A 72,089-nucleotide genomic window follows, 5' to 3' on the forward strand; every position below is an offset into this window, starting at 1 on the left:
CATCACCGGGCACAGTGGTGCCAGCAGTAACCAGCTTCTGGAGTGCGCCAAGCAGCAGGGCAGCCAGTGTGCCAAGGAGCCAGACCACGGACAGTCCCCCACCTCAAAAGCATAAAATGTTGGCCAGTGCCCGGCGGGAGAAAGGCAAAACATCTACCACCAAAGCCTCTCCCAGGAGTACAGTTGGGAGTGGGAAGACAGCTGCGCCACCATCCAAGGTGGGGAAGGGGCACAGAAAGACAGGCAAGTCGCAGAAAACCTGCACGGCGGACAGGACCGCCACCAGCAGCTCTCAAGGACACTGCCTTCACAAGCACCACTTCAGAGGACACTTCCCCCACAAGCACCGCTGCCAAGGGCACCGCCGGCACAAGCACCACTTCAGAGGACACCGCCGCCACAAGCACCGCTTCAGAGGACACCGCCGCCAAAAGCACCGCTGCCAAGGACACCGCCGCCACAAGCACCACTTCAGAGGACACTGCTGCCACAAGCACCGCTGCCAAGGACATCGCCGCCACAAGCACCGCTTCAGAGGACACCGCCAACACAAGCACCACTTCAGAGGACACTGCTGCCAAGGACACCACCGCCACAAGCACGCTGCCGAGGACACCGCCTCCACAAGCATCGCAGGCCAATGAGTGCCGAAAGCTCCGACGCTACTGGGGCCGCCACGAGCAGGATGAAGTACTCTGGGCACAAAGCCCCCTCTAGAACCAGTGGAGAAAGACATCCACTACCTCAGTCCTTGCCAGGATGAAGCACTCTGGGCACAAAACCCCCTCCATAACCAGTGAAGTATCCCAACCACTACCTCTGTCCTTGGCAGGATGAAGCACTCTGGGCACAAAGCCCCCTCCAGAACCAGTGGAGACAGTTATCCACTTGAGAGACTGTGTCTTTGCACTCCCCAGGATAAGGCAGTGGGCAAACCAACCACTTGAGAGACTTGTGAGACTGTGGCTTTGCACTCCCCAGGATAAGGCAGTGGGCAAACCAATCACTTGAGAGACTTGTGAGACTGTGGCTTTGCACTCCCTAGGATAAGGCAGTGGGCAAACCATCCACTGTAGAGACTTGTGCGACTGTGGATTTGCACTCCCCAAGATAAGGCAGTGGGCAAACCACCCACTGTAGAGACTTGTGAGACTGTGGCTTTGCACTCCCCAGGATACATCAATGGGCATGGAGCCCCCTCGTGGATCTGGCGTCGTGCACTCATATGGCTGAGGTGCCCCCCCTTCCCTTACCCCTGAGGTGCCTGTTGTATTTCGAACTGATGCCCCAGCAGTGTTCTCTCTGTTTTGATCTCATATCTTGTGTGGGCCTCGCCCATGCATTTTGGGGCCAGTGGTCCACAGACTTTAATGGTGGAATACCTTGGACTTGTATTATTGGTGTATATATTTGTTAATAGTGTATATGTATTTTTTGAATACTGAATTTTAATCGATTACAAACGTTCAACTCATTTCCTTTTCTCTTTGCATTCTTCCAGTGGGGTTGGGGGAGGTGTAACTGTAATGTATCATGATGTATTTGTGTGTGTGTTGACGTGGGTGAGGGTGTTTCGTGTTGCGTGTGTGTATCACTCTCTTTTCCCTCCCCCTCCCCTGTGTCGTAGGTGCAGTACTCACCGTGGTCTTCGCTGCTGGCGTTCGTGCTCCTGGTAGAGGAGCAGGAAGACAAAGGCAGGGAGTATGTGCAGTTCAGGTTCCATGGCGTCCTGGTTTCTCATGGGGTGTGTAGAGGTGAGCGTTTTCCCTTCCAAGTCCTGTTTCCACCGTATTTTAGTTTGTGGTGAATCCACCCCGGAAAAGGTGGCGGATTGGACTGTTGTAATACTGTGGGAAGTACTTTGTCCTCCGCCTGTCTGTTGGCGGTTGCCGCCGCAGTGTTTGTTTGTACCTCTGTGGCGGTCGGAGTGTTAAAGTGGCTGTTTATGTTGGCGGTTTCCACCACGGTCGTGATTCCTTTTTTATTTCCGCCGGCCTGTTGGCGGTTTTACTGCCGCTTTAACACCGACCGCCAGGGTTGTAATGACCACCTATATGTTTTAAAACAATGTTAAGGTCTGCAAGGTATTCTTGGTAAACAACTACTTCAGTACATGCATGCAAGTCACACACTTCCATACTCCCTTGGGTATTTAGTTTTAAAAATTATCTGGGTTTGGTATTGGTTTCCTCAGTTGGACACATTGATAGGGCCCTATTTCTGTACCTACCCACAATGTTAACATTTTGCTGGGTCAACTCAAGGCTACATTTAGGGATAGTTTGTGTCACGGGCAGTGGACTCAGCCACACAAGTTGGGTATCATTTTTATTGGGAGACACGAAGGAGCACAAAATGTTAGAACATTTGGTATTCTCTGCATTTTGGCATCTTAATGTAAGACAGTGTGCAAGAAAGATATTTTTCGAAATGTCTTCTGAATCAGAGAATAGCATGGGTAACCTCGAATACGGAAGTGTTTAAATAACCTCTGTTAGTAAACTCAAGGGTATATTTACTAAGATTTTACCTGGTGTTTGCACCACAAAAGTGACACAAAATATCACAAAATCTTTTTTTACCTTATTTACTTTCCCATGCAAAACTTGTTTTGCACTTGAAAGTACCCTAATAGTAACGCAAAGCAGCACGAAGCACTGCTTTGCATTGCTTCCCACCAAGTGGGGGATTACATGGGTGGTACATGGGTTTTCCTATGCAAACCAACCATGCTTTTTTATGCTAATCCATATGTACTAAAATTAGTCGATGGGTTTTAGCGCCAAAAATTACCACCGCTAAAAAGCAGTTGTTTAAAAGGAGAAATGCTTCCATTTCTCCTATCTTATCCGACTATGAGTGTGTGCTGCGCTATGCAGCACATATACAACATAGGGAAAGTTTTAAAGTGGGTCTATGCATAGTACTATGTACTGAAAGGGTGCCCTTCCAGTACTAAACCTATGCTAGATTCACACACACACCCTAGCACTATGGCGCTAAGGTGTGTAAGTGGCGCTCAGCAGATAAAATCTTCACCAGTGCTAGGGAGAGCGTAGGCAAGAGTCATATTTCTGTAAATATGGTGCTCTCCTGCTCCCTCCTTTTCACACAGTGCAGCACAGCATTTTTTGCTGCTGCACTGTGCTGCAAGACTATTAAGCAACTCTGGGCCTCAGTATCTTGACCTCATTTCAGACGTATTTGGGGGTTTTTCTTCTCATTTTTCATTTATTATATTTACCATATAAAAGGCTGCATGGGTGGAACACAATGAAAAATTGTTATAAGCTGCAGCTCGTTTGTTGGTTGTTTTGGAGAACTTCCGAACCCTATATTCCTGTGTCCAGAAGGGTTCATTTGATGTAACAGTAAAGTGCTTTTGTAAATCGGCCATTGTGACAAAAAATTACCCTTGAAAATGTTGTCACCAATGGCTATTTTTTCCTACTCTTTTCCCTTTTTTTATTTCAACAATTAGTTTCTTTGTGAAAACTTTGAGTGCTTCACATAATGACCCTATGATGAATTCAGAATTTTGTCTACTTTGTAGAAACATGTAACATTCTGGAACCACGCTTAGGTTTACACCTATATTGACCACAATCTGAAAGTAGGCTAAAACCACAAACATTTGGAAGAATGGACTATGGGCCTGATTTTTTCATAGGGGGTTGCTCCCTCACAGACATGATGGATATCCCATCTGCTGTTGTACAATTCCATAGTAGTTTATGGAACTTGTAATGGGGCTAGCAGGATACTGCTAACTCATCACCAAACTCTAAATCAGGTCCTAAGTTGTAAAGAAAGTAAAAAAAATATTTGATACTACAGCCCATATTTATACTTTTTTAGCACCGCATTTGTGCTGTTTTTTTACGCAAAAGCGGCACAAACTTACAAAATACAAATGTATTCTGTAAGTTTGCGCCGCTTTTGCATAAAAAAATGACGCAAATGCTGTGCTAAAAAGGTATAAACACGGGCCTACGTGCCTTGTTCTTGAAAGCTGGGAAGATTGTAAACCTAGCACAGCAAACCCGTCGTTGATGTCAGTTTTGGAAGAAACAAAAATGCTTACTTACAAAGCACTTTTTTCCATTTTTCAAAACTTGCTGTATTTTTTCTGTTTTATCAGTTCCCGCTAGGAAGATCCAGAAACTCTGGGTACTCTTCTGTCCCCAACATTTTGAAAAAAGGGATGTTAAGTTGGATTCCTTTTGCTGAACAAATGTTAAAAAGGCGTGAGTGTGAGGTGCCTATAGCATAAAAAAATAGGGCTCAACAATGAGGGTGGGAAAGCCTCAGCAACTAAGGGGTTAAAGCATTAAGTTAAAACATTCCACAAGGGCACCACATATCATATTGATGTGCAAACATTGCCCTCCTGGATGAATTTAAGCACTGCCTGGCAATCCATCGACAGGCAGTGCACTGTGTTCGAACGCATTTTGGGGCAAGCACCCTCTGGGGTGCTATTTTTTCTACAAATCAGAGTGTCAAACAAACTGGGGGAGAAGAAAGAGCCAGAAAACAGCACCTCGTGGACTGCAATGCAAGGTGTGATGACATTTGTGGAAGAATACATACCATCCATTAAAAACATAGTGAGACTGAAATGCTCTTTTTGCATTGAAACCTCAAGATTAGGGAGAGCAATCATCAAATCAGAAGCTGGAAATGTATATTGACAAGGTAACCATCAAATCATAATACATGGGGTAATACTAATCTAGCTCTAAGTTTACATTACTTACCAAAGGTCTGTTTGACTGTTAAAGTTGTCTATAGGCGAGCCCTAAAAATGAAGAAAAAAAGACAGAGGTGGAGGAAAATAGAAAGAAGAAGCTGGAAATAAGCCTTAAAAAGAAAGCCTAAGGAGGGGAGAAAAAAGTAAAATAGGTAGGCTGAGAAAAAGAAACAGGATTTGTGAGAGGAATAAAGGAATATTGGAAGGATGGAGGGGTGGGGAAAAGGAAGGGTGACTGAAAAATATGGTGGAAGAAGGAGTGGAAAAAAGAAAGGCGAAAGGAAGGACGGAAGGTGAAACAAATAGAGCAGTGAATGTGTAGATTGACAGAAGCATGAATAAATAAATGGCTGGGTAATGGGATTGATGTATGAAAGTATGGGTGGAAGTGTGAAAAGATGGGTGAAATGAAATATCAAAAAAATTTTACACAGTTTGTGAGTATCTATAATATGTCATGGCTACAATCATCTATGAAATATATGCTTCAAATTAAATTATATGATGTACCAATGATGTTATTGCTTCTTATGCAAAACGGTCCAAAATCCTATTGGATTAAAGGCCATAATATAGAAAACACAAAATGAATAAGAAATATATTGCTTTAATAGAGCTTTTTTGTGAACTAATTCGAGGCTGATGCCCCATTGAATCCATGAAATGGTGTTCACTAGGTAATCAGGTAAACATCAGTTAACATTTAATTCACAGTGCAACTAATTTGACCATGCAATAAAGACCCAAAACTGATATAAAAATGAAGTTTTTATTACAAATCAGAACATTTGAATGTTGGGAGCCTTCGGCTTGGACCTCTAATGATGGAGTGGGCCTTTAATGGTTGGAATAGCCTGCTATGGCTGGCTGTAAGGCTGTAGTGTCCTAGAGTCAATTAGTAAAAGCCCTAGTTAATAGCACAAAATCAGTTAGGCAATGCCTTCTTTATCACTCCGCTATGACTCCATTGTGCTCTCCTGTCCCACGGGGCAACCTGAAGCATAACATGCAGCTTCCCACAACAGTTCTGAGAGTGCTGCTGTCCTTGGTCTTCTGGATATCTTTTGTAACATTTATGAATAAGGGACAGTTTTCTCACTCTCAAGCTCCCAGTGTTCCACATTCAAGGCCTTTCTATCAGACTCTCTATTAGTAAAACAATAGTACATCTATTTCCAAACTAACATTCATGAGAATGCACCTGCAATGAAAATGACACATTATCAGAAAACAACAAACAGTTTCTCACATTAAGGAAATTCAGGTCCAGGCAAGCTAACATTAAGCTAATACACATTTAATTTCACAGGATACTGTGCACATGTTAAATTCTACATTAATATAAATGTGAATTACATTTTCTCAATCAGGATCACATGTTACAGTTAATATGAATGTAGAGTTTACCAATGCATAAGTGAATGTACTTCAATATTGACATCAGGTGCTTCACTTTACATTAGTGAACTGTTCAAAACACCTTATATGCAATATCATGAGTACATACAGGTTATGATTGTGACATCAGGAGTGGCAGCACATTCTACGCTACTCCAGCATCATATACATTTAACCAGTGAAACGTAATGGTATACATAAGGTTATTTAACACTGTTTTTAATCCCTATATTTGAAGCATATTAGAAGGGACAATGCATGGCTGTTCTACTGCATGTAGACTTTATTATACTTTCAGTTGTATCCCATGAGAAAATTAGCAGTGGACATCAGTTTGTTTTATGACTAGTAGGATGAGAGCATGGCAACGGGAAATGCCAGTCTCCATGTGCTTGCCAAATGCTTTGGCTCTTTTAACACTGCTATTGACCAAGATCAGATTGCTGGAAAAAACATAAGCTGACTAGCCAAGCCAGCTGAAAGAACTGTGATGTCATCTGCTCCGACACATCCTTGCGTGCATGCTTGAAAGAGGCCAGGTTACAAGTCGGCAGGATAGGGGTGAGATAGTTACTGCAGCAGTATGCACCGTTATCCCAGGTTGAGATATTTACCAAATGCAGTAAATACCTCCTGGTCCAGGCTGTTACTTTAGCAATGAAGCATAACTTGTGGAATAGGTAAGTAAAGTTCTACATTTCTGATCATTTTCCTTTTTACAGGCGTTTTCCTAGGTTATCTTTGTCACGTTTGACCTGACAAAATGCGCCCGAAGGAAACACAAGATGTGATAATGATCCCACAGCCGGAAATCTCGATTCCAAGGAAAACTCCTGTATGGACAAATATCAGAATGTAATCTCCATCCCCTAACCAGTGGCTAAAACGCCCATTCCTAGCTGTGTGGTGCATCAGAAAATATTAATACAAATAATGATAGCAAGTTGTAAAAGCCAAAACCGAGATAACAAGTAAAATCTGCTTTGTGCTATTTTTCCACTTCTGTAGGCACTAAAATGAGCAGTTTTATAGTGCGAGATATTAGAACTTGCACAGTTAACACACCTGCACGAACGCTTATTAATGGCGTGTCTCCACTCAAAGGATACGTCAACAGCAGGACCTATTGTGATTTGTTGATGTAATTGGGGTTGTTAAGGGTTCAGTGAACTCTTAGCATCAGAAAGCTAACTGCTGTTCTGTATGTCTAAATACTTCACCGTGTGGATGCCACATGATGATGGGTCCACTGTGGGCACAAACGATGATGTGGGCACATTAAAAATATCAATAGGAGTGGAAATTGTACACAAACAGTTTTTTGTCAACTCAGTTGCCTGCAGGTATCACCTAGAGTAATACCTATTGTTAACGCGTCCTTTTATGATATTTTATTTCATCAGGACTCGTTTTAGGCCAATGAATCTTTTGACCCAGTTGAGAGACACCGTAGGACGAGATAGCTAATCAATATATCAATCAATACATCAATAATGTCATTAATATTTATCACGACAATGCATCTCACTTTAGTCAAAGTCATTAATCATTTCAAAACGCTACCATGACCTTTCAGTCATGAATAACCACACCAATTTAGTAGAATTTTATGAGTTGTATTCCCTATTAATTACAATCTAGTAGCAAATACGTTAATCTCAAAACCAAGAAACATAATAGCATAGTCACAATATGGCAACTTTGATAAGATTTCATTAAAGCGAGAATCACAAACATCAAAACATAACACGGCGTGAACATAGATCAAGTTTAGCAGAGTGTCAATAACGCATCAGTTCAACATAGCATAATGTCAGTCATTTGTCTATTTGCGTCAGTTTTGGTGAACACCTATCCTAACCACTGATTAGCATTCGCATGTTGGGCTTCATGCAAAACAATTTAGAACACTAATTTGGAAAACATCTAACTAAGGTCTCCTGTCAAAAGCAAGCAGTTGGTACCTAGAAAGGAAAAGCAAACAGACAAATTACGAATGCATTGTCATAATTACCATCCAAAGATTAGGTCAGCGCACAGGTTCAGTCTTCGTCCTCAGGACATCAGTCAAATAGCCAACAGTCAGATCTCAGCTCGGGGACAAATGGTCACTTTCCTCATGAGGAGGTAAAGTGTAAAAGGACAGTCTAAGGGCGAGGATGATTTTAATAAAATCTCAAGTCACCAAAAAGTATGACAGAGTTTCTGGATAAAATCGATAGCATTCCCTAACCCGCCTAAATGACCTCTCTGTGACATGGGTTTTTATCCCTTTTCCATTGTACATTCCCCCAAAATTCTATTGGACATTTGTTATACCCCACTATCTTTAACCTATCGTATAACACTTAAGGTAATCCTAATCTTCACCCCATATTGGTTTACAAGTCTTTGATTGGTCTTCGTAATTGACGTCTTCAGAGGTGGCACATCCGGTGTTACTTCATCCCTTGGTAATTCTTTGCACATCTTTTGGTCAGCAGTTCCATTGTCTTCCCCGGTTTGAATGACCTTGTACATTACATTAATCTACACTGTTTCAATTCATTTATAACATTTAGTTTTCAAGACGATGAGAAGCAGTGGGAAACGGATCTACATGGTTACATTCATCTTCCAAGTTTGAAGAAAAAGAACAAACAGGGTCTTGGACCCTTTTGAGTCAGCACACTGAAAAATAGAAAAATGCATTTAATATGAGAGCGAAACAGCTAAGCTGCAGCTCATGCTAACTTAAGGCCTATGAGGTTTTTCAATACAGATTTAATAACGCAAATGTTAGTATAAGCTCATTCGAACGTAACATAAACATTTTAATCATCATTATTAGTCCGCGTATACATTGCTGGCCACTCTTCATGGTCATAATTCAAGTGCACGTTTAAGCAAATTTGTTATTACTATAGTTTTCTATGCGGCAGTATTACACCTTAATTCATAAACATATTACGTTAATATAGATTATAAAAGCTACGCTCTCTCACTATACTTAAAACCGTAGGTCAAGTCAGATGGTGGGCACTTTCTCCTGTAAGGTAGACCTAAATCATAAACCAAAGAAATGCAAACATAGAGCCAAAATGGGCCCGTATGTATTATATGTGCGAGTATGGTGAATGGAAGTGTCACAACTGAATGCACACAAAAATAATACTAACGGAATCCTTGTGTGGTCCTGACAAAAGCCAAATAGCCTGGTGAGGCATTGGTGTGATGGTTGAAACATGTTGACCTGTGGATACAGAGAATACTCATTTCATTAGTGCATCCCCACCTGTTGTTAACTCTGTCAGGGTGCCCTTTAAAAATAAATTTAGCCCTTAGAACTCTCTAAACTATTTTAAATCTAGGGTCCCACCCAACAACCAAAGAGCTCCCTTGGCTATCAAAATTGATCCCGTCCAGATACATTAGCTATCTGGATGAGGGCTCTATGATGAAGCATGCCACTTAGTATCCCAGTGGGTGAGAGTACTGTTAATAGCAGAGGGTGCCACCCTCGGCCTGGTATGCAGAGATAGGCCAAGCGTGATAGGGGTTCCCTCCTTTAGTTTTTGTATGAAGGTAGGGGGAGGCATAATGGAGCTAGCAGAGCACTTGGGGCACATTCAGATTTCATCCTCAGATTGTTTGCATATTATTTCAAATTGGGGTGCATGAATGTTTGGCAGGTAAGTTAAGAAGTATTTCAAAATTATGGTGTGTTTGAACTGCAGTTTGTTGATATACAATGGTCCAAATAGTTGCGCCCCCTAGTGCCCCCCTAACGCCATCATGTGTGCGCTGTATTTAAAATATGGCGCACCATGGCAGTAGTCAGGGGGGCTAGTCTCATAATTTTTTACGCTAGTCTGACGTTTTGCAAGGCTAGCATCAAAAAGTTTGACGCTAATCTTGCAAAGTACATAGAGGCCTATTGAACACAATGGGAGCCTCTTTTTAATGCCTGCACTTAGTTGGCGTTAAAAAATGCTGATAAAAATGGCGCAAAGAAATCTGTTAGATTACTTTGCTCCATTTTTATTGGCAGGCATAATATGGTGCAATGGGTGAAGCATTGAATCACTTTGTAAGTATGGCATGGGGCTTTGCCCCTCCAATGCCACATGAGCATAAAAAAATTATGCTAATGTGGCATTGGAATGTGCGAGGCCACCATAAATCTGGGCCAATATGTCTCACTTCTGCTTCATTGTTATCATCATCATCACTGATGTTTTCAGCCATCCATCTCCTTCTTATCAAGCTGTGGACCCAACCTCACTGTAATGTTGTGCAGCATGCAACAAATTAGAATTATGTGACACGCTTTTGTCTCGTGTGCATACAAGAGCTCCAGTACATCAACACAGACAGTTAAGATGAGGTTTTAGCAGGTCAAATTCATCCTCTATTGTGTTTCATGTCTTGATGTATGTTCTGATATATCCGTGCTCAGCAGTAGCTGGTGATTGCATAGGGGTCACAATCCATGCCACCGGAGAACATCTGAGCCACCTACAGGAAGCACATAGATGGGTGCATGCAAGCATTAAAAATAAAAATACACATCTATATGCTATAATCCTGTGATAGTATTTGTCTGGACTGTACTAAATGCATGACCCATGCATGGCCCATGGGTGCTAAATTGTAACAAACATTATAGCAAATCACTTATTACACACTCAAGAAATATTCAACAATGTATTGCTACATTGCTGTGTTTTATGACATTGGCAGCAAAGTTATTTGCTTTAACAATGGCCATTACTCTGTGTAAAGTGGGGGGTCATACTCATGTTGACATGCATAAAAATAATGTCAATGTATGCCATGATATGTGCCAGAAAACAACAAACTCACTTTGCTATTGTTGATTCCATTCGACATGACCTCTCTGTCAACTCTGAGCAAGAAGTACATTATCCAGCAGCCCTGCAACCCAGGCCTGAAGCAACTGATTGACAGATCATAGGTGGGGCGACACGTAGCCCATAGACAAATGCACCAAACAAGAAATACCCAGGTCAATTCCACAGATAGGCAGGAACACCAAAAAGGTTCTAGGAAATTGGCCCCCAATAGAGCACATTTGGCCGGAGGGGTACGCATTCCAAAAACAAAATAAAGTTTGATGCCCCATGAGGTTAGGAACACGCAGCCAAACAAAACACAGCACACACACCACATGCAGTAATCACGTTCTCCCTATGCCGGACATCAAAAATGTTACCTATTGGCCTACCCCATGTCCATGCATGGTCAAGACCCACCTGCACACTTTATCAGATGGATGGATTTATGGTCTTGTGACAAGGCCCAGAGTCTTTTTTCAAAGAATGCATTCAATTGTTTTATTGCACCTCTAAAATATGTGTAAAAAGACGCTCAAAACTTTGTAACTTTGAGAGACAGTCATCGGACCCTGACTCTGTACTGTGCTCTCCTGGCTGTTGCATTTAATTAAACAGACTGTTCCTGCTTTACCAGACGCCTCTTGTCTTTCATTTATATAAGGCGAAATCTGTATTTGAGCAACACTCACTCACTGAGCAGATTATGTCCCTCCACGGTATACAGATGTATACATAAATTCACCAATAAAGTATGAATCAACATATATATTTCACCAAAGAGCTGATGTAAGGAGCTTTTTAAACAGCAATCTTGATATATTTAATGACGTGTAAGAAATTGGGGGTAGTGATTGAGAGGCTGCTGAAGCCCCACTCAGACAACAGCCACAATCCTTGTCAGGATGAACCACAAAAAAACAAGGACCATGCATGTGCACCATGACATATGCCACTCTCACGGATTACAGTCTTTCTGGGCCAGAAGAAGTGCCCAATGTGCTATCCTCCTTGAAAGGAGTTAAGCAGCACAAGTGGCGGCAGTATACTTTGTAGTGATCAGTAGAAGTGAAAAGGTCCTTTTTGTCTGTGTCACTGGAGTGAGGCCTACAGGCTCACTAGTTACGCTGAAGTGTGCTTAACTTACCCTGGGCCTTGATCAGTTTAGAATTCTGCACAGTACATGCATGTTATACATGTGCTGGGTATATGTGTGTCTGTGAATGGTACAGTACAAGGATAGTGCAGTGCTGTGGAGTGTGTGTATATTATATACTTGTGCTGGGTATATGTGTGCCTGTGAATGGTACAATACATGAGGATTCTGGCTTCCATTTGGGAGACCCAGGGCTAACTGGAGGAACATGAGGGAGTAGAGGAATTCCCCCAGACAGATTTGTGGATTTCTTCATTCCTATGGGCGGGGTGGGACACACTGGAGAAAAGGAGAGGAGGACTCTTCAGTATCCTTCGCAAGGTAGTTTCTATTTCAGAGAAAGGTCACAGGGAAGGTGCCTGGGCACATCTTAGGAAGGAGATGGGACTGGTAAGAAAGTCCTCAAAAGTGGGGCTGAGGCCCTGGGGTAAACCTTTGATACAAATATCAGTGTGGCTGACATTTAGGTGTGGACCCTTAGTCACACCCATGGGCTGTGCTGTGGAGCTATCAGATTTGGAGTCACTCCTGCTCTGATAGAATGCCTTCTATAGGAATAGCAGGGTAGAACAGAGGGCACTTCAAAATGAAGGAGCCCTCCCGAATTAATGTTAAAGACTCAGACTGGAAATCACATTTGGTGTCTGGAAATGGATTTGAAGAGAGGAGCCTAAGGCCCACAAAACTGTCAACTGTCAAGCAACCAGATGGACTGGATGAGGAAGAGAAGCTCTGCATGATTTCTGCCTGTGACCAGGACGAGATGAGCTCTGGAGGGAGCGAGGTCCAGTGGGGTATCCAGTAGATTGGATCCCTGTAATTAGGTGTGAGGAGGTGGCTGATGCACAGATTGTATCATTGCCTATGTGCAGGGAAGTCAGTAACCCCATATGCCAGGTGAAACCGAAATGAAGAAAGTTGCTGTGCCGATACGACTGAACCCCATGTACAGAGTAGAGATGGTGATCTCATATGCCGCGGGGTCACCGGGACATGATAAGGAGCGTGGTCTGGTCAAGCCTATCATCTTTTGGAGGAGGCTGCTGTTGTGACCCAAGTGGACCCAAGCCCTGACTGAAGGACAGCACAAGGAGCTTTTACACCCCCCATCTGTGGGTAGAATCCCAGGAAACATATCGAGCATCGGACAAGAATTGAGGACCCTCTTTCTAGTGCCCCCACAAGATCACTTGTGAGGAGATCCAGGACACCTGACCTTTGCCCTTCTGGGCCACATGTGAGGAACTTACAGAAGACAGCCACTGCAGCTTCAGGACCCACAAAGGAGACACACTTGGAGGCTCGGCTCACTCAGACCCTACTGGTGTGGGTAAGAATGATTTATGGGCCAGACGGTCCAATGGGAACTTGCCTGCTATATAGCACTTCAGAGCTGGAACACTTTTGACTTTCATGGAGAGTCGTAGTGGGACTGCTAAGGCTTTGACTACTAGTGAGGCTTAATCTGAATGTCATCCATGATCAATGGGGAATAACTATTACTGCTAGTGATAGCAGGGTAGAACTTAGGGACCCACCTATAAAACACTAGAGACCTGACCTCAGTGGACTGTGTATAATGTTTTTGAATGTTGTATTTTAATTTGTGTTCATATATAAACACCCTTTTTTAAATAAAAGCAAATATTTGACAGGACAATCATTTATTTCTGTTGCTGAACCTATTTTTAATTGTGAGCCTGTGTTCACCTCCCTGTGTCTACCTCCTGCTAGAGAAGCCTTCAAGTAAAAGTACTCAACGCCTTTTAGTTGGGCCCAGTAGCTCCTGCTTGTCCTGTGACCTTCTGAAAAGGGTTCTGGCACATAGGTGACACCCAAAAGGGCGGGCATGGTTCCAACATAAGAAAGAGTGTGGAGATGAAAATGAAAACAAGGAGTTCACAAAAGGTCCACAAAACCGTTCTCTGGAAATGATTCCCAGTCCCAACCTGACCTGAAAATGAGTGGTTTTCCTGGGAAGAAATCCTCCAAAAGCTACGAGTGCTACAGGATCGGGCCCATCAAAGGGGACCCCACTGCCCAAAGAGGTGAAAGACCACCACTGGTGGGCAGCCACTGAGGATGGCCAATGTAGTGTTTGGGGAGGAGGATACCCCAGTTAGCAAGGGGGTAAATGCAGAGGTTACCCTAGTGTTCTTTGGTGAGAGAAGGATGGTACAAAAGGTTCCTATGTCTATCAATACTAAAAGGTAGGGATGGGCGAAGAATTCAGTTCTGCTGGCGGAGTTTCCAGAGTTTTTACATACTCCGGGCACCGCACAGAGTTCTGAAAAACTCTGCAAAGTGACGCGGAATGGAGTTTTTTCTCTCAAGTGACTCATCAATGTTAAGTTGACAAGCACAAGTGAGAGAAGTAGCTAAGTTGGGGAACGCGAGTGAGATTTCTGAACAGGGGCGGTCGCTGCAGGTCGCTACCACTTGCATTGAGAAAGCTGCCGTTCACATTGAGGAAGCTGCCGCTCGAGTAGAAAATCCACTTGAGCAGCAGAAAGAAGTTAGCACCCTTTGGCACTCCTTGTGATGTCATTTGCATGGATTTTACAGCTTGGGAGAAAATCTTGCCACTGAAAATCAGTGTGACTTACCCCAACTCTGCCACTCGCAGAACTACGCATAGCACTGCAGAGTTTTTTCTCCACTTCGTAGAACTCTGTGAACTCCGCCAAGGCCTACTAAAATGTACAGGCATTGCATCACCATCAATGGGCAGCTGGTGGAGACTCTAAGAGACACAGGACCACTTCCTATCTAGGCTGATGTCCTTTTGGGTAAAGAATGCCCCTGCCGCCCTCCAGAGGTTGGTCAACCAGGTCCTGGGAAGGAGACTTTCAGTGCTACCTATCTAGAAGACACTGTGGACTTGAGCCCCAGCTGGGGAGACCACCTGTTCCACTTCCAGAAATTGTGTCAAGCTCTGCAGAAGGCAGGCCTGGGTATCAAGGCAAGTAAGTGCCAGAGGGCTCCACTACTATCCTATGAACTTCTCATGAAAAAATGAAGTGGTATGCTTTGTTGATGCAACCTACTGTGCCAGTCTGTTCCACTTTAGCTTTCTATCGAATCAGACTGCAGTCCTACTTCTAAACAAATTATTTTATGTAAAGGTTTGGTATCATAGTGCCCCATAATTCACTGCTTGGGTACTTCAAACATGCTCTGTTCCCAATTTTGCTTGTTGTGTTATTTGTTGTGTTGGGTTTGATCATCCCTGTTATTCACCATAATATATGAGACAACATATATGAAATTTTCAACTGCAGTAATTCACCTGTTCCTGCTTTGTCTCATCTGATTGTTCCCCTTTAGTGGAGATTATATTTCGCAGATTTCATGTCCTGTGTATTGTAGCACTGCCATTCAGTGCCACAGTGTGTGTGCTCTGTTCCTAAATATGTGCTTTTAAATTGGTTACACCCAAATTATTTATTTAATCTTCTGGTAAGGCAGAGTGTGAGAAAACAGGGCTGATTGCAGAGGCCCCCTAACTTTTTGCCCCCATTTTTCACTTTTTGCTGGTGTTTTCCTGACTCTGATGGTGCCCTGGGTACTGCTAACCAGTCCCAGGGCCTGTGCTCTGTGTAAAATGGATATGCAAATTAGGCTAATTATAATTGGCTAAGTTAACCTACCTATAAGTCCCTAGTATGTGGTAGGGCATGTAAGTTTAGGGACCACAGCATAGGTGGTGCACACATAGGTGCACTGCTGAGGTGCCCAGGGTCATTTTAAAGGCAGGCCTGCCTTGCTGGCTGCTTTTAAAATAAAGTTATATGCAAATTCGACTTTGGAATTAAAAGTAGTTCCAAAGTCTTAAACTACCTTATTTTTACATATAAGTCACCCCTAAGGTGTGCCCTATGTGCCCCTAGGGCTGGGTGCCATGTAACTATAAGCAGGGACTTTATAAAAATAGATTTATAAGCCCTGGTGAGGTAAAAACAGCCAAATTCGTTTTTCCCTCATTGAAGTAAATGGCCTTCATAGGCTAGAATGGGGAGACTTTATTTTAAATTTTAAAGTCTCCTTAAATGTTGCATACCAAGAATTTGGTATCAAATTAATTGTTGTACTAAATCCCACAACTTCCAGTTGTTGGATTTAATATAACTTGTTCAGGTAAAGAGTTTTAGACTTTACCTAAAAAGTTGCCAATTTCAGCCCTGCATTGTTTTTGCTGCTGTGCTCTGATTAGCCAGCCTGCAGCAGCTTAGTCAAGCTGCCTTGATGAGGTGTGAAATGGCCTGGCTTCACACAAAGGAATGTGCCTGTGGGAGAGAATCTCCCCTCAGCAGATGGTGAGGCAGGAAGGGGGAGGGCTGCCAAACTGGTCTTCAAAGGCAGAGAAGGACATTTGGAGCACCCAGCAACACCCCCACATCCTGCAACCCCAGACAACTAGGTGCCCCCTTGATTAGATTAGGAGAGGGCAGGAGAGGGGTGTGTTTATGATTTTTAGCCACACCAGTGGGTGGGCTCAGCCAGATGTAACCTCCAAAAATCAGATTCAGCCATGTTGGATTTTTAGAGAATATTGCCCACTGGGATGGATTTTTGCCACACTTCCCAGGAAGTGGTCATCGCAGGGGGGAAGGACCCTGCCCCTGATTGGAGAACCAGGACCCCCCTGCTTTTCACCCAGGAGCAAGGATAAAACTGGCAGACCTGCACCCACACCTCAGATCCCCACCAGATTTCAACAAGAAAAGAACTAAAGGAGAAGAAGGACTGCCCTGCTGGACCCCTGGCCTGCACCTGGAACCTGCACTCAGAAGGACTGCACAGCTGCACACTTGGGCTTAACCACAAGAAGGACTTTGCCTGGATTCAACTGGTTCAAGGAGGGACTCCCTGTTTGTTACAGGTGAAAAATTGCTATCCAGAGTCCCCTGCACCAACTCCTGAAGAAAGTGACCAGCTGACCACTGTCCAGTGGCCAAAAAGGAGTTTGCGCCAGGAGCATTCTGGGAGTTGTAGTCCGCACCCCCCAAGGACCATCACAGAACTTCTGGACCCTTGGGGTGAGCTGTGGACCCCAAAAGAACCTTAAAAGGACATCTGGGTGAAGCCCCAGAAGTTTGGAGAAGATTTGAGAATTTTTGTAAAAAAGCTCCATAGAGGGACCGACCCGCCGCGGCAATTCTAGCCGGCTTGCCTCAACCGCGACCCGGCCTGATTTGGTGGTTCGTCCCGGTAAAGAAAAATCTCCGAAAAAGAGACTAAGTCCGAAGGTAAAAAGTTGACCGGGACCTTCCAGCCATCGTATCCGAGAAGGGCTCCATGGACGTCGGATCAAGATCCAGGTTTACCCCGGTCGAAGGATTTTCACCTCGAAAAAACGACTAAGTCCGAAGGTAAAAATCTCCACCAAGGAATCCAGCATCGCGTATCCGGAGAAGGGCTCCAGGAGGTCGGATTGGACTGGCAGGTTCGTCCCGGTGAAGAAAATCTTCAAAATAAAGACTAAGTCAGAAGGTAACTTTTTAACCGAGGCCTCCTGCGACCTGTAGCCGAGCAGGGCTCCATCGCGGTCGGCCTGAAACTTTGACTTTGCCCCGGTCGAGGTGCAACCAGATGACCCGATTGGCGCTTTTTGTTTCTAAGCGCTAGAAAAATAATAATTCTTTAAAAATTCATATCTCCGGTTCCCTTTATCCGATATTATTCGTTTTTGTCTCATTTTAAAGATAAAAATATACACCATTTTTATAAATTGGTTTTGGATTTTTAAACTGTTTCCTGTGTTTTATTTAATTACTGTTTTGTGATATTTGAATGCTTTACACACTGTCTCCTAAGTTAAGCCTTGACGCTCGTTGCCAAGCTACCAAGGGTTGAGCTGGGGTTAATTTACTGAGACCTAACTGGACCTAAGTGGAGGTTAGTGGCTTGTTGCTAGGTGTAGGTACCCACTTGCCCTTACCAAAAACCCATTTTCCAACATTTTTGGTGGCAGCGGTGGGATCCTGTACTTGTGTTCAGTATCACGTTACAGTTTTAAGTAAAACAAATTAAAAATCCTTTAAATTGTCTTAGTGCAAAAAAAAATTTTTTTAATGTTTAATTTTTTTTTTTTATTATTAATTTGGATTAATTTCAATTATTGAATTTTTGTAATTTTTCAAAATTCTTGTTTCCAATTTTTGCAAAAAGTTTTTGTTGACACAAAACTAGGGAACCATGGAGCTTGATCTGGCTAGCCTACCCACACTGACAGTAGTCCAGCTTATGGGGTTGTGTACTGAAAGAGGGTTGCCTGCAACCACTGACCTCAGGAAGCAAGTCCTGATCAAATCCCTGACAGCATGGGCTGAGGCCCAAGGGGTAGACCCAGGGGAAGCTCCAGAGGAGGGAGAAACAGGGGAGGATGCTAGCTCTAACCACTCAGGGGAGGGAGGGCATCTGAGCCTAAGTGAGGATGGGGAAGACCGGTCCTCAGTACATACAGTCACTAGGGGCAGACCCAAAGCTAGTGATGGGAAGGGGGTCCCTTCAGGAGGAGAGAACCCGTCCATCAGAGAAAGAGAGCTGGAGGCCCAGCTAGCATACATAGCTTTGGAAGCAGAGAAGCTGGCCCTAGAAAAGAAAAAGTGGGCAAACAAAGAGAAAAGAGATGGTGGCAGCGACAAAGAAGCTGAGGTGTCCCTGGGTGGGGGTTATTCCCCTAGATTACCCAAGGGGGTGGTTCCTGCTTATGTAGAGGGGGATGATATAGACAAGTGGTTGGAGGCCTTTGAGAGGGCACTCCAAATGAGAAGAGTTAGGCCTCAATACTGGGGTTCCCTTTTGTGGGAGTTGGTCCCCAACTCAGGGAGGGATAGGCTTCTGACCTTAAGGGGGGAGGAGGCAGATTCGTACCCTAGTATGAAGAGGTGCTTAACCAAGAAGTTTGGTCTGACCCCAGAGCAGTATAGAATGAAGTTCAGGGACACCCAGAAGGTCAGTACCCAGTCTTGGGTTGACTTTGTAGACACCTCACTTAAGGCACTAGAGGGCTGGATTTTTAGGTAACAAAGTAAATACTTATGAGGGGTTATACAATCTGATCATGAGAGAGCACATCTTGACCAATTGTACCCAAGAAAGGTTACGCCAGCATCTAGTGGACTCTAAGCAGACCAACCCTAGAGAGCTAGGAGAGGCAGCTGATGAGTGGTTAAGAACCAGGGTGGTTGTCAAGTCCCAGGGGGGAGACTCCAAGAAGGGGGGGGGGCAGGTCCCCAAAGACCTAAGGAGGGAGGTGGTAAGCCCACCACAGAGACTCCCTCTGTACCCCAGAACTCTAAGAAGGAGGAGAGTAAATCCCACTCCCACTCTGACAAGCAGAGACAGGGAGACCCAGGGTTAAAAAAGCTCTTGGACAGTAGGGCTTGCTTTGACTGTCAGCAGACAGGTCACTTCAGAGGAGATGCAGCCTGTCCAAAGAAGGTGGTTAGCACTGGGCTGTCCAGTGTAGCCATGGAGGAGGACTCCTCAGATGATGAAGTTCTCCTAGCATTGAGCTGGGAGAAAGGACCAGATGGTAAGCTAGTGATCCCTGAGGGTGGAAGTAGGCACTTCCACCCCATTCAGGTGAATGGGATCCCTACCACTGGCCTGAGAGACACCTGTGCCAGTCACACTATAGTGAGTGACCGGTTAGTGACCCCAGACATGTATGTCCCAGGAGAGACAAGGAAAGTCAGGATAGCCACAGGGGAGGTCACCTCCAAACCTGTAGCCATAATGCCCCTAGAGAGGGAGGGTATCCTTGACTGGTTTAGGGTGGTAGTCAGTGCTGACCTCCCCCTAGATTGTATCCTGGGCAATGACCTCCCAGAGGTGGGTCTGGTCCCAGATGGGGCAGTCGCCCAGGGCGCCCCCCCAAACCAAAGTCCTGGGGAGTCAGTCCCTACAGTTAGGAGACAGGGGTCCCCAAGAAAAGGAAAGAAGAAAAGGAAGGGTAGGGCACTCTTAAAGAGAGTTCCAGGGAGCCAAAGGCCTTCTGCCCCAGTAGGGGGGGAGCCCAGAGTTGGCACTGGAGAGGCCTCCCCTGACCCTAAGGAAGTCCTGAGTAGTCAGGCAGCTGTCCAGATGCAGGGTGTTGCCCCTGCATTGACAGAAGGGAGAGTGGAAGGAGGGTGTCTGCCACAGGAGGTGGTAGCCCCCCACTCTAGACAGCAAGAGGGGTGTCAGGACCCCAAAGTTGCCCCTAAAGCAGCTCAGCCACCTGTCAGTGGAGAGCTTAGGGTGTGGTTCTGGGTACTGACAGCTGTCAGTAGCCTCTGCTGGGTGCTAGCCTTCCTGGCAGCACTGTACTTGGCCTGGGAGGCAGACCCCAGGGCCAATAGCAAAGTAGGCCCCCTGACCCTGTTGGTCATGGTGGGGTTGCTCAAGTGTTGGGTGACCTCTTTGGGTAAGCTAGGTGTTGCCCTAGCAAAGTTAGGAGTAGGGGAGGTGGGCACCTCACTACCCAAGTTGGCAGAGAGAGAGGAGGAAGACCCCCTAGAGGGAAGTTTCAGTTTGAAATGGGTCCTTTCACTGTTGGGATGGCTTCACTACCCAGAGGGAGTGACCATGACAGGCGGATGTAAGGCAGAGTAGGCCCTGCAAAGGGACAGACAGTTTTCTTCACTGTCTTCCTCACCTAACAAGCCAGGAACACTCTCCCAGGGTTGGGCTGAGTCTCCTGGGTTTGTGGGCTGGGGGGGGCTTGTGTGAGAAAACAGGGCTGATTGCAGAGGCCCCCTAACTTTTTGCCCCCATTTTCCACTTTTTGCTGGTGTTTTCCTGACTCTGATGGTGCCCTGGGTACTGCTAACCAGCCCCAGGGCCTGTGCTCTGTGTAAAATGGATATGCAAATTAGGCTAATTATAATTGGCTAAGTTAACCTACCTATAAGTCCCTAGTATATGGTAGGGCATGTAGGTTTAGGGACCACAGCATAGGTGGTGCACACATAGGTGCACTGCTGATGTGCCCATGGTCATTTTAAAGGCAAGCCTGCCTTGCTGGCTGCTTTTAAAATAAAGTTATATGCAAATTCGACTCTGGAATTAAAAGTAGTTCCAAAGTCTTAAACTACCTTATTTTTACATATAAGTCACCCCTAAGGTGTGCCCTATGTGCCCCTAGGGCTGGGTGCCATGTAAATATAAGCAGGGGCTTTATAAAAATAGATTTATATGGCCTGGTGAGGTAAAAACAGCCAAATTCGTTTTTCCCTCATTGAAGTAAATGGCCTTCATAGGCTAGAATGGGGAGACTTTATTTTAAATTTTAAAGTCTCCTTAAATGTCGCAAACCAAGAATTTGGTATCAAATTAATTGTTGTACTAAATCCCACAACTTCCAGTTGTTGGATTTAATATAACTTGTTCAGGTAAAGAGTTTTAGACTTTACCTAAAAACTTGCCAATTTCAGCCCTGCATTGTTTTTGCTGCTGTGCTCTGATTGGCCAGCCTGCAGCAGCTTAGCCAAGCTGCCTTGATGAGGTGTGAAGTGGCCTGGCTTCACACAAAGGAATGTGCCTGTGGGAGAGAATCTCCCCTCAGCAGATGGTGAGGCAGGAAGGGGGAGGGCTGCCAAACTGGTCTTCAAAGGCAGAGAAGGACATTTGGAGCACCCAGCAACACCCCCACATCCTGCAATCCCAGACCACTATGTGCCCCCTTGATTAGATTAGGAGAGGGCAGGAGAGGGGTGTGTTTATGATTTTTATCCACACCAGTGGGTGGGCTCAGCCAGATGTAACCTCAAAAAATCTGATTCAGACATGTTGGATTTTTAGAGAATGTTGCCCACTGGGATGGATTTTCGCCACACTTCCCAGGAAGTGGTCATCGCAGGGGGAAGGACCCTGCCCCTGATTGGAGAACCAGGACCCCCCTGCTTTTCACCCAGGAGCAAGGATAAAACTGGCAGACCTGCACCCACACCTCAGATCCCCACCAGATTTCAACAAGAAAAGAACTAAAGGAGAAGAAGGACTGCCCTGCTGGACCCCTGGCCTGCACCTGGAACCTGCACTCAGAAGGACTGTCCAGCTGCACACTTGGGCTTCACCACAAGAAGGACTTTGCCTGGCTTCAACTGGTTCAAGGAGGGACTCCCTGTTTGCTACAGGTGAAAAATTGCTATCAAGAGTCCCCTGCACCAACTCCTGAAGAAAGTGACCAGCTGACCACTGTCCAGTGGCCAAAAAGGAGTTTGCGCCAGGAGCATTCTGGGAGTTGTAGTCCGCACCCCCCAAGGACCATCACAGTACTTCTGGACCCTTGGGGTGAGCTGTGGACCACAAAAGAACCTTAAAAGGACATCTGGGTGAAGCCCCAGAAGTTTAGAGAAGATTTGAGAATTTTTGTAAAAAAGCTCCATAGAGGGACCGACCCGCCGCGGCAATTCTAGCCGGCTTGCCTCAACCGCGACCCGGCCTGATTTGGTGGTTCGTCCCGGTAAAGAAAAATCTCCGAAAATGAGACTAAGTCCGAAGGTAAAAAGTTGACCGGGACCTTCCAGCCATCGTATCCGAGAAGGGCTCCATGGACGTCGGATCAAGATCCAGGTTTACCCCAGTCGAAGGATTTTCACCTCGAAAAAACGACTAAGTCCGAAGGTAAAAATCTCCACCGAGGAATCCAGCATCGCATATCTGGAGAAAGGCTCCAGGAGGTCGGATTGGACTGGCAGGTTCGTCCCGGTGAAGAAAATCTTCAAAATAAAGACTAAGTCAGAAGGTAACTTTTTAACCGAGGCCTCCCGCGACCTGTAGCCGAGCAGGGCTCCATCGCGGTCGGCCTGAAACTTTGACTTTGCCCCGGTCGAGGTGCAACCAGATGACCCGATTGGCGCTTTTTGTTTATAAGCGCTAGAAAAATAATAATTCTTTAAAAATTCATATCTCCGGTTCCTTTTATCCGATTTTATTCGTTTTGGTGTCATTTTAAAGATACAAATATAAACTATTTTTATAAATTGGTTTTGGATTTTTAAACTGTTTCCTGTGTTTTATTTAATTACTGTTTTGTGATATTTGAATGCTTTACACACTGTCTCCTAAGTTAAGCCTTGACGCTCGTTGCCAAGCTACCAAGGGTTGAGCTGGGGTTAATTTACTGAGACCTAACTGGACCTAAGTGGAGGTTAGTGGCTTGTTGCTAGGTGTAGGTACCTATTTGCCCTTACCAATAACCCATTTTCCAACACAGAGGTAATGTGAGCTAGTACACTGGGAGGCCCCTAGGTCTTAAATTCTAAGAGTTGATATCCTAGCAGAATCAGCACCTGCTCTCTGCCCTCTGTCAAATGACGGGCACGTAGCCGTCATACTGGCTATGCATACTTGGTTCATTGAATGGTTTGGATCACTTGGCTTTTTATAAAATCTTATTAGAGGACATTAAACCCTCTGGACCTTCAGTCTTGATGTGGGAGTAGTTACACTTCCAGGTTCCATACACTTTTCCACCTCAGGCAGTCTCTTCCTGAAGGGTCAGGCACTCCTTTCCCTCTATTTGTAGGCTAGGCCATAGACAAAACCACAGCTCTCCAGCAAGATGCACAGACTTTAGGAGAAGCTCCCTCCCTTTTTGGAGACTGGCTATCAAAATTTCCAACAGCTGATCTCAGCAATCATTTGAGTAATCTGTGGTGCATGCCGTTTTCTTCAGTGAAGAATTTGGAACTGGAACCAAGTGAAATAGTTTGGGTTCCACGTTTATAAACATTTTCAAGAGCAGGTTTTTGATCCCACTGTCAATGCCAGTGAACCAGTATGGAACAGCTCATTATTATTTCCTTCTGCAGTGCAGACACAGTCGTTGTCACAGGCGTTGGCTCTTACAGGTAGCAATCATGATGGCTCAAAACAAAGCACCCAAAACATGAGAAGAGTGAGCACCTGGCCATTGTCAGCAATCTGGAGTAGCATTCAAGGTAGAAACAAAGGGCTTAGTCCCTACCTTGAAGATTCCATCTGCACCATAAAGAGGGTTGCCTCCCCACCTATTTAGACTCACCATTAGCCAAATGGCGATAATCAACAAACACTTGATAATAGGCCACAGTTAAATAACTAAGGCTTCCCTCTTATTGCAAGTAATTCTGCAAAGGAAGCTAGATTTTGTTGAAGCTTTTGTCAAAGATTTTGTTTAATAAACAAGCATCATGCAGGAGGCCATAAGAGCAGTGGATGCTCAAAATGGTAAACTGTTAAAGTCTCCCTATAATTCCACATTTCAACCACAAGAGCCAACACTCCACTGAATGAGACTGACAACAGTCACATGCACACACATACACACACACACACACACACTTCACAGCACAAAACGAACAGTAAAACACCATACACCATACACATGTATGAAAGACTGCCCACTAGTAACACACATTGTACAATAAATTGGCTACAACCCATATGCTGGAGGGGATGGCACCACAGTGGTGGGTGGTTTATCAAGGGAATGATTAAAACTTCCCTGGCTTTAGGCTGGGAGGGGGCCATGTTGGACATAAACCCTTCTTAGGGAATTTCCCTGAAACCTTTTGCTTTTTCCTCCCATTTTTTTACTGACTCTCCTTGTGTGCCCTTAAGACTCTGGGCACTTTCCCAATGTACTGCAGTAGTACTACATATGAGAGGAAGGGGCACTTACATGATTGGTTGAGGTGCCTTAACCAGGAGTGCCCTATAAAAAGGTACACCACATACACGGGGCAGGTACAGCCCTGACTACTAGTGGTGTGCCGCACTGATTGTGCCACCCATCAGAATAGCCTGTCAAACATGCAATAGGCCTGAAAGCACAGGCCTGTGGAGGCGCAGTTGCGCTTGTGCTCAGGGTGGCATTTCCTACTCTGTGGCCAACCCTGCGTAGGCCTTATTCTCCCCCTAGAATGCCTCCTGAAGGGTGGAGCAGGTGGTAGGCGGAGGGCAGGGCAGGTACACAAGGATGTTTCATGCCATGGTAAGGAAGAGCCCCCAAATGGATTTTCCACAGGTGAGGGGGTGTACGAATAGGTCGGCTCTTCCCATAGGTTTTGCTGATTCTCTCTTAGTGGACTTAGGGCCCTGGGTATTTTCCCACAGTAAGTGCAGTGGGAAAGTGCACACCTTTCCTACATATGTTAGGAATTGGTGGTAACCACTGTGTGCACACTTGCACTATGGTGTTTTAACATGTACTGTGCTTGCACCCATAGGCCAGTGTGTGCACACTTGCACAATGGTGTTATGATATACTGAGCCAGCCACTGTAGGCCAGTATGTGTGTGCACTTGCACAGTGATGTTTTAGTATGTACTGAGCCTGCCACTGTAGGACAGCGTGTGCGCACATATCCAATGATGGTTTATGGTGTGCTAAGCCTGCCTCTGTAGGCCAGTGTGTGCACACTTGCACAGTGATGTTTTAATATGTACTGAGCTTGTCACAGCAGGCCTGTGAGGGTGCACTTGCACCTTTCGTTGTTCTTCAACTTGTGTCCAACCTGCCCCTGCAAGCTTGTGTGTGTGCCAGGGCACATGTGTCCAGGGAAGAACCCATGTGTGTTTTCACTTCCAATGAGGCTTGCTGTGCCCATAAGTTAACATGGGGAAGGTTTACCATTACTCTTAACTGCAATAGTGGATTGCAGTGGAGCAGCCTCATAATGTTTCCTATTATTTTAATCGTCCTGAAAAAACCCTACCTATTGTAAATGTGGTTTTGTCAATAATCACTGAGAAATGCCACTTTTAGAAAGTGGCATTTCTCTGTTCTAAAATGCTTTGTGTGTCTTTTTTAATTCAACTCCATTCTATACTGGAGGTTTGGGAGCATATCTGTGCCTTCCCCAGCTACAGCTATAGACCTTGGGCACACAACTGGATTGAAAGACATTTGAAAGCCTGGCTGGATAGAGGTTTTGACCCTTGCCCTCTCGGAGCCACATCATGACCCAACTAAAGATTAAGATCTGCATTCCACAGCCACATGGCAGACAGGACTAACATTTAGGTGAGACATATGTGGTTCAAAGGGGAACCCTCTAAACCTCCTCCAACTTCAAAATCACACTACAATACAACTACTAGTTCCCCACTGTAATAAACAAGAGATACACTTGCAAGGACGTGGGACTCAGGGATCCTGGAGCATGTGGTGCACACTGCAAGAGGGATCTGTTGTGCACAGGAGCAGTTACTGCCCTTGGAGGAGACTGTGCACCCTTCCTGCATGGTGGCTGGCCTGGACAGACTGCCTGCAGCTGTGTAGCACTCTTAAGTGTGCTCTCCAAGACTTTTTGGCTTGTCTCTTGTCCTTGGAAGAGGTCTCTGTGACATAAAAGACCTCCTGCGAGGGACCTCCACCTTCTACCTGTGTCATTTGGAGAGAGGTGTCCTCCTAAGCACCTACATCGTTTGCTGGATTCCACCTGATAGCAGCAGTGTGAGCGTGGAGCTAATTATTGTGCCTGAATCCAAGATTGCCTAGGTGCGAAGCCTTCAAAGGACTGCATGCATTCAAAGAGTGTGCCCCTTCATCGTGGGGCCACGACATGCATAAGCGTCTTGTTGGTTGTGAGAAGATTTACCGGTTGTGGGATCCCACGTTGACCGCTTTGCGATCATGCTGCATTTCTCATGTGCAACACAAGGACTGCACGCTCATTGAATGCGGTGTCCAACTCACAGGTTGCGTCCCTCGGAGCTGGGAGCATATCCAGAGCAGTGCCGCATTCTACCTCATGTGGCAATGCTGAACTTGCAACTTTTGTGTGTGGCTGAAATTGTCTGGTGCGCCTAAAGTCATCGTGCAGCAGAAGTTGTCCCTCATTCCAGGGACGTACAAACATTGGCAACTTTCCGCGGGCGATTGGAATTGTCTGGTGTGACTCAAGTCATTGCGCATCAGATGTTGTGTCTCAAACCAGGAAGGTACGGCATAGGTAGCTTTCTGTGTGTGAGCGGAAGTTTCTGGTGTAACTCAAGTCATTGCGTACCAGGTGATGTGCCTCATTCCATGGAGGTACAGCATTTAGTAACTTTCCATGGGTAATCAGAACCTTTTGGTGCAGCTCAGGACATCATGCACCAGATGTTGTGCCTCATTCCAGAGAGGCACAAAACTAGTGACACTTTGAGTGTTACCGGATTGTCTGGTGCGACTCCACTCATCGAGCATTAGACATTGTGCCTCATTCCAGAGAGGTGCATAATTGGTAACTAATTGTGTACTGGAGTGCCGGGCTCAGATGGGCACTAATGTGATCAGCGTGTGTCCTATGGTGACCTTCCCCCAACCTTGGCAGAACTGGGCTTGCGCCGGAAAGCACGGTGCAGAGACTTTTGAGTGAACTTCCAGAGTGGTGGCCAAACCTCCACAGAGTATTACTCTGGCCGCGATCGGCCTAGTATCCTGGCAAAGGTTGCTTTCATCTCCAGCTCGTGGGGTGACGGGGTTTAGGGATTGGTTCAAGGGTGGAGGGAGGTTTGGGCCCACAGGTCCTGCGAGTACAGTGACATCTGACCAGCCAGTGCTAGACCTGTCAACTCTTAGCTTCCCCAGTCTCTTTGGCTACTGACCTCCTGTTTTGAATCTGTGTTGAATTTCGTTTTTGCTGGCTTTAGGGCTCTGGGCACTTTACCACTGTTCAACAGTGCTCTCTGTCTAAATTGCAATGGTAATTGATTTGTCCATGATTGGCATAATTGATTTAGTAATAACTCCTATTTAAAGGGCACCAGAGGTGCCCAGGGTGGCTATATTAAATGCTAATAGTGGCCTGCGGCACTGTTTGTGACACTCACATGAGTAACCCTGTAAACATGTATCAGACCTGCCAATCTCCAATGCATGTGAGGGGTGGGTGACAGCTACACTTTGTTCATTTCCTCTACACAGCCATACACACAGGAATGTTAGGTGTGTCTGAATGTTCATCTGCATTCTGATGGCTTTTCTTGGGCAGGAAGAGCGGGAGTGGCTGACACTTATACCTGAATAGGTGGTGCCTGCAACCACACAAAGGGCTGATTACCCCCTACTGATAGCTTGGAGCCAGGGCTGAGGAAGGAAGGATACTTGTGTACTTCGAAGACACTTCTTTCAAAGGCACATTTAGGCATAAGTACTGGGCCTCTGACCCCTCCAAATCAGGCCCTTCAGGACCTACAGCAGGACTCTGCCAGAAGAACTGCTATGCTGCATCAAGGACTGTCACCCTGCTGGACTGCTGACCTGGAAGGACTACGTTCTACTCTGCTGCCCTGCTGCCCTGCTGCTGACTGACCTTGCTCAGAGAGAGTTGGACTCTGCCTTGCATCCCAAGTGATCTCCAACGGCTTGTTGGCTTGCTTCAGGTTGCTAGAGACTCAGGGATATCAAAGTCTCTACCTTTGCTCCTGTGCCTGGTTCATTTGAAGTTGACATTGACCCAAATACTTGCACCAGTGAAATTGATACACCTCCTGCATACTGGAAGCGGCAACTGTTGCATTGACCCTGTTGCGTGCACATCACATTCAGAACCAGCGATTTGCCATCGCATCGCCGACACATTGGACCCCCTTCTCCGTGGCACATCACTTCACATCCCTTCCAGTGCATTAGCTTCAGAACCAAAGCATCAACATTTCACATGAACCACCGTATTGCAGTTACTCATAAAGGAAAGTTGGTACATCCCTTCACTGTGTAGAGAAACCTAAAGCATTGGTGAGTGGGGAAAATCAACACATCTTGTGACTGCGACCAGGATTAAGGTACTTTGCTCAGTGGGCCCAGCGTGGGTCTTATCGCCCGCCTGTACTCCATCCCAGGCGGTTTGAACTCTTGACTTTTTCCCAGTCCAGTGCAGCCTCAACTTACTCCTAATGCTCTTTTTGCTTCTAAGCACTTTTATTCTTTAAAAATTCATAACTTGGCTTCTACTCATTGGATTTTTGTCATTTTGGTCTTGATTTATTTTTACTTAGAATCTATTTTTCTAAACCTATATGGAGTTTTTTGTGGTGTTTTCATTGTCTTATTGTGTATGTGTGTTGCCCAAATACTTTACACATTGGCATTTTAGAAAAGCTGACTTTTCTGTGCCAAGCTACCAGCAAGTGAGCACAGGTTATCTTTTAGTGTGTATCTGATTTACCCTGACTAGAGTGGTGATCCCTACTTGGACTGGGTACATACCCCTACCAACCAGAGACCTAATTTCTAGCAATGCTCTTGTGCTCAAAATCCTTGACACATTGCACATTCTCATCAAATATTTTACTAAAATGTTATCACCCCTTCAACATCCTTTTCTTCCTGAAGATGATCAACCACCATGAGAGACATGCCACTGCAATCACCTAATATTACTTGTCAAGCAGTGCCTGGTCGTACACATATATATATATAACCTTGCTGGATCCTGTTATCCTAAAGCATCCTGACTAAATGAATCTTGATGAAAATGCTTTTGTCCTCAGAAAATAATTTGTCCACAAAGTACCACAGCATATCTACATCAAGGTCGCCAACAACTTTGGGTTTCAAATCTATAAGCCACAACACACCATACCAACCTATTTTTCACCAAACCTGCCATCAACTAAGATTGGAGTGGGTGACCAAAAAACAGCCATAATGACAACCTTTACCTGGTCAAAACATGCTTCATAGAATGACCCCCTACATGGCTGAGTGATGTGAACCATAGCCACAGTCAAAACAAAATTAGAAATTCTGGTGCCTATCTCTTTAGCATCACTACTAACCCTCAAAGTTATATCACTGTTCTTATATACTATGGCAACATTTCCAATGCCCTTACATTTATTAAATGTTATTCCTCCCTCCTTGGATAGGACAATGGTCTAAATGTACTGCCTAAATGTTCATGCATTGGATACATGAAGAGAATTCCAAAACACAACATGAGGTAAATTGCAAGTTATTAGGAGAGTATTAAGTGACTTTGTGACAAAATAAGAGAAACGTCAACAACAGTACCATGATTTTTTCTTATTTTTTCTTAGTTTTACCCTGTCTTAGTCCTGAGGAAACCCCCGAATAAAGGAGGGCTACAAAGCGTTGACTGGAAAGAAATAGGGAGAGGCTGGACTTAGCAGCTGTTCTGTGGCAAACTTAAATACATGTCCAACTTTTTAATTACAATGCACCCTGACTTATTGGCTACCTAGGTCCTAACTAAGGGGTGACTAATATGCAATAAAAGGAGAGTTTGAGGCTTGGCAAGGAGGTTATACTGCCAAGTCGAACTGGCAATTTAAAACTGCATTCAAGCTTCAGTGGCAGAGCAGGGACATGCTTTAAGGTGATAATTAAGTGGGTGGCACAATCTGTACTGCAGACTCACTAGTAGCATTTAATTTACAGGCCCTGGGTATATGGTATACTACCTTGTGATTTATAAATAGATTAAATTAATATGCCGGCCAAATTAGGCGAATCTTACCATGTTTAAGGGACAGGGTACAAGCACTTTAGCACTGGTAAAGTGCACAGAGACCTGAGGCGAACAAACAAATGCCAGCAAAAAGTGGAGGGTAAAGGCAAAACGTTTGGGGTGACCCTGCGGAGGGGGCTAAGTCCAATACTACTTAATGGTAGTTCTAGTACAAAACAATGCCCAGTGCATTTTGGCCCTTTGTCAGGGGTAAATGAATTAACACAAATTCACAAACGTAATTGATAAATAACATGTAAGAGCAACAGACATAGGCCCTCATTCTGACCCTGGCGGTCTTTGACCGCCAGGGCGGAGGACCGCGGGAGCACCGCCGACAGGCCGGCGGTGCTCCAATGGGGATTCCGACCGCGGCGGTAAAGCCGCGGTCGGACCGGCACCACTGGCGGGGTCCCGCCAGTGTACCGCGGCCCCATTGAATCCTCCGCGGCGGCGCAGCTTGCTGCACCGCCGCGGGGATTCCGACCCCCCCTACCGCCATCCAGATCCCGGCGGTCGGACCGCCGAGATCCGGATGGCGGTAGGGGGGGTCGCGGGGCCCCTGGGGGCCCCTGCAGTGCCCATGCCACTGGCATGGGCACTGCAGGGGCCCCGGTAAGAGGGCCCCTAAATGTATTTCACTGTCTGCTGTGCAGACAGTGAAATACGCGACGGGTGCAACTGCACCCGTCGCACAGCTTCCACTCCGCCGGCTCGATTCCGAGCCGGCTTCATCGTGGAAGCCTCTTTCCCGCTGGGCTGGCTGGCGGTCTGAAGGCGACCGCCCGCCAGCCCAGCGGGAAAGTCAGAATTACCGCCGCGGTCTTTCGACCGCGGAACGGTAACCTGACGGCGGGACTTTGGCGGTCGGCCTCCGCCGCCCGCCAAGGTCAGAATGAGGGCCATAGTTGGTACAGTGCAAATAATTGAAAACAATTAAAAATGTAAGGTGAACATGATGTGTAATTAACCGTTTAAGTGGCTTTTTTGCTTGCATCTGTGCCAAAACCTCATAAATCTGAGTTACTAGCAGCAATGTGTTGTTAGAAATCCAGTTGAACTAATCATGTGCAACAGCGTAAGGTAAACAGAAAAAAATACCACGTCAATAAAACAGTGACTCATTTTTACAGGAAAAAAGGAACCATTGGAAAATCCTTTTGGTTTCGCCTATGAGAGATCTATTGTCTCTGTTGATGTTTTTCTTTACATGTTAATGCGGACCACGTCATAGTGATTTATTTTTACTTTGAACCGTGTTGTGGACTAGGTTACAGGGCAAAGAAACAATGAATCACACCCTGCCATGGAAAGAGTTCTCAAATGTGTGTTTCATAAAAAAAAAACAAAAAAAAAGCTTACCACTCACACTAATCTGATGCTTTTGAATAAATTTAAATTTAAAAAATCAGACATGTGCATCATGAAAGCTGTAAAATGTCAACTAAGTCACAAATAACCTGACATTTCAGTTCTGTCATTCTCTCCCATGGGTTGTACGTCATTTAATAGATCCAGGCAAATAAAGGTTTCTTATTATTGTTGATGTCTGGAGATAGGTTCACCAGCTCCAGGACCTGGAAATTGAATTGGCTAATGCTGTGCTTTGACACTCACTGCTAAAATGATGGCAATTGCAGGAATGATGGTACTCCTCACTGTCCCTTCATGCAAATTCTCAGGCGCAATCTTATTGTCGGGTCCTGGCAGTTCTCCTAGAAGGGGTAAGGGGAAAGAGAGGTTGGGATAGAGAGAAGAGAAGAGAAGAGAAGAGAAGAGAAGAGAAGGGAAGAGAAGAGAAGAAAAATAAAAGATTGGGGATCTTTCTCTGCCAGCATCAAGACTTGGGATGAGGAGCATTGGGATTTTCAGTCGTTGGCTCTCCATGATGATACTACGATGTGGGCAGTGTCCCAGGAGACTAGGGATCTGAGAAGAGGGGATTACTTACACACACATAATGTACTAACACAACAATTATCTACCCTGCTAAGCATGACAATAAGACTCACCCAACTCGATTACTGGTTCTTTGACTGGCTACTGTTCAACACTTATTGGGGTGTTCCTTTTCATAAAAAAACAGACACTGAACAAGCAATTCAGAAGTATTTGCCAAAGTTATTTGGCAGGTGAGTTACAGGCAATGAGGGGAGTGCATCCTCACTGCAACCACTAAGCCAATAAACTGCCTCATGACTGGAGCATGGTGTTTACACCATCCCTAACCACGGTGGCTGCTAGGCAAAGACTTGCTTCAAGGCCCACTAAATCATGAGAGACTTTGGGCAACAAGGGGTTGTTAAGCAACGGACATGGGATAAAATGTGGGGAAGAAGGAAGGGGCACAGGAAAGCTGTATTCTTGCCCAGGAAGGAGACAGAGGAGTAGAAAACTACCCTTTGCTGCCCTCTGTAATGGGTGGGAAATGGAGTGAGCCTTTCAATTGGAGGCCTTTCATACAGGACCTGAAATGAGTCAATCGTGCTGAGTGCCTGAGGGCACATACAGCTTAGGCATTGGGCGCAACAGATGCCTCCCCCAGAGACTGACAAAGAGGACATAGTTTGGTTGGGTATTGGAGGTAGAAAAGACGGATCACCCATTGGGTATGAACAACAGAGGTGGGTTCCCAGGATTGTTCTTCCGGACCACAGCATTTCCAGTCTACCAAATAATACACTACCTCACATATCCTTAAGCATCCAGGATCTCATGTACTTCATATTCCCACTCCCATGGCACTTTTACTGGTGGCGTGGTTTCTCTGGACTAGAGTGGGGATGGTAAGGACTCAGCAGAAAGACATGAAACTTCGGGAGAAATGTATAGTCTTCAAGTAGAATAAGCATAATGGATATGGAATTTATTATCTGAGAGATTCAGAATGGTCCCACAAATCGGGGTCGGCATTTTTGGACTCCTTCTGAATGGATATTTGTTACCTGAGAACCACATAGACCCCCTACCTGTTAACATGGTTGTTGTGTCTGATGCTTGTCAGTTTGCAGTTTCATGTTGTTGTGATGAAGGGAGATTTCCTTTCAAATTCTGCAAGGTCTGAGTTAACTGACAGTGCTGCTCCTTTTGGGCAAGAGACTTCCAGTGGTAGACATCTGGGATGATTGAACGTACACAAAAAGTGGGGAATACACAATTCCTGCATCTCTGCTTTTATTATATACAAACCTGGCTAGGAGAATGGTTGGTTTTATCCCATTCACTTGTCACAGTTGACAATAAACATTGTACATTCTGTTACATGGATTACTTTACATGCTTCGTTTGCCCATCAGAGAGTTTTTGGTAAGCTGAAGATAAAAGGAATTCCATATCTAAAGATGTGGAGGGACCTTGCCAGAAATTATATACAAATTGAGGGATACAATCAGAGATAATGGTGGAGGGGAGCCCATGCTGCCTTAAAATATTCTGGACCAATAGAATAACCAAGTCTTGGGCCATTTGAATCTTTTTGATGGGTAAAAAATGGGCTGTTTTACTGAGTAAGTCAACTGCAACCTGGACGGCAGTGAAGGCATTGGATTTGGGCAAATCTGTCAGGAAATCCATACTTATTGTATGTCAGGGTGCTTGAGGGATAGGATCAGGCAGTAAAAGTCCCAGAGGGGCTTGTTTCTTGGATTTTGTTCTTACACATGTTGGACAAGACTGAATATAGGCTTTGGCATCTTTAGATAGTGTAGGAGATAAAACCCAATGCTTGCAATTGTATATTGATTTGTTTTCCCCTAGGCGTCCTGCTACGGGACTGCTGTGACTCCAAATTAAGACCTCTTAGACAAATCATTGAGTGGGTATGGATGATTTCTGGTCATGGTACAATAAATTGTTGGAGATAGTATTAGTCTCTATGGATTAACAGTCTTGGGTTGAGAGATGGAGGTTAGTGTACGATCACAAAAAATAAAATGATGGACGGAGTGCCGAAACCTTTTAAACACTCACCTCAGTCACAGATCTGGTTTTAATCCATCGTTATTTTGCTTGCCACATCTCCCCAGTTTGGACCCAGCCATATGCAAATCAGTCTTCACCCTGCTCCCTATTGGAGCAGTCCAGCCCGATCTGCCAAGTCAGGTCGTGCCTGGACAGGATTCAAGCATCCTGGGACCGGTTTCAGGGTATCACCCTTTATCAGCCAGGCTAGCTTGATTCCAGTGGTGCAGCAAGCAAGAGACCCACGTCTGGGCAAATCCTAGCCATATAGGGCACACATAGCAGCATCACAAAATAAAATGATGGACGGAGTGCGGAACCTTTTCAAACACTCACCCCCAATCACAGATCTGGGTTTAATCTGTTATTTTGCTTGCCACGTCACCCCAGTTTGAACCCGGCCATATGCAAATCAGTGTTCACCCTGCTTAGTCTACAAGTCAGCTAATTTAGGGCCTGATTTAAATCTTGGTGCAGGGGAAGACTCCATCGCAAATGTGGCAGATATTCTGTCCCCTGTATTATGATCCCATTATATCCTATGGTGATCCGAATTCAGTGGACGGAATATCCGCCACATTTTTGATGACGTATCCTCTCCGCCAAAATCTTAATCAGACCCTTAGTCTGGAACTCCGCCAGGGAGCAGATAGCCACTATCTTGTTTTCAGGGATACTCTTAGGAAGAGGTTCACTGTTTTTTGTTATAAGTTACAAGTAATAACTAGAGGTGGCCAGAAAAATTCACTCCACTTGTGGAGTTGGCAGAATTCGAGAACTCTGTGCTGTGTGTGTACAGCAGAGGTCTTCATAAATTCCGCCATCCAGCATGTGCTGGAATTTTCATTTCTGTTGGCACGCCCAAGACTTGTTTTGGGGCACGCTGGCGAGCACTGCAGTACTTTTTGGCCACTTGAAAGTGTGTGAGATTTTGTGCCCTCTAGCATGGCTTCCGTGACTGTGCTTTCTGCTACTTTTTTCGCGAGTCTGGTGAGTGCGAGTGACCATGGCTGCACCTTCAACAGATTCTCTACTTGAGAGCAGCTAAATCAACCCAAAAACATGTTTTTGAGAGAATATTCTACTCTGAAAGTCTGTTCAAGTTGTTTTTAGTGCCAGAAGCCTTTTATTATTTTACAGGAAGGAAATGCCCCAGAGACTTCAACTTCCTGTTCCTTTCCAGCAGGCTCCTCCCATTGGTTTGTCTATCCCTTGGTCACTTCTTACTCAGATTTCACGGTGGAAGGATCACTCTCTGTCTGCTGCATTTATAACATTAGATTTAAGGACTTTGGGGGTTATTACAACTTTGGAGGAGGTAATAATCAGTTCCAAAAGTGACGGTAAAGTGACGGATATAACCACCAGCCGTATTACGAGTCCATTATATCCTATGGAACTCGTAATATGGCTGGTGGTATATCCGTCACTTTACCGTCACTTTTGGGACAGATTAACACTTCCTCCAAAGTTGTAATAAACCCCTTTGTTTTTGTGATATCACAAGTAAGTTCAGAAACTATTGTATAAGGGTGTTGTTTGTTTGATAGAACATGCACCAGTATTTCTTTGTTCTTTTATTTGATTTATAAGTTTGAATGTGGTGGGTGGCCTGGAGTTTCAGTGGGGACTGGTTATTTTTTGTGTTTCATTTTTCAGCTTTTGTAAAGGAAAGATGTTGCACAGTTCAGTACATTTTCACCATGTTTGTTACATTTGCAATATTTATTTATATTACTATGTGGCCTATCTGCAAATGGGCCATCCCGCAAGTAGGCCCAGTACTAGTCATCAGTGCATGAAGGACTGTTTTTGTGTTATATGTTGTTTTAATTTAAATAAAATTGTTTAGGACAGGAATGGCATTGGATTAAATTTAAATTGTGGGCTTTTTTGTGTTTCGTGTTTTGTCTGCAAAAAGTGTATAGGTGGGTAATATTTGATGACATGGGAGGATGTGTGTTGTTTTTTATAGATCAATACATTTTCATTTTTGTCATTTCTAAATTAATGGTAGTATTTTCTTCAGTATTACCAAGCCCCCTTTGTCTGGTAGGTGTGCTTGTGTGTGTTTGCCTTATACCACCATTTGTCTTTGTTCTCCATTCCATGTGGCCAGGGGCCATTTTGTGTAGTCTGTGTCCGTAGGCCTTAATGTGTTCTTTGTTTTCTGTGCCTCCTTGCTAGTTGGTTGATCGTGAGGCTGATGGCCATTTTGTGTAGCCAGCCAGTGTGCTTTTGGCATAGGCCTCCATGTGTTCTTTGTTGTGGCTATGTCTCCTTGCTTGCCCATGTCGCCAGCAGCCATTTTGTGCAGCCAGTCAGTGTGCTTTTGCCAAAGTTCTTTGTTCCCTATGCCTCCTTGCTTGTTGTTGTTTGATCATGTGACCAGTGGCCATTTTCTACAGTCAGTCAGTGTGCTTTTGCCATAGTCCTGCATGTGTCCATTTTGTGAAGACAGTCAGTGTGGTTTGCCAAAAAGACTCCATGTGTAATTTGTTCTCCATGCCTCCTTGCTTGCTGTTGTTCTGTGACCATGTGGCCTGTGGTCATTTTGTATTGCAAGTCAGTGTGTTTACCATAGGCTTGCATGTGTTCTTTGTTCACCATGGCTCCTTGATTGCTGTTATTGGTTGACCATGTGGTCGGTGGCCATTTCGTGCTGCCATCCTTTATTCCAGTTTTCAAAACCATTTTCTTGGGGGATTTATAGGAGAGGGCAATGGCTTTTTGTATTTCTGATTTCTTTTTACGTTTTCCCAATATCAGTCTAATGGTATGCTTGAGGATCATTGTAGTATATGTATATTATGATGAACAGTGTTTTATATTAAGTGTATTTTATTTTTTTACATTTTTCACCAGGACTCCCTTTCCCCCAAAGGGTTTCCCAAAATTCTGTAGTACACCAGCAATTACATTTCATTTATTATTATTTTGTTTATTTATTTAAATGTTTTTTTTAATTTTAATTTAATTTGTTAATGTCTTTTTTGCCTTCATCCATCCACCCCGACTACCATAGGTGCATAGCTGCACAACAGCTTTCATTGTTTACTTATTATAAAATTTTCCCCTGAACCCCCTGCCTGCCATTGTAGGTGCACACCAGTATTATTCAGTTTTTTAAAGATTATTTAATTTCTCCCAGACCTCCTTGCCTGCACACTAAACTTATTTTTTAAAGAACTATTCAATTTTCCCATGCACCACCCTAAATGCTCAAGGTATCTCCCTTGGAATAGATGCACATAAAGCAAAAAGTTACATATGTATGTTGTTATCCTGGTTGGAAATGAAATGTTATGTTATGGTGGTGTGGTTTGACTTGGGAATGGTTAAATCCACTATTGTTGTTCAATATTTATGATAATAATACCTTAAGTAACCAACCACACTTAAAGATATTTTCTTTCTCTATACTAATTAAAAATGTATCAATGTCATATTTTACTGAATGTTTTTCTTGCTTGTTTGCTTTTAGGTACACAAGAGACATCACCCACAGTACTGCTAGACAGAAGGCCTTTACAAAGTGACATGACCACACAACCCTTCCTAGAATCCTCTCTATTAGAATCATTGGCTTCTAGATCTCCAGTAGGAAAAAGTAAGGATACTCAATCATCTTCTCCAAGCACCCCTTCTAATGAACTGGACATGGATTGGACCTCGGCAGAGTCTGAGACATGCCAGGAGAGGCAAAGGAAAAGGAGAGTCCATGAAAGCCTTGGAATTATGGAAAAGGATGAGGAAAATGATGAGCCAGTCATTGTCATGTAAGCTGGCAAAGAGGAGACCAACATTACCACTCCTATTCAACCTGCACTGAGGGATGTGAAACTGGTTCTACTGCCAGGGCCAGGTCCCCTATTTGTAAGGTCCCCACTGAGACCTGCATCCCCACCACCTCCGTAGATGTATGCACTGCAGAGAGGCAATCAACAAAACATGGGTGGGAGGAGCACCTTAACAAAATTGCTGCAGGTGGTGGTGGTCAAGGTGAGGAGAGCAGGGAATCAGGTTTCATTACAGTGAGAGGTGAAGCTGAAAAGGAAGAAGAAGGCAACATCTTTACACAAAGCAACTCTCTACCCATCAGTGCGCCAGTATCTCATGCCTCAGCAATCTCGCAATAGCACAAGTGTCAGATGGAGACAGCATACAGTGACTGCCCCATGACACACATTGAGTCTGCCACATTCTACATTTCAGAAGTCGCCTACGTCAGTGGCACCAGAAAACAACAAAATCTAGGCTACTATTACAGGCATGTTAAGACAGGAGGTGCCCTACAACCTCAACCACCCAACAGCACGTTTGTACAATGGGAAGCTAGCTAAAATGTTAGTGCTGGGCCTCCTCCCTTTTTCTTTTTTGGAATGGGCGGGAGTTTAAAATTTGTGTGTCCATCTTTCCCAAATGGAAGGTTCACAGTCGAACCTATTTTGCCAGGGTTGCTGTTCCAGCACTCCATCATAATGTGCTGCAATTGGTTGAACAAACTTTGTAGCAGAGTGTTGTTCACACAATCTACCTGACGACAGACATGTGGACCCGTTGTCAAGCAACTGATAACATGTGTATAACTGCACATCGGATCTCTTTTGCCGGGGGAAGGTAACTGCTATTTGCAGGCATTGAGGCTGAAGAACATTTTAAGAGCCTTCAGCGGCATGCAACAGTAGCCATGTTCAACATGGAAAAATCCTATACAGCTGCAAATATCTTGGAAGACTTTAACAGCAAGATGTTTTAATGGCCTTGATCCAGAGGTTTTAGAACGTGATTTGTTGACACCGAAAATGGAAGTTATATAGTTAGGGGCATGGCAGATGGTGGCTATTTGAGGGTTCTGTGTTTGGCATATTACATCCACCTGGTTGTGCAGGACTTTCTCAAAACAGAAGACAAAGGGCCTGATTTAGAATTTAGCAGAGAGGGTTACTTCATCACAAATGTGATGAATATCCCATCCGTCATATTACGATCCCATAAAAGACTATGGAGGTTGTAATATGGCGGATGGGATATCTGTCATGTTTGTGACTGAGTAACCTATCTGCTAAAACGCTAAATCAGGCCCATACTCATCAACATTCTAACCATCTGCAGAAGAACCTGCAGTCATTTCAGCCATTCTTTTAAAGCCCAGAAGCAGTTGAGAATCATTCAGTGTGCTAATAGAATACCAGTTAAAGCCCTTATACAGGACGTACCAACACATTGTAACTCAACCTATTACATGTTGCAATGTCTGTTTGAGCAGTACAGACAGATCAATGACTATGTCATTCAGAGAGGGAGAGATGCAATTGTGAAAAGCATGACCATGGATGTGGACAAATGGGGCCTAGTCAAATGCCTGACACAAATGCTATTTTTTTTTTAGGTTTTCACATGGGAAGTCAGCAAGGAGAACAGTGTGATGCGCCAAGCTATTCTGTTGTTGCATCTGCTAAAGACAAGTTAAAAAAGGTCTTGCAAAAGTACATAGGTGAGAATAAAAATGCAAAAGCGCATGCTTTCGTTGAGAGCTTATCCTTCGATTGACTGTCAATACAAGGTTGCATAGAGACAGTGTTATCTAAATAGTACATCTCACCTACAATACTTGATCCATTGAATAAAAAAATGCTGTCTACTTTCATTCTTTTTTCAGAAGGGGATGTTCCTGGGGGAAGAACGGCTGGAAATTAGAGTTCCAATCCATGGCAGAAGTTCTGGGTTGCTGCCTTCAACTTCAAAAGAGAGCAGTCCTGTTGTCTCACAGCAGCCAACACCAGCAACAAGAAAACTGGCAAAACAACACCAACAAGAACAGAAGAATCGGCTCCAACCTCTGCTTTGCCTCAGATTCAAATGACAGGTCTTAAATCCAGTACAGAGGTGAAGGCAAAAGAAGTCGAGCAAGTACACCAATGGCCATTCAAAGGATGTTCCAGGAGAATCTGGATGACCTTAAAGCGGTCTACATGGGTTTATTGGTATGGGAAGATGCGCCAAAGGCCAGAGCTCGGCAGGCTGGCAATAAAGTATCTGGCTTGTCTGGTGGCCATGTGTCTGCTGAGTGTGTGTTCAGTGTGGCTGGCACAGTTATTCCACGAGAAGGACCAGTCTCTCACCTCAAAACGTGTGGAGATTGACCATGATAAAAATGTACCAACACTTCATACCACACAGCTACACAGTTGCTTAATACGACAGGAGGAGGAACAGGATGAGAGTAGTTGGTCAGTCTAAAGTGTGCTAGTGGACCAACTTCTGGGCGAACCACCTGAGTTTGAGGATAAACTCTACTTCCCTGAGTGAGTAGGCCACCATAGAACTTAATTATTGTCCAACTGCTTTGCCAAAAAAAATAGAAGAATATAAGTAGTGGAACATTAGTTTGTGTTTGACTTGTGCAGCCCCTCCATTTCAATTCACATGTATGGCCAGCTTGGAGTTGGACCAGTGTGCAGTGCAGTGAAGAACTATCCCCATTCTCTTTAGGACATCGGAGACAATGCCTGCCTCCCTCCCATGCCTAGTCTTCTTTTTTTTATCACTTAGCATAGCTGCCCCGAAAGATCATTTGATTTACCTACCACCGTGCTTGGATTGGAAGTGGTAACTATTTCACCAGTGAGTGATTATATATTATTGAGAGATTGCGCGTGATGATTGATGTGCTGCCAGATACAGACAGTGAGGTAGGATTTTCAACGAGTTTGTGTACATGATGTTGATGATTTACAATGTTTGGGCCCTGATGGATTGTCGCGTAGGCTCTCATTATTCTAATGAGACTACTGGATTTGGGCAGCAGAATCACTTGCACTGTGGGGGACTGAGTCTGAACCCACTACAGGTGACACTTGTCGGCCTACTCTGGGTTTTGCTCCGGCTGACTAGTAGTGCCTCATCTCCACCCACGAGTAGGGATGATTGGCCAACCGAGCGCATGACACAATTGACTCTTCAGGGAAATCGTGGTCACTTAGATCTCATCTGTTTTTCTCAGTTACATTAGTCTCACATATACAAGGACAATTAGAGGCAGAATATATTTCAGTAGGGTTTTATTGAAGCAGCTGCAACTTAGATAAAAAAGCATGTACTGCAATAACTAGGATAATGAAGCATGACAGGATTCACATTGTGACAAGCAGAGTGAAACATAAAAATAATGCTACCATATTGTCACTAGAGGCGTTGAAATAGCTCCTACTTAGGCTAAATTAGAGCACAGCATGTTAACCTCTGATTCTGCCCTTCCGGTTCCCCTGGGAAGACATCATCCCTCATACCTGAGCAAGAGGCCTGTAGTCTACATAAGCAGCTGCAGTGAAGCACTCAGCAATCAGCATACAGTTGTGGTCATCTATCTGGAATCTCCCTCTAACGTACATGGGTCAAAGTAGTGGTTTTATAATAAAACAGCTGATGTTCCAAAAAAGGATCCCCACGTAAGAGTGTGTATGTTTCTATGAACACTAGAGACAAAGCGTACCACGTTTGCCGGCAACCTATCTTACTGCAGCCTTGAGAAAAGCACAGAGTGAAAGAAATGTCTTGTTTAAGAACACAGTGCTGGCTTAGGCAAAGAACAACTAGATAGAGAAAATAAAACAAGACCACAAATGTGGCTATTGTTAAAATAAGAAAATGAAGCTGAATAAAAGTGCACAGCGGCAGGCCTAGTTCGCTAAAATAACGTATATGAAGCTGTAACTAAAATAGCTACACACTACCCTCCCCTTGCCGGTTCAAAGGTGGTTCAAAGCCTAATTATATATAAAAGCTACTAAAATTCAATCTAAGGCATATATAAGAATGTCAATAATGACAAGTTAAAAAGACACTTGAAAATGTATTATAAGGACAATTTAAAATGTTAAGCGTGGGGCCAAAAGGCCGAATTTCAAAAGCGAGGGTCATTTTGGAAGTGGCCAATTGAATCAGGGATAATTGAAGACAGAAAATCTTCCACTTCTGCAGGTGGTAAAGTAGGAAGTTCATTGCCAAGGAAAACCAGGGAGCATTTGTGTTTCAAAGACTGAGCTCCAGCCAAGGCAGCAGCATTCCGTGGTGTGCCCAACAATATGTTCAGAGCTGCATCATCCACAAAGGGCAACTCATAAGCAGCTTCCCGTAGCAAACGCACCACGTCTGGTAATGAGTCCTCAACGAGAACATCAACAGATCACCGTCCAATGAAAGCAAGCGCTGCATAGAAAGACAAACTTTCAGTGCATGTACGAACGAGCATCAGAGACACCGAAACACGGGTTGCACATAATGTAAAACTGGTCTGAATGACAGGGACCAGTCACACTCCAATTGCTCCAGGAGTGTTGCTCCAAAGTACTGCATCATGCGTTCATCACACAGCTGCGCTGGTGGAAGCGATTTCAGTCTTCCTTGTTGCGGTGGGACAGCCATTGCGCAGAAAAAGTAGCAACCACAAAATGGCACCTTTTATAGCCAAAGTTATCAGAAATCCCCCAAAAATACTGGAGAATATTGAGTGGATGGCTGATGGTATTAAGCCGAATATAGAGGAGAAGGTGTGAACGAAACCAGAACCAACAGCCTTAAAGAAATGTGCGATTCCAGCCGTACTGGGCGCTTTAAATATTCGGCCCACAAGCTCACAAAAGTGTCTTGGAAAGTTGGTAATTAAAAGGGACTGTATCTCTGCTGATGACCTTGTAACCTGAGGCACATAGGTCTTGCGTGCAGATGTGAGCGCCACATGTTTTTAAAACACTAAAGCCTTGAGTATGCTCAACTTGTCAAAATTCACATTTGAACTACCCCGTTTATCTGCAGATGGTATTTCAGCCACAGTAAAGGGCAACTTTTCTAATTTTTCAATAGTTAACATGACATGTCACTTTTTTCTTGGCAATTAGTTGTTGCTGTTGCATTAAATTAGTTGTGGAAAATATGGCCCTTGCGCTAATGCAACCTACCTTCAGTGTTTGTAGTGTCCATGGTGTAAAGAAGACATGTCACTTTGTATTATTGCAGAAGAAACAATGTTGTTTAAGGTGTATATACAGTATGACAGGGTAGTAATCCCATTATCTACAACAGCTAATGCCTTCTGTAAGTTTTCCGGATCTATTTGCCTTAACCGGGCAGCAGCTTCTTGTTGAAAAAGCGTCCAAATTTCATTATAGACTGCATTTAAGAACCGCTTTCTGCGATGCTTTCTGGGGCCTAACACAAAATCCTGTAAGTCAGTGTTATTAGACAGGAGACTGAGGTGATCTCTAACAGCATCTAGTGAGGAACTATTCAACCATTGCTGGCACAGTTTCCCTACACTGTATGTTGTTACTATACCCAGATGTTCGAGGTGACACATAGCGAGGGTCTGGCCTACTTGTTCTGAAACCCTGTGGAGTTTATAAAACGTTTATGACAGCCATTGGTATCAAATGGCCACAATAACCCCCCTTCGGGACGTGAAAGTGAATCATTAAACGTGCCATTCTGGACCCATTCATCGAGCTCATCTTCAGTTGCATTTATATACTTTTGCCATTTGTAAAATGTTGCAGGGGCAGGAATACTGGGCGCATTCAATTACTTAATTTTGGTTAAGCCTAAACAGCTTGTCTGTTGTACAGTTTCATTCCAAAATATCATTTGAACAGGTATCAGATATGCTCTAAATATAGCTTCCTTTCCACTTATTTGCCAACTTTTTGTTCCCCACACATTTTTTAAGTGAATCAACTTCAGCCAATATTCATAGCCTTCTATATTCAACCGGGAAACAAAGGAATCCAAATGAATGAGTTTCGTATCTGTCAACAAGATGTGTACATTTTCCGTCAATGGTAACTTGAAATAATATGACTCATCATTTTTACCATTGTGCCCAAAAAAACATGCACATTTTTCAGAATATGTTTTAGAAATTCCTTGTGGTGGAGTTGTACAATGTTCCCATTGTGTGTAATTAAAAATACTCTTTGGGGTACTTGCTCTGTGAATGAAATGGTGTCCATAATAATTATAGCAAACGTCATCATAATTCTCTTTGGATTGATAAACATCCTCACTTTCAAATACAGTAAAATACTGCAATTCAATCATCATAGAATCAACTGTTTTCTAATCCCAGTCATCAGAAACAACTCTGGGTATTATTACATTGTTCATTGAAAGTTTAACCACATATGGTATTTAAATGACCTCCGTGGGGCCGTATATATCAGATGTGACTTTATTCTAAACAATTCCATCAGGAATTGGTATAGCAGAAACGTTCACAAAAGACAAGTCTCTGCGGACCTTGTGAGAAGAACAATTGGGTTTTTGTACCTCATCCACCAATTCAACTGTTGATCTTTCAGGAAGGTAATGACCATATATTAATAGAAATAATGTTATGACAAAGCCAATCCAAAGGAGGAAAGCTAGTATAGTCATGGAAAGCCACAGATAGTTCCATGGGAAAGTAAAGTAATTTGTTTTAAGCCAGTTTATCAGCTTACGTGTTTTTGGCAGTTCAGATGTAGAAGAGGCAAATGAGCCCGAGAAAGTGTTGTTGATGGCAGCAAAGTATCCAGAAGCAGTTCGTCCAAAAGCTGGAGCCAAATTTGAAGGAAGAGAATTGGTAGGGGTCTCCTGCGGTGGTCACGCCATCCGTCTGTGTAGATGTTGTGTCAAATTGATCAGTAATTTCTATGTTGTTTGTTGAAACAGATGTTAGTGGAACTGAAGCTCAGAGATGTGTCAGCATGCTGCTCAAACTTGTACAGGGACATCTCAGCCAGCAGTGAGAGGGATTCGGGAACTACTGGCTGCTCCTCTTGGTCTGCTGTGCATGATCGGCCACATGGTGTAACTTGACATTGTCGATAGATATAAAGCGATTTTCTTTAGCAATAGCCAACAGTGGTAGAATTACAGTTCTGGTACCATGTATTGCCAAGACTGGGACCGGTGCACGATAAGAAGGACCAAACTCCTGTTTCACAGCAACTTTTTCATATACTAGATCCTCAACCTTTGGAATCCAGCCTTTAGATGTTATTGGTACATCCTTAATTCCTGCAGAGGCTGCACTGGAGTAGCGTTGTCGTCATGGAACTGTTGTAATTCCTGCAAGACAGTGACACGCTCATTTATGTCAAAAGGTGTTTCTGCTGCCTCCACGCCAGAACCATAAAAATCTGGAACATACATTTGAGTTCCAAACAGTCACTTGTATGAAGTATGACCCCCCAGGGACCTTCTAGGCAGATTAGTAAGTTCTCTCTGCACTCCATACAGGTGATTAAGACAACTAGGACCCCTACCTAGTACTCTGGCTGTCAAGGATTGCTTTAAATCATGGTTTTGTCTCTCCACAACACTATTTCCCTCGGATGAAATGGAGACAAGTAATGGAGCTAGACACCTAACGATGCCATGGCATCCCTTAATGTCCTTGAGACAAAAGCACGGCCCTGGTCTGAGTGGAAAGCTGCAACTGCGTATGTGCCGATAAAGACTTGCAAATCTTTAAGAACAGTCTGAGTGTCAGCTGAGCCTTGTGGCCACATTCATAGAAATCTAAAGCAGGAGTCAACAGCGACTAAAATGTATTTGTATGCACTGTCCGGTTTCAGGGGACCACAATGGTCCAAGTACACACATTTTAATGGTTTGTATGAACTTAGGAGGGGTGTCTGCGGTGGGTGTTTGATAGTGGAACCCTTAATTTGTTGGCAGATGTCACAACAAAGGACATACTGCTTGGTCTGTTTATATAGACCTGGCCACCAATAACGTGCTTGCAAAAGTGATATTGTAGCGGCCACACCAGCATGGGCTGATGCAAACCCCACATGCGCTGCTTTGATCAACTCTGGTCTTGCATCTTTATTGGGAATCACTCAAACTCCCACACCTGGTATTTTTACTTCTGCATCAAGGAAGCCTCCCATTCAGTAGGAATATTTAGCGGGAAATTATTTTGGATATGGCATGCCTTCAGTCGTGGCTTTCAAGGTCAGCCCATATGTCATCATCCGGTTGGCCTTCCAATCATCATCTGCAAGGCCTTGCATTGTTTTTACCTGCCCGCGGGGCTTGCGTTGGAAATCCAGCTGCACGATGAGCCGAAAACAACGCAGCGCGGGTTGCGATCTCACTAGCCTCCGTCAGCGATGCTGCGCATCGTTTCTCCAGCTTCCGGCATCAATTCTTCGGTCGCGTTGCATGAGAGCGTTGATTTTCAGCTGCAAAGCCGGTGGTGAGTCGATTTTCAAGCCGCAGATCGGAGTTGCGTAGATCTTTTCGCCGCACGGCATTGTATGCATGGATTTCTTCCTCTTAGGTTGCCAGCTTTTCCTTTCAGGGTCCCAGGAACTGGATGGGCACCACTTGACAGAGTAGGAGTCTCTCCAGAGACTCCAGGTGCTGGCAGAAAAAAGTCTTTGCTGTCCCTGAGCCTTCAAACAACAGGAGGCAAGCTCTAAATCAAGCCCTTGTTGATCTTCTCAAGATGGAAGGCACACAAAGTCTAGTCTTTGCCCCCTTACGCTGGCAGAAGCAGCAACTGCAGGATAGCTCCACAAAGCACAGTCACAGGCAGGGCAGCTCTTCTTCCTCAGATCTTCAGCTCTTCTCCAGGCAGGGGTTCCTCTTGGCTTCAAGAAGTGTTCTGAAGTCTGTGGTTTTGCGTGCCGTTCTTATACCCAATTTTTTCTTTGAAGTAGGCCTACTTCAAAGTAAAGTCTCTTTTGAATGTGAAATCATGCCTTGCCCAGGCCAGGCCCCAGACACTCACCAGGGGTTTGGAGACAGCATTGTGTGAGGGCAGGCAGAGCCCTTTCAGGTGTGAGTGACCACTCCTCCCCTCCCTCCTACCCAGTTGTCTCATCAGGAAATGCAGCCTTCACCCCAGCTCCCTTTGTGTCACTGTCTAGTGTGAGGTGCACCAGCCCAATTGTCAAACTGACCCAGACAGGGAATTCACAAACAGGCAGAGACACAGAAATGGTATAAGCAAGAAAATGCTCACTTTCTAAAAGTGGCATTTTCAAACACACAATCTTAAAATCAACTTTACTAAATGTGTATTTTTAAATTGTGAGCTCAGAGACCCCAAACTCCACACGTCCATCCGCTCCCAAAGGGAATCTACACTTTAATCAGATTTGAAGGTAGCCCCCATGTTAAAGTATGAGAGGGACAGGCCTTGCAACAATGAAAAACTAATTTAGCAATATTTAACTGTCAGGACATATAAATCACATTATTATGTGTCCTACCTTAACCATACACTGCACCCTGCCCTTGGGGCTACCTAGGGCCTACCTTAGGGGTGCCTTACATGTAAGAAAAGGGAAGGTTTAGGCCTGGCAAGTGGGTGCACTTGCCAAGTCGAATTTACAGTTAAAACTGCACACACAGACACTGCCGTGGCAGGTCTGAGACATGATTACAGAGCTACATATGTGGTTGGCACAACCAGTGCTGCAAGCCCACTAATAGCATTTGATTTACAGGCCCTGGACACCTCTAGTGCACTGTACTAGGGACTTAATAATAAATCAAATATGCCAATCATGAATAAACCAATGACATACAATTTACACAGAGAGCATATGCACTTTAGCACTGATTAGCAGTTGCAAAGTGCTCAGAGTTCAAGAGCCAACAGCAACAGGTCAGAAAAAAATAGGAGGCAGGAGGCAAAAAGATTGGGGATGACCCTGCATAAGCAAAAAAGTCCAACAGTAATCATCATGTTTAAAACTGTGTAGGTTAACTTCACTCCCACAATATTTGTTGTTTCCCAAACCTAGATTACCCAAAATGCAGATATATATAAATAACCTGGGTCTCTGTGGCTGCAGGACTGTTTGCAATGGATTTAACTGAACTGTCATAATAATTTCTTCATTCCCCTCCACAACAGATTGATGTTGATGTGCTGCTCACCAACTGTTAATGTGTAGTGTTTGTCCTTGTCACACCTTTCTGCAACTGCCCTTTCCCATCCATTCATCAAAGCTCTAACCCTCTTCCCTGGGCAGAGTGATTTAATGAGGCGACTTAATTTATAGCATAAATGGATCACACACTTAGTGGGTGTTAGAAATGGGGTCTCTAGTTGGCAGAGGTATACACCCTTGTCCAAGTAGGGTCACAATCCTAGTCAAAGTAAGTCACAACACAATCCAAAATATACTGCGCCTACCCTCTGGTAGCTTGGCACTGAGCAGTCAGGCTTAACTAAGAAGGCGATGTGTAAAGTATTTGTGCAATAAATCATACAGTAACACAGTGATGACACCCCAAAAATACACCACACAGGTTTGGAAAAATGGATAGTATTTATCTGAATAAAATAAGGTTGAAATTATGAAAATCCAATGTACACAAGCAGAGTTATGAATTTCTAAGGATTAAACCCCACTAAAGCACTTAGAAACACAATAACTGCAACAGGGGCTATCACTGCGTCATTGACGGAGTTGTTCCCAATAATCAAGAGTCGCATGGACCTCCAGGTACAGTACCTTTTGAGAACGAAGAAACAAAGTCATGGGACGGAGTAGTAGAAGTGAGGCGTCAGTCCGTTACCGCATCAGGGGAGATGAGGCGTCGGTTCCGTACTGCGAGGCAGGTGGAGGTGAGGCTTCGGTTCTGTCCGGTTGCAGGGGGAGCTGGTGCTGTGTCTGTGGTGATAAGTCAGTCCCTTGTGACCTGATGGGGTTGATTGAGTCAGTCAGGATGATGTGATGTATCGACTTCGCAACGTTGTGATGACCCTGCGTGAAGTCAGCAGTGTCGCTGCAACATCAGACTTGTGTTGCAGGCCACGGTCATTGCATGCAGTGATGTCCAAGGAGTGAGAGCAGGCTGCAGCGTCAGTGCTGGCAACACTGAAGTCGTTCCTGGTGTCACTGAAGTCATTTCTGGTGTCGCTAAAGTCAGAAAACTAGCTAAAAGATAGTGGGTGAATTCTTTGCTGTCCCTCAGACTTCAAAATGGGAGGCAAGCTCAATCCAAGCACTTGAGGAGAACTTTTGGGGAAGGCAAAGTCCTTCCAGCAAGGGCAGAAGCTAGCAGGGCAGCAGGGCAGCAGGGCAACAGCAGGGCAGCAGTTCTTCTCAGCAAAGCAGTCCATATTAGCCCCTTGGGCAGCCAGGCAGCTCCCCTTACAGAGTTCAGGTGTAGTGTCTGATTTGGTGGGGTCAGAGACCCAGTTTATATACCCAAAAATGCCTTTGAAGTGGGGGAAACTTTAAAGAGTGGTTTTGCAGTGCAGACGTTCCTCTTTCAGCCCAGTCCTGTCTGCTAGGATCCCTGTGGAGGGTTATCAGTTGTTTGTGTGAGGGCAGGCCACTGGCCTTTGAAATGTAAGTGTGAGCCCCTCCACCCTTCCTTCCCAGGAAGACCAATTCAGTATGCAGATGAATGCTGATGTGACTGAGTGTCCTGAGTTTATGGTTGTCTGAGTGGAATGCACAAGGCAGGCAGGCTGTAAGGCACAGATGCAGTAAATGCAGAGAAATGCCCACTGTCTAAAGTCGCATTTCTAAAGTATTAATACTAAATCCAACTTCACCAGTAAGCAGAATTTTCTATTATCAGTCTGGCAATACCAAACAAGATATGCCTAATCCTTCCAGATCAGAATCTACCACTTAAGAATATATGAGGGCATTCTAATGCTAGTCTAGGAGAGGAGCAGGGATCACAGTAGTGTAAGTGTTTTTCACTACCAGGACATGTAAAACCCATAGGTACATGTCCTGCCTTTTACCTACATAGCACCATCCCCTATGAGTTACCTAGAGCCTATCTTAGGGGTGACATATATGTAGAAAAGGGGAGTTTAAGGCTAGGCAAACAGTCTTAAATGCCAGTGGGTGGCACAATCAATGTTGCAGGCCGACTAGTAGCATTTAGTTTATAGTCCCTGGGCACATGTAGTGCACTTTACTAGGGACTCACAGGTAACTTAAATATGCATATTGGGTAGGAACTAATGTTATGTTTTAGGGGAGAGAGTATATGCACTTTAGCACTGGACAGCAGTGGTAAAGTGTGTAGAGTCCTAAAACCAGCAAAAACAGGGTCAGAAAAAATGGAGGGAGGCAGGCAAAAAGTTTGGGGATGACCACCCTAGGGCTGTGAGGTCTAACAGGGTCAGAAGAATGGAGGGAGGCGGGAAAAAAGTTTGGGGATGACCACCCTAGGGCTGTCAGGTCTAACAGTGGGGCAGATATGGTGAAAGTGACACTAACTCACTGCAGCATTTTCTATTACCTGAGCAATAGTCCACAACACCCCCACTTCCCATTCACATATAAAAAGGATTAAACGCTAGAACATTATTTGTCAACATCATCATTAATGTGTTGTGTTGCATGAATGCTTAGGCCCTCATTAAGATGCGGTACATCCCACTTACCGCCACAGGGCCTGCCGCCAACTTACCGCACCCGCGGCATAAATCTGATCACCATATTATGACACACAAACACCAATCCATCACTATTCAGCCACATACACAATTCCGCCACACCAAAGGTCAGTGATAATCTGGCGGTATCCAAACCCACACCGTTACGCCAACAGAACAACGCCCATCAAATTATGACCCACGAATCACCATGGTGGATATTCAATGGCTGTAAACCATTGGCGGTACATACCGCTGTGCTCAAAATCAACACCTAAAAAAAATATAAAACACATTAAACAATTTAAAAAACACACACCTGACACCCACACACATACCACACCCACACCTCTATAAAACACACTCCCACATTACTCACAACCCTTTGCGATCACAAACCATTGGCATGAGACAGATACCAAGACCACAGACAATTCCAGAGCCACACACTACCTACACCTATACACCACCCACGCACCCCACATCACACACTCCAACACATTACCCTACATTTCCTCACCTACAAACCTCACACAACCCCCATGACACCACAAAGACAACCCCGTTTCACAGAGGAGGAGCTAAGGGTCATGGTGGAGGAAATCATCAGGGTAGAGCCAAAGCTATTTGGAGCACAGGTGCAGCAGATATCATTAGCTAGGAAGATGGAGCTATGGCGGAGAATGGTGGACATGGTCAACGCTGTGGACAGCACCCAGGAACTAGGGATGACATCAGAAAGAGGTGGAACAGCCTACAGGGGAAGGTACGTTACACTGCAGCAAGACTCCAGCTCGCTGTACAGAGGACTGGCAGTGGAAGCCCACAACTAACAGCATGGGAGGAGCAAGTCTTGGCAATCATACATCCTGAGGGCCTGGCTGGAGTAGGAGGAGAATTGGTAAGTCAACTCCATACTACTATCACCCCCCTACCTGCATGCAATCACATACCCCCACCCTCACCCTCACTCCCATCACTCCACCAAGTTCCTCACACCCCACCATCACATCTCAATCATCCCAATGCCAAGCCCTGCATGCCATACCAATGCATGGACACCACTCACAGCCCTGCATGGACACCTAACACTAAAGCATGCACACTAGAGAGAATCAGCTATCCCACCACATACCAACTTACACAAGTGAAAGCTGCCAGGGCAAAGACAACCAAAGAGGGAAAGCCACGGATGCACAATATGTCAGACACAGAAACAATAACACATCATTTACATTCCCACAGGTACCCCAGCAAATGTCAGCAGGGAGGTGGTGCCAACAATATCCAGTCCCCCAACTGAAGAGGCCCACAGTGATGACAGCAACTCTGGTTTTCAGGATTTGGATGATCTACCTGGCCCATCAGGGACCTCTGGACAGTCGGTTTCCCAGGCACAGTCACACACTACCACAGAGCCTCCCCCATCAGGAAACACCACCACAGCACCAACCCAGCCTACCCACACCTCTGTCCCCCAGGACACGTCAATCAGCAGTGTGTCCACCTCTACAGGGACCCCAGGCCACACCTTATACCCAAGACAATCAGCACCTAGGTTCAGTGGCAGTGGGAACAGGGTTCAGGGGACAGAGGCACAGGGCAACAGGGAAAGTGGGAGAAGTGCTGTGCACCAGGGGGAGGACAGACCGAGGGAACTGACTCTCCAGGGGGCACTTGCACAGATCCTGAGAGCATATCAACATTCTCAAGACATGATGGGCCAGATCCTAGACAATGTGCAGGAGAACAGGCGGCTGCAGGAGGGATAGTACCAGGGGATCAGGGAGGACTTGCAGGCCATTAATACCACCTTTGTCTCCATAGCAGGGGTGCTGGCAGACATGGCCAATATTATGAGGGAGGCAGTCACACAACATTAGGCCCCTGCCACTAGCCAGACATCTGAACAGCCTTCCACCTCCGCTGCTGCTAGTGAACAGGAGGACCGGCCACAGGACCAACAGGCAACCAGCACCCCTCCAACTGCAGAAGGTGAACTGCCCTGCAAACGTTCCCTGTGATCCAGATGGAAACCAAAGACACTTGCTAAGACCCCTGCCAGGAAATGAGCCTCTCCTGGTTGTCACACTTGTGTCCCACCCTGCCCACCTTAAACTGCCATTGTCCCCTGTCTGTGCTACAGACTGGAACAATACCCTGGACTTTCCTCCATTATCACCACATCCCATTGCACTTGCCCCTCAATATTTTAGCACTTCAATAAACACCCTTTGAAAAAAAAGAAGTATGGAGCAAGTCAAATCTTTCAAGTAAGTATGTGTTTACCTAGTTACAAACATTGCAATTCAACTGTACAGAAAATGATCATATATTAATGACGTATCAGGCTGCAGTGATCTCATGAGGAGCATATGTGAGGCACCAACATCTGTAAAATGAATTGACAGTACAGTAAGTGGGCAAAGAAGTTGGAAATAACAGCATGCCAGTGCCACAGAAATTCTAAAATATTTCAATGAAATGTGAAGTAACACTGTCTTACCTGTGTGTCATTGGAAGTATTGTCTGTTGTTCTCATTGTCATCCTCTGCCTCCTCATCCTCACTGTCCACAGGGTCCACTGCTGCCACACGGACATCTCCAGTCTCCTCCTGCAGAAAAGGCACATGGCGTCTCAGGGCAAGGCTGTGCAGCATGCCACTATTATCTAGCAGACCTTCTTGGGTGAGTAGCACAGGGCGTTAGATGGAGGCACCTGAACCTGGTCTTCAGGAGGCCAAAGGTTCTTTCTATAATCCTTCCGGTTCGCCCCTGTGCCTCATTATAATGTTCTTCTGCCCTCGTCCTGGCATTCTTTAAAGGGGTCAGCAGCCATGAGAGGTTGGGGTAACCAGAGTCACCTGCAATATGGAGGGACAAAATGTAACCACACATTATCCCATATTGCCCACACCATACCCCTACACCAACATATTCTGGGTGGGGACCAGGGCTCACATATTAGATGCACCCTGTGCCTTTGTACTTGGCCCATCACATTTGGGATGCTACTATTCCTGAGGACAAAGGCATCATGCACCGACCCAGGATACTTAGCATTGACGTGGGAGATGTACTGGTCAGCCAAGCACATCATCTGTACATTCAGAGAGTGGAAACTCTTGTGATTTCTGAACACCTGTTCATTTTGAGGGGGGGGGGACAAATGCAATATGTGTTCCATTAGTCGCCCCAATTATGTTGGGGATATGTCCCATTGCATAGAAGTCGGCCTTCACTGTGGCCAAATCTTCTACCTGGGGAAATACAATGTAGCTGCACATGTGTTTAATCAGGGCAGACAACACTTTGGTCAGCACTATTGAGAACATTGGCTATGACATTCCTGCTGCCAAGCCCACTGACACTTGGAAAGAACCAGTTGCCAGGAAATGGAGAGAGGGGGTCCCAGTGGGGTGACGGATACAGGATATCAGGTCAGGCTCCAATTGGGCACACAGCTCTGTGATTGTTGCCCTGTCAAGTCTATAGGTGATGTGTCGGTCCTCCATTGTTGCCAAGTCCACCAGGGGTTTGTACACAGGGGTATGTCTCCATCTCCTATTCATCCACTGCAGTAGCAATCTATGGGGCAAAAGAGTGAGGAGCCGGTCACAAACTGAACAATGGGGCTACAACAGAACTTGTAATGGGTCAGTGTGAATTGTCCAGTATGTCCAAATTTAGCCAGGTGATGCAGCAATTATCCAGGGCCTCCTCCCCCCCCGAAATGGCATCCACCTGTACTGTGTGGAGTGACAAGTGAGGTAATTCCGCTGATGTTGTGCACCGTTGAGGGAGGAGGTCAGGAACTGCCGTGCAACTCCTCACTAGTTGTAATTGGGCCCTATGGGGTACAGTGGCCAATGGTGATCTACACTGGTGGTGACGGTATGCACTGCTGCGGATGTGACTGCCACTTTCTATCTGATTCCTCACTTGTTACCTGATCTTCAACAGGAAAGGACCTACACTGCATGTGCTGCTGTGAGCTGTGTCTGGAACTTACCATGGCCTGTGTAACTGGAGAAAGGGCCCCAGCCTTCACTTCGGTGGAGTTGGAGAGACGGGTGGATGGGGTCCTACCCCAGAACAGACTGCTGCATGGGCCTCCGGCCCAACAGGTGAGTACACTGTGGGCACGATGCATGTGGCATGAATGCATGGAGTGGTGTGTGAAGGCTTCGTGTAAGGGGGTGGGTGAATGTCCTCTGGGTGGTGTAGTATTGGTTATGTGCCGGGCGTGTGTGCAAATGGTGATGTGAAGGGTATGGTGGGCCATAAGTGTAACAGGCAGGACTGTTTGACTAATACTATTTTCCTGTGTGCATTTCCTCTGCAGGTCAGCGTCCATCGATAGAAGGGTATGTGGTGTGCCATCGTCAAGGACGTGCAGACCCTGGGGGTCTATAACAGGCGGAGCACCCACTGTCGCTAACAGTGGGAGGACCTGAGATGCTGGGCACAGAAGGCGGCAGAGGCCCAGGTGGGGATGGCCTCCCAATGAGAAAGGGGTGCCCGTAGGACCCTGACACCCCTGATAGCCCGCATACTGGCAGTGGCCCATCCAGAGCTGGATGGGCGCTTGAGGGCATCACAGCAGCCACAAGGGGATGAGTACAGTGCCCATCATTACAACTTACGCCTGGTGTGGTGGTATCCGAGTGGTGGATGTGTGTCAGTGGGTACCCAGGCAAGGCCTGACATTGCAGCATAGATCCCCTGATGGCTAGAGTTATGAAGGGCTAATCCTGCTACCTAGCTCGTAGGTATCCACTACTGGTCAGGGCTGCGTGGGTCCCAGGTGTGCTTGATTTGCCGGTTTTTGTCCCTCCCCATGCCTTGGTGGCTAGCAATGTTACTGGTAGTGCAATGCATAGTGCATAGGCCTGTTCCCTGTGTGTGACGGTGTTGTGTACGCCAACGGTGGTGTTGGTGCAGCCATTGATCAAGTGTATCCTTTGTCTCTCCCCCCCTTATTGTTTTGTCACCTTGTCCTCATGTGCATTAGCATCATCTGGCGGAGGAGCAGAGGCACCAGCAACGGAGGGAGCTGCATCCCACAAGACCCAGGAGGCAGAGTCCACTGACGCTGAGGGCACCAGTGGCACTGAGGGCAAGGGGAGCACCAAGGTGGAGATTGGAGGAGACAGTTCTGACATAGATACCTCCTCCGATGCAAGCTCCATGGTGGTGGCAGACACCTCTGTGACCACCCCAGCTACATGTACAGCTGCCACCCGTACCAGCACTGCCCTCCCAGCAGCCCCTCATCGAGTTGCCCGTGTCGCTCACAAAGAAGGGTGGGCATGTCCTTCACCCCAGGCACCTCAGGCTCTGCCCCAGTGCGCCCTGGTGCCCTGAGTGAGGAGGCTATTGACCTCCTGAGATCCATCTGTGTAGGTCAGTCAACCATTGAGAATGCCATTCAAGGGCTAGCAGCCCAGATGCAACAGACTAATGCTTTCCTGAAGGGCATTCACAATGGATTGGCGGCCCAGCAGAGATTGATCCAGGCTATGGCGTCCTCTCTGATGGCAGCCATTGTACCCGTTTCTACCCTTCCCCCTCCAACTTCCTCTTCCTAATCCCATTCTCCTCAACCCCAACCAATCGTAAGCACACAGGCAGACAAGCATGCACACAAAGCAACACACAAGAGTGACACAGGCAAACACAAGCACCACACTTCATCCCACAGGCACTCACAAAAAGCCAGATGCAGACATACAAACATCCACAATTTCCACCGTGTCCCCTCCTCCTCCACCTCCCTCCCAGTTCCATCTACACTCACACCTGCATGCACTACATCATCATCCACTACCAGCATCACCACCACACCAAGCGGAGCCTGCCCCAGCTGCTGCCAGGAAGACTAAGCAGCCTGCCCCAGCTGCTGGTAAGAAGTTAAAGGAGCCCATCCCAGCTGCTGCCAGGAAGACTAAGGAGCCTGCCACAGCTGCTGCTAGGAAGACTAAGGAGCCTGCCACACCTGCTGCCAGGAAGACTAAAGAGCCTGCCCCAGCTGCCAGGAAGACCAAGGAACTAGCACCAGCAGGCAGGAAGAGCAAGGGGTCTGGGGCAGGAACTGTGACGGAGCCCCCACCACCAACCATGGTTGTGCAGCCATCCAAGGTTGCAGGAGATGGGCAGGAGCCTCCCACCCAGCAGGAGCACCGCCACCAGGGAGCAGCCATCCGAGGTTGCAGGGCAAGGGCAGGAGCCTCCCCCGCAGCAGCAGCAGCACCACCACCACCACTGAGCAGTCATCCGAGGTTGCATTGGATGGGCAGGAGCCCCCCCAAGCAGCAGCACCACCACCACCACCAGTGAGGAGCAGCCATTCGAAGTTGCAGGGGATGGGCAGGAGCCTCCTCTCTCCAGCAGCAGCTGCAGCACCACCACCAGTGAGCAGCCATCCTAGGTTGCAGGGGATGGGCAGGAGCCTCCCCCCAGCAGCAGTACCACCACCACCAGTGAGCAGCCGTCCGAGGTTGCATGGGATGGGCAGGAGCCCCCCCCCAAGCAGCAGCAGCACCAGCACCACCAGTGAGCAGCCGTCCGAGGTTGCAGGGGATGGGCAGGAGCCTCCCCTCCCTAGCAACAGCAGCACCACCACCACCAGAGAGCAGCCATCTGAGGTTGCAGGGAATGGGCAGGAGCCTCCCCCCCAGCAGCAGCAGCACTGCTACCAGTGAGCAGCCGTCCGAGGTTGCAGGGGATGGGCAGGAGCCTCCCCGACAAGCAGCAGTAGCACCACCATCTCCAGGGAGCACCCATCACCGCCGGCGGACGGTGTGTAATCCTGCATCCATGGGCTGATGTGCGGCCTGATCCCTGCAAATACATTGGGTATGACACCCACCTGAGAGACTGTGACCTTGCACTCCCCAGGATCAAGAGCACAGGGCATGATGCCCCCTCCAGAACCAGTGGATAAGACACCCACCTACCACAGACTCCACAGGATCAAGAACACAGGGCACGATGGCCCCTCCAGAACCAGTGGGTAAGACCTACCACAGACTCTCCAGGATCAAGAGCACAGGGCACAATGCCCTCTCTAGAACCAGTGGGTAAGACACCCACCTACCCTAGACTTCCCAGGATCAAGAACACAGGGCACAATGCCCCCTCCAGAGCCAGTGGGTAAGACACCCACCTACCCCAGACTCCCCAGGCTCAAGAGCACAGGGCACAATGCCCCCTCCAGAACCAGTGGGTAAGACACCCACCTACCCCAGACTCCCCAGGATCAAGAACACAGGGCATGATGCCCCCGCCAAACCCAGTGGGTAAGACACCCACTCAAGAAACCATGGCCTATTACTCTCCAGGACCAAGAACAAGGCATGTTGCCCCCTCCAGAGCATGTGGGCAAGTCACCCACTTGAGAGACTGTGGCCTTGCACTCCCCAGGACTACGTACAGGACATGTTGCCCCCTCCAGAGCATATGGGCAAGTCACCCACTTGAGAGACTGTGGCCTTGCACTCCCCAGGACCAAGAACAGGGCATGTTGCCCCTCCAGAGCATGTGGGTAAGTCACCCATTTGGGAGACTGTGGCTATGCACTCTCAAGGACCAAGCACAGGGCATGTTGCCCACTCCAGAATCAGTTGTCTTGTTCCATCTTTCAGCTGAGGTGCCCCCGTCCCCCTGAAGGGCCTGCCTATTTCCCAACTGATGCCTCTGCAGTGTTATCTCTGTGTTGAGACAGGTGCCATGTGTGCCCTTAGAATTTGGCCTGTGGCCATGTGGACAACGTAAATTGTGGACTGGGTTGTGTCCCTTTTTATGTACATATGTATATATCTATTATCTTTCCTCACTTATTTATCTTGATGTGTTGCTCTCATTACATTCTTTTTTTCATAATTGTTTTGTCCTTGCATTATTCATCCAAGGAACAGGGTAAATATGTTTTAGAACTGCAGCTAATTGTGTGTATGGTGTGGGTTTGTGTGTGTGTGGTGCATGTGTGTGTCACTCTCTCTTTCCTACCCCACTCCCTTGTGTGCTAGGCGGCTGTACTCACGGTCACCGTCTTCGCTGTCGTTGGTGATCGTGGTGGAGCAGCACATAGAAGATCATGGGGAAGACATGGAGCTCGGGCTCCATGGCGGCGTGGTTCTTCCCTGTGTCTCTAATGGTGAGTCCTTTCCCTTCTGAGGTCTGGTTCCACCAGGCTTTTGATGTCATTGGTACCGCCGCGGAAAAGGTGGCGGTTTCCTAACTCATAATATGGTGGGTGGAACATAGACTTCCGTCTGGCTGTAGGTGGCTACCTCTGTGGTGCCTGTTGTTTCCGCCCTGGCGGTCGGTGTGGTACATTGGCTGTCTAACGGAGATCTATCCGCCATGGTCATAATTTGCTGATAATTACCTCCGGCCTGTTGGCGGTATTACCGCCACTTTAACACCAACCGCCAGGGTTGTAATGAGGGCCTTAATCATGTTGACTCCGCTCCTGACTTTGAGTCCACTTCTCCTGACGTGAATTTTTTTTAACTTTTGTTTTAATTAAATAGGTCCCCATTGTTCAGAAGAAGTTACCATTGCTTGTTTTTTTTAATAGTAGGTATTCTTTTTTTTGTGTCATGGTGGTAGTAGTCTTGTCTCAGTCTTTGTAAAGGTATGATATAAATATACAACCTATTTTCTCTGTGTTTTTCTTTCAATTTAGTTGCCTGTGATGGATAATCCTTTTGATTAAGCCTACAGTTGGAGCTCACCTAGGTGGGAGTGAGACCTCACGTGTTCTGATGCCTTCCCTGTTAGTGTACTAACCTGCTACTGCTGCCACCACCATTAGGAGACACATTGGAAAATGCTGCAGTGAGTTTTAAAGGTTGAGGTAGCAACCATTTATTAATCTATTCAGGTAAGAGAACTATGGAGGGAAGTGAACTAGTTTAGTTAGTAAGTAACTATCTTCTGTTGCAGATTTCACTTTCCGTCCTTGTTTATCTAGGTTGTTGTAGGCAATACAGGCTAAGGCAGCATACCCTGCCCTTTAATGGTCGATAATATTGTTACAGAGGGTAGTATGATATAGGTATAATTAATTCTAACTAACCGACTGGTATGCATATACTTTAATAAGTGAGCAGATAAGAAAACATGCTGCTCGAACATGCAACAGTGCAAAGTAAAAGTAAAATACAAAAAACTACAACAAAGTAAAATAATGTTTCCCTTTGCTTGTTTTAAGAATAAAACCCTACCTCTCCACCCACAACAAGCCCCTCATCTCCCCAAATTGTCCCATCCCAAAACAATGTCCAACTCATAAATGTCCAAAATCCAAAGTTACTCCCAACTGCCTTTCCAATTCCCATCCTCTCCACTCACAATAAATATCCCTTCCACCAAAACAAAAAAGGCCTAGAAGAGATAGAACCAGAAGGAGTAGGAAAAAAAGAAGACAGGCACAGTAATAAAAAAGGAAAATTTGTTCTAAATGGGGAGAGGTAAAAGTTAGGGAAACAGTAGTAATAAATTAACATTAGGACTTACTGGGGCCAGTAGATCCGTCCGCTGTGGCTCTGGTGGTGGCAGCCCCAGCTCCTTGACACGCCTTCAAAGCCCTCTTCTTGCCCTTGGGTGCTGAGGTAAGAAATAAAGAAAATAGAAAAAATTGATTAGTGGTACAGCTTATCTCCCAAAGAATATTTTGACAGGCAAAGGCAGTAAAATCGTACTTTTCTAAATCAGATTGCCTATAGTACTAGTATTGAGTTAATCTATTCTTAATTTCCAAAGCCTAAGCCCCATTCCAATTTTCCTAAACCTAAACTACATTTGAAACTATTAATACATTGCAACAAATGATCTTTGTTTCTCAACCTCCTTTGATGGCCCAACTCATTCTCTTTTTTCAATGCATGGATGCATGCTACATCACTGGGAAACTGGGACTGTATGAGCTACATAAAGAAAGGCACAGAGAATGCTAACTCACTGACATTACTACGACTACCACTAACTTAGTGACAGGACAGAGAAGTCTACATGCCCTTGTTTTGACAGTCGCAGAGGGATTCGGACTAGGTGCTCCAGTGAGGGTCACCCTTTGAGGAAGTGTGACTACAAGGGGACACTTCCCCTCTCCTAGACCAGGGGTCAATAACCCCTCTATCGTAGGGTCCCCTGTATCAAATAAGTCACAGGTAGGCCCATTTTCATTATACCACCCTAGCCACCTCCTACTGAGGTAGGCTCATTTTCCTGCTTAGCAAAATATTCTTAAGTGCAGGAACTTAGGTATCCTTAGGCCCTGACAAATTCCCCTAGATCTTATTTGGCTTGAATTGGTGGGCAGGAATATGTAGGCCAGTCATTATCCTCTGGAAGCGTCCTATTTGTTTTTAATCTCACCAGCAATCACCATTAATAAAGGTAAAATGCATATAGGTGATTGATTAGGTGTTTATAGTTTTCTGTAGCACAACTGGATCCCATCATAATCTAGATAAATTTAATCTCTGCACTCCCTCCAAGTTCTTTTAACAACAAGGTTGAGTCCGTCCATGTGGTATTATCCTACCTGGATGGGGCTAAGTGGTCAGATGATAAAGCATGACACTATCTAGTGTGTGAGACCACCTAGTCGAGAAGGAAACTTTCCCCTCCATACCATCCCCAGCACACGAACAAGTCCCGAAGTTTGGGATCTATAGACAGTCCAGGGCAAATTAAATGTATTTTGTACTCGTACAATACCCCATACTCCTTGTGTATTTGTTTATGTTCTTAGGGTTGAAAGTATGAGGTTTTCTCTACCCTCCTCTCTCGAAGTGATTAGGACAGAGGAGTCTACATGCCTTCTTAAATAATCAGCCCAAGCGAGTGTCTAAGAGTAGTTCAAAGTGGATTGCATGATATTTGTAATACAACATTAACTTATCTCTGAGTATGAGCAGCATGATATTTGAATTTTTTTTTAGCATAGTAGAATACAACAAATAAATAATTACTCAAAAACCCCAACACCTCAAAGCCCAGCAAATCAAGCACGTCCTGCTCGTGGTTCAGTATGTCAACACAGCGTTGCATAAAGTGCTGCTGAGTGAGTTGGACATCAGTGTGCTGGGGCATACACTGGTAAACCCTCCCTCACAGCGGCCAATGACCCCACAAGACATACCCGCTCTCAGGCCTGTGCTAGCATGGAGCAGAGGTGGCACTGCAAGTGAAAAACAAGTGCGGCTCCCTCCGCTTTTGAAAAAATGATGCGGTCTGCACTCTTTTGCTGTGCTGGCGACCATATGGTGTGCGGCTAGCAGCTGGACTGGAACCACCACTCCTTGTTTTGCTCTGCTCTGCCATGGCACTGGATGGGAAGAAAATACATAGGAAAAGTAGGGAATTAATAGAAGATGAAAGGAAGAAATAAGGAAGGAAAGGGAAAAACAAAAACAGTACAAAAAAGTCACAAAAAAGAAAAAAAGAAAAAAATGTAAAAAACAGAAACACAGACACACAGTAATAAAATAAAGGTAAATGAGGGTGGGTGAGTGGGATAAGGGGATATTTGCAAATATTTAATTAGGATAAGAAAGGCCAAACACATGCACAGAACAAAAAAGGAGGTAAAACAAAATGACTGCACCTGTGTGGACCATGTTGCGCCGTTCTTGCTGCTTTTGCACTGCAGAAGCACTCACGGCGCTACTAGCATGTGAAAAATCAGTGCGAATGGGCGGACATAGACAGCCGAGCACTTCCACTCACTCGTGTTTGTACTCCACGGAATTCCACAGAACAGAACCCTACAAGTTCATCCCAGGGCTAGTAAAAACAAAGTGAAATTCACTTAAAAAAAGGAGCCAAACCATCTGTCTAGGAGTAAAAGCCTGTTCAGAAAGGAAAAATTGTAGGCTTCTGTGATCAGTATAAATCTTTACAGTGTGTTGGGCTCCTAAGAGATATTGGTGGTCATTACAACCCTGGCGGTCGGTGTTAAAGCGGCGGTAAAACCGCAAACAGGCCGGCGGAAAAAAAATTCAATCACGACTGTGGCGGAAACCGCCAACAAAGACAGCCACTTTAACACTCCGACCGCCACGGCGATACAAACAAACAAGTTGAACAAACAGGTCACTGCCAACAGACAGGCGGAGGACAATGTACTGCCCACAGTATCACAACCTACTAATCCACCACCTTTTCCGTGGCGGATTCCCAGCCAACAAAAACACAGCAGAAACAGGACTTCGAAGGGAAAACGCTCACCTCTACACACCCCACGAGGAATCAGGACGCCATGGAACCCGAGCTCCAGATCCTGCCAGCCCTTATCTTCTTGCTCCTCTACCAGGAGCACGAACACCGGCGTCAAAGACCACGGTGAGTACTGCACCTACGACACGGGGGGAGGGAAAAAAAGGGACACACACACGCAATACGCAACACCCCCACCCCCACCCTCACCCACGACAACACACACATTAATACATATTGATACATTACAGTTACACCCCCCAACCCCCCCGGAAGAATGCAAAGACAAAAGGAAATGAGTGTAACCATTGCAATATATTAAAATCCAGGACGCAAAAATATATATATATATATATATATATATACACTATAAACAAAATATACACCAAGAATAGTAGTCCAGGTAGTGCTCCATTGAAGTCCGTTGAACACTGGGCCCACACGGAATGGGCAAGGCACACACTCAATCCCCAAACAAGACGGAGAGAACACTGCAGGGGCATCAGATAGCAATAAAACAGGCACCTCAGGGGGAAGGGAAAGGGGGGGCACCTCAGCCGATTGAGTGCACGACACCAAATCCACGAGGGGGCAACAAGCCCACTGTTCCATCCTGGGGAGTGCAAAGCCACAGTCTCTCAAGCCTCACAAGTGGGTGGTTTGCCCACTGTACCATCCTGGGGAGTGCAAAGCCACAGTCTCTCAAGTCTCTACAGTGGGTGGGTTGCCCACTGTTCCATCCTGGGGAGTGCAAAGCCACAGTCTCACAAGTCTCACAAGTGGGTGGTTTGCCCACTGTACCATCCTGGGGAGTGCAAAGCCACAGTCTCTCAAGTCTCTACAGTGGGTGGGTTGCCCACTGTTCCATCCTGGGGAGTGCAAAGCCACAGTCTCTCAAGTCTCACAAGTGGGTGGTTTGCCCACTGTACCATCCTGGGGAGTGCAAAGCCACAGTCTCTCAAGTCTCTACAGTGGGTGGTTTGCCCACTGTTCCATCCTGGGGAGTGCAAAGCCACAGTCTCTCAAGTCTCTACAGTGGGTGGGTTGCCCACTGTTCCATCCTGGGGAGTGCAAAGCCACAGACTCTCAAGTCTCTACAGTGGGTGGTTTGCCCACTGTTCCATCCTGGGGAGTGCAAAGCCACAGTCTCTCAAGTGGATGACAGAGGTAGTGGATGTGAATCTCCACTGGTTCTGGAGGGGGCTTTGTGCCCAGAGTGCTTCATCCTGCCAAGGACAGAGGTAGTGGATGTGATACTCCACTGGTTCTGGAGGGGGTTTTGTGCCCAGAGTGCTTCATCCTGCCAAGGACAGAGGTAGTGGATGGCAATATCCACTGGTTCTGGAGGGGGCTTTGTGCCCAGAGTGCTTCATCCTGCCAAGGACAGAGGTGGTGGATGTGATACTCCACTGGTTCTGGAGGGGGCTTTGTGCCCAGAGTGCTTCATCCTGCCAAGGACAGAGGTAGCGGATGGCAAACTCCACTGGTTCTGGAGGGGGTTTTGTGCCCAGAGTGCTTCATCCTGCCAAGGACAGAGGTAGTGGATGTGAATACCCACTGGTTCTGGAGGGGGCTTTGTGCCCAGAGTGCTTCATCCTGCCAAGGACAGAGGTAGTGGATGTGAATCTCCACTGGTTCTGGAGGGGGCTTGGTGCCCAGAGTGCTTCATCCTGCCAAGGACAGAGGTGGTGGATGTGAATCTCCACTGGTTCTGGAGGGGGCTTGGTGCCCAGAGTGATTCATCCTGCTCGTGACGGACTCAGTAGCGTCAGTGCCCTTGGCGCTCACGGGCCAGTGGTGCTAGTGGCTGCTGTGCCCTGTTCAGCGGTGCTTGTTGTGGCAGTGCCCTGTTCAGCGGTGCTTGTGGCGGCGGTGCCCTGTTCAGCGGTGCTTGTGGTGGCGGTGCCATGTTCAGAGATGCTTGTGGCAGCGGTCCCCTGTTCAGCGGTGCTTGTTGCGGCGGTGCCCTGTTTAGCGGTGCTTGTGGCGGCGGTGCCCTGTTCAGCGGTGCTTGTTGAGGCGTGGTCCTTTGCAGTGACTCAGCTGCTGGCGGTCCTGTCTGGCCCAGCGGGGCTGGTGCTGGCGAACCTGTCGGGCCCAGCGGGGCTGGTGCTGGCAGTCCTTCATGGCCCAGCGGGGCTGGTGCTGGCAGTCCTGTCTGGCCCAGCGGGGCTGGTGCTGGCGGTCCTGACTGGCCCAGCGGGGCTGGTGCTAGCGGTCCTGTCTGGACCAGCGGGGCTGGGCAGCTGTGCCGGTGGATAGGCCTCCTGGGTAGCAGGGCTGGTGGCGGTGGCCTCCTGGGCAGCAGGGCTGGTGGCGGTGGCCACCTGGGCAGCAGGGCTGGTTCTGGCGGTGGCCTCCTGGGCAGCGGGGATGATGGCGGTGGCCTCCTGGGCAGCAGGGTTGGTGGCGGTGGCCTCCTGGGCAGCGGGGATGATGGCGGTCTTCTCCGCCGTGCTGCTCTTCCCAGCCTTGCTGATTTTCTTGTGGCCCTTCCCCACCTTGGAAGGTGTCGCAGCTGAATCCACACTCCCACCTGTACCCCTGGGAGCGGCTTTGGTGGCTGGAGTCTTCCCCTCTCCCACCGGGCACTGGCCAACTTTTGATGCTTGACAGGTGGGGGACTGTCCGTGCTGTGGCTCCGTGCCACACTGGCTGCCCTGGTGGCCGGTGCACTCCAGATTCCGGTGACTACAGGCACCACTGGTCCCGGAGATGTTGTGGCTGAGGTGCTAGGTTGGTACCTGAAGAGTCTGCCTCTAGGAGACGGACGGGGTAGGGGAGGTGTGGGAAAGAGGTCAAGGTTGGACAGGAAAAGTTTTTTGGACACACTAGGACGGGTAGCTGGAGGGGGTTTGGGAGTGGAGAAAGAGGTTGTGGTTGTAGGAGGTGTTCGTTTGGTGACTTTGGGTGAAGGTGCATGCGCTGGAGGGTGTCGTGAGGTGGATGGCTGTTGGGTGGGTGTGTGCCTGCGTTTTTGTATCTTCGGAGGGGGCGTCACAGACACACTGGGAGAGGACACAGGGGACGTGTGAATGGTAGTGGGGGTGGTGACTGCACATGAGCGGGGTGTGGTGGTGGGTGTGCTGGAGAGGGACGTAGTGGCTGTAGAGGTAGTGCATACAGGTGTGAGTGTAGATGAGACTGGGAGGGAGGAGGCAGACGAGCAGGAGGGGGACACAGTGGAGGCAGTGGATGTTGGTGTGTCTGCATGTGTGTGATGCTTGTGTGAGTGCCTGTGGGATGTGTGGTGCTTATATTTGCCAGAGCTTCCCTTGGGTGTTGATGTGTGTGCATGCTGGTCTGAAGGTGTGCTTGGGATAGGCTGAGGTACAGGGGATTGGGTCTGGGTGGAAGAAGTTGGAGGGGGAGGCTAGAGACAGGGACAATGGCTGCCATCAGTGCTGAGGCCAGAGTCTGAAAAGCTCGCTGAAGGGGCGCCTGACCAGAATGAATGCCCTCCAGAAATGCAATTGTTTGTTGCAACTGCCTTTCTACACCCTGGATGGCATTCAAAATGGTAGAGTGCCCAACAGTGAGAGACCTGAGGAGGTCAATGACCTACTCACTGAGTGCAGCAGGGGTGACTGGGGCAGGGGCTGAGGTGCACAGAGCTCTTGCAGCTACATGCAAGTTGCCACAATCAGGGATAATTTTGGAGGGGAGCCCAAGCAACCATAAAACATTCTGGACAAACACAGTAACCACTTCTTGGGCAGTTGGGATTTTTTTGATGGGTACTAAATGGGCCATTTTACTGAGTAAAGCAACTGCAACTCAGACAGCTGTGAAGTCATTGGATTTGGGAAAATCAATCCCATAATCCATACTTGTTGTAAGTCAGAGCATGGGAGACAGAGGCAGAGGCAGTAAAAGTCCTGCAGGGGCTTTTTTTATTGGATTTAGTTCTTATGCATGTTGGACAAGACTGAACATAGGCTTTGACATGTTCAGATATTGTGGGCCATCCAAAACAATGCTTGCAATTTTCTATAGTTTTGTTATACCCTTGGTGTCCCACTGGGAGACTGCTTTTGCTCCAATGTAAGACCTCTTTAACTAATTCTGGAGGGGGTATGAATAGTTTCTGGTCATGATACAATAAGTTGTCAGACATAGCATTAGTTACTACAGATGACCAGTCTTGGCTTGAGAGATGGAGATTAGTGTACGGGTCTGCTAATTTAGAGCCTGATTGAGAGTTTGTGGATGTGGTAACTCATTCACAAACATGACAGACATCCTGTCCACTGTATTACGATTGCATGATATCCTATGGGAATCATAATACAGTGGGCAGGATTAGCTTCACGTTTGTGTCAAAATAACCTGTCTGCCAAACTTTAAATCAGGCCTTAAATCTGGAATCCATCCAGGGAGCAGAGGGCCATTGTCTTGTTTTCAGGGATAATCTTGAGAGGTGATTCACTGGTTCTGGTCATGATGGAGTTACCTAGATGGTACAAAACATCAGATTGCAGTAATTTCAAAGTGAAATAAACTATAATATAGGAGCCAATGCATTTGCCTAGGAGAAAGAACCTTGGCTATCATCCAAAAGAGGATATGCTGCAACACTACCTAATGTGCATGAGCCAGGACAGTAGCCCCTTGTATAATAGAGAGCATGTGTAACTCACCCCATCAAGCTCACACAACTAGACTCTGGGTCTCGGACCCATGGTGAAAAGCCTAAGCCTCAGCACACATGCATGATTGTCATGTGTGATGTGCCAAAAAAAATATCAAGATAGCAGGTAACCTGTAGGTGAGTTTTACATATTAGTAAAGTGAGCTCTTCCATCACAACATTAAAAAACAAAGTTCTTCTTCCTGGTAGTGCGATTGATAAGGGTAGTATTTGCATCCACAGCCTTCCCCTACCTTACCCAGGTCTCCAAAGACCCCAACAAATCATCGGAAAGCTGATGAGGGTAGGCCTGCCTCTCTCCAATCTCTGTAGACCCACTGATGTGGTAGAATGGGAGTGGCCTTTACTCGTGTAGCCAATAGAATTTCTATTGTAAGCATGGGACTTTGCAGGCACTAAAGCTGTTGTAGGGAGGGCTGGTCTAAACAAGATGGTTGTGAGGAATGTGCCAGGGGTCAAGATCACATAAAGTTAGGTATTGATATTTCTAAAATTATTTTTGCCCAGCGTAAGAGGTGAAAACTTAGGATAGGTGCAAGCAGCCTGAACAGCAGGTCAAAGGGGAGGAAGTGATAGGGAAAGATTAAAGAGATCATCAAAGGTGGGTGTATGGCTTCCCATGTCTACTCTGCCCGTGGAGGCACTTTGTTTGTGACATGGCATGTTTTTCAACCATGTGCATACCTTAAAACTGAAAATAATGAAAACGTACTAGGGTAAAAATGGAGGAAAAATATGTAATGGTATTCATAGGACAAACTCTTTTTAGGATTAATATAAAGAAAGGGGGAGGGACAATCATGGCTCCTGAAGTAGTAGATTTGTGTGATTTCTAATTTGTACATGAGATTACCATAGTCAATACCACTAATCACTGTCGTTGGTTGGTGAGGGTGTAAGCCCATCTAAACTAACAGCCTCAATCCCTGCTTGCCTTCACACCTCCTGTTTTCTGAATTTGTTTTTGGCATTAGCACTCCCTGCACTTTACCACTGCTAACCAGTGCTAAAGTGCGTGTGCTCTCTCCTTCAAACATGATAAAATTGGCTCACACCTGATTGGCACACTTAATTTACTTCTAAGGCCCTGGTAGATGATACTACATACACCAAAGGAATTTAAATTAAGGCCCTCATTACAACTTCGGTGGTCTTTCATAAAGCACGCCGAAGCTGCGGGCGCCAGTATACCGCCAGTGCTGGAGGTATATCTGGCTCCCTATTATGACTTTTCCGCTGGGCCAGCGGACGGTAACAGTGTTTCCGTCCGCTGGCCCTGCGGAAAAGTCACATCAACATTGTAGCCAGCTCATAATAGAGCCGGCGGCAATGTTGATGTGCAGCGGGTGCAGAAGCACCCGTCGCGCATTTCACTGCCCGAAATTCGATTGGGGCTGTTCCTGGGGGGCCCTGCATTGCTCATGCAAAGTGCATGGACAGTGCAGGGGCCCCCAGGGGCACCCCTGTCCCCCTTACTGCCAGCCTTTTGATGGTGGTGTTTACTGTCGTGGACAGGCTGGCGGTTGGGGACTCAGCACCGCTGCCCTGGGGATCATGACATGTTGGAGGGGCACCACCGTCATAATAGCTGGTGGAATACCGCAAGCCTGTTGGCGGTGTTACCGCCAGCTTACCTCTGACCGCCAGGGTCATAATGAGGCCCTAAATGTATCAGTCCTCCCAATGCACCCTGTAGTGCAGTTTTAAACTGCCATTTCATCCTGGCAAAAAACACTCTTGCAAGGCCTAAGCTTTGTTTTTTGTTATTTTTAAATAATTCCTAAGTTAGTCCCTAAAGGCCTATAGGGCAGGATGCATTGTATTTAGAAAATAGGACATGTGTGTTTAAATTTTACATGTCCTAGCAAATGAAATGCTCCTAAAGCCATTTTCACTAGTGTAAGACCTATCTCTCCAATGGCCTATGGGACTAAGGGCCTGATTTAGATCTTGGCGGGTATACTGCCGTCCTGTCACGGTGGTGGGCCCAAGTATTCCATCAACTTCACAGAGTTCTCACATCCGTATTTAGATCTGTGGCATTTCAACCTGTGTCTGTGCCAAAGCAGTGTACTCCGTTGCACGAGCAGTATCCCACAGCCGACACAGCGGTCTTCAATAACACTCCATCACCATAAGGACCAGCAGCGGTCCCCCAACAGCAAAAGTCCATCGCAGTACCCGTTCAGCATCTTACTATGGCTGTGGCTATTGGATGAATGCTAGCACCACACACCTGATGTATACTGGTCACTTGTGAGCACCTGCAAAGTACAATATAAAACACACTCCATTTCAGACCACGGTTTTTTAATATTCCACTGCAGAAAAACATTTTACTGCTGAATTTGCCACACAGAAGTCAGTCTTTTGTCTCTCTCTGTTTATGTTCCTTTTCTTTCACTTGTTTTGATTTGATCAACTTTTAGGGACCTACACAGTTATTCTAGTTACTCATAATGCCAGGGGGGAGAAATCCATGTTTCACAAAGGGAGAGATATCAGTCATGGTGGGTGAAAGTATTAGAGTAGAACCACAATTGTTTGAAGTCTAAGTACAAAATACAACCATATCTCAGAAAAGAGAAATGTAGACCAGAATAATTGACAAAGTGAATATTGTAGCAAACAATCTGCGCACACAGGAGGAAATCAGGAAGAGGTGGAATGGCCTGCAGGGGAGAGTGCACTCACTGGCCTCCATGCATCACATGAAGGCCCAGAGGACTGGTAGTGGTTCTCCCAGGCCCCCATTACAACTCTTTCCCTCTTGCAGATCCTACATACTGAAGGCTTGACAGAAATCCCTTATGGAGTGGAGACTGATAAGTTGAAAAAGCAATGCCATACTGATCTCACTAATCACATTTTTTTTTGCCCTTAAATTAGTTGTTCAGAACGTTCCAAGACCCTTATCAAAACATATATATCTAAACCTGATTCACCAAAATATCTTGTTTTATCCAAATTACTAATATCATGGTTGTTTCTTCCTTGTTAACAATGCTCAAAATGTTTTGTCAGAATGTGTGTTGTTGTATATGGATCATCCCTTGCATTTCCCTACTTTGTTGCTTTATTTCAATGTATGTGTTGTACTTAAAAACAGGTTTCAAACTCCACCTATGTGCACATGAAAGAATAGTGCATCTATTTACAAATCTTTGTACATATTGTAAATATGTGTTCATTTTCACTGTAGATGTAAAAATATTTTTAACTTACATTTTAACCAGTATTGTCAATGGTATTTACATATGACCACAACTACCATTACCCCCTGTTTTTGTCTCCAGAAAACCATAGTACAATGGGGTATTGCTTAAATACTCTTTTTTCTATATATACATATATGTCAAAGTGTTATGCATTTGTCAATCACCTTGTTCTGCTATGTATGAGAATGCCATTTGTTGTGATGATCTAGGATGTCACCTTCTTTGTAATCCATTTACTTGATGTAATTGCTTGCATAATTCATACTGCTGAATCAAATATTTTCAATAGTTTTCTGTGGCATGCTGAATATATATAGTGTCGATACACAATCTATTTTGCAGGACTCATATGATGACCAATATCATTATTTCTAATAGGCTTTAGCCTGCTAGGCATTGGAATGGTTTACTTCTCAATTCTCCTCACTACTGTGTTGGGTTAAATATCTGGTACCTGTAATGTACTCTTTCAAAATAAGATGTATCATTTCAGGGCAGCTCTTCAACATTATTACTGTGGTTTGCATCTGTGCAAATTAACATGCATGTGTAAATTAATAAAAGTCACAGAAAGCCCTAATCATTACATTAATCATAATTTATACTGTGAGGTTGCTTCATTTGTAGCTGGAGACACATTTGAGATACAATCCAGACTTTAATTTAATTTTGTTTGTAATTCATTTTAGGTCCAAAACCCAGGACCAGTGGACCACCACCTGGAAATGAAGACACCTCCACTCCAGACCATAATCAAGCATTCAGTGAAGACGGCACTCCTACAAGTCCAGATGATGTGGAGCTGCCTGGTCAATGTGATCTGTCTAGGCCGACAGCTCCAGAGAGTATCACTCAGCCCAGACCTACACCTCACACCCCAACTGAAACAATACTTCAGCCAATATATACCATCACTTCTTGTGGCCAAAGGATAATCACATCAATCTTGGGCCTCCCAAGTCCTGGCTGCTGTTAAAGCAATCCCACCACTGCCTCCAGTTTTGCCAGGAACCAGTGGGATGAGGCGCACTGCTTCAAGAACACAG

Source organism: Pleurodeles waltl, chromosome 4_1 (assembly GCF_031143425.1).
Source record: "Pleurodeles waltl isolate 20211129_DDA chromosome 4_1, aPleWal1.hap1.20221129, whole genome shotgun sequence".
In the NCBI taxonomy this organism is placed as follows: Eukaryota; Metazoa; Chordata; class Amphibia; order Caudata; family Salamandridae; genus Pleurodeles; species Pleurodeles waltl.